Genomic DNA, 55,223 nt, shown 5'->3' on the forward strand with positions numbered 1-55,223 from the left:
AAGAGAAACATCAAATGGGTTAGGAGAAGAGAGGATGGAGATTTCATGGGAGTGCGGGGGCAAGCGTCGGTTATGTTCTTTTTTTTTTTTTTTTTTTTTTTTTTTTTGTCCTTTTTACCACCGGGCAGGGGGGGGGAACTACCTAATTAAAATAAGTATTCTTATCCCCCCCCGGCGCGCCGGCGGGAGGGGAAAAAAGGGAGGATATAGAGAGGGGGGGGGACTTTGTTTTTTTTTTTTTTTCCAATGTTTTTTCCCCCTTTTGGCACAAGGGCCCCCCGGGGGTTTTTCCCAGGTCCCGGGGTGTGCGGCAGAATGAATAGTCCTTAAGACCGAACACCCTGAGGCTAGGACTTAAGGACTAGGGGGCTTAAGATATGAGCATTATAGAAGAATTGAACTAGTTTGGTTCGACCACAATTGATGTGGTCCAACCAAGTCACTGATCGACCAACGAATGTAATCTTTGATGAACTTCGGAGGAGTGGTCACCTTTAAGTTAAGAACTAGAATCATAGTCAAGTAGGGAAGCTCATATTCAACTCATAGAGTTTGAGACACACTCAACAATGGAAGTCCAAGTAAACAACTATCTACTCGAAAATAGAGTTCAAGATGGATTCATAGACTACACACGACCCAAGCAAAGTTCAATATAAGAGGACAAGCCCAAAGGGAAAGAAGGTATGTTCAGAAGATTTAAAATGTTAAAAAAAAAGTATGTAAATAAACTATTTGACATTTAAATTGGATATTTGTTGCTGCAGAATTCCTATTCTCATTAAGGAAGTTTCGTCTAACTTGATCTTTGGAGATGCTACTCGACCAACCTGGTTGAGCACATTCTTGCAAGTACATCTAATCAAGAGGACGAGCAGAATTCTACAACAACAATATCCAATTTAAATGTCAAATAGTTTATTTACATACTTTTTTAACATTTTAAATCTTAGAAAATATTGTTATATTTAATTCCCTAATTTCCTATTCATATTTCATAAACCTATATTAAATTTTTTATTTTTGTAAAAGACATTAATGCAGTATGGATGGACAATTAATAGTGGCGTGTAAAACATTATTTTCCCTTTATTCAAATAATCAAAGCATAATTTTGTAAAGATAAAGACTCATGTATCAAGAAACCATCGGTTAGAAAGTTACTTCTTATTCTCAAGCTTTACTTTTTAATCCCACATTGGAAAGGTTTCAAAATTTGAGAGTCTTTATAAATTTGAGGTTTTTACTCACATATTGCCGAGCTTTGTAGCGTTAGCTTGTAACCAAGTGGGGCATCAAGGTGATTGGATGTTGTTTCACCTCTTGTGGGTCGGGTTAGTTGGTGTAATAACTAGCTTGTCCGGTCCAAGTTAAGAGTTGAGTCATGTGGCTTATGCGAAGGCTGAAGCTTCATGATTCTTAAAGTGGAGGGTATAGCGTCAGGCTGGCCTCACAGAGCAGCGAGAACCTCCCACTCTTAACGGTAGAAGGATAACAAGCTGGTGCACTTTCAATTCATAGTGCCCCAAGAGATGATCCCAATCAAACAATCAAACCTTTTTTTCACTCAAAGTTAATTTTTATTTGTTAGCAAGAGTGCATGGTATTGCATTAGGCTGGCCTCACAAAGCAACTGTTAGAACCAGAAAACCAGAGGCACAGTACAGACAGACCAATTACAGAATCAAGGTGAAATAAATATATAACGTATTCTTTATGTCAGAATCACTTACCCGAATGTAGCAGAATGAGCGAAAGGAAAACAACACGAACTTTCACAGGGTGAGTTGAGGTGTACGAACCGTACTTTTCCTTAAGGTATTTGAACGCCCCATTTATGCTGTTGGGTTTGACCTTGACGTTCTTACCTCCAAGATACAACAACTCCTAAATCCGAAGGTAGCACTCCAACAGAGTCTACTTGCAAAGGAGATCCGAAGGTAATACACAGCACCGAATGAAGAAAACAAAAGAAGGAATTTTCTAACACTAGATTTTCGAAATTCTGTTTTTCACCAAAAAACGGAATGGAATCTTGTTCAGAGCTTAACATCTATTTACTGACTCGTATGGACACCTTCAGAGGGCTGCACATGTACGTAAGGTCACCTGCAGAGGGTTGTGACTGTATGATCAGTCACCTCCCTACTGCAAAACCCAAAATCGGGTTTTCTAGATCCATGACCCACGACCCACATGGTGACCATTGGTCATCCAAATCCGAAAGAGTTATTGAGAAGGCTATCACCGAATTTGGATGGGGATTTGACGGAGTTGGTTCCATGTCCCCGTTGTGAGTCTGCCATTGTAGAGCCACATCTGCCACTGTAGCATGTTGGGGCCATCTGGTAAAATCCTGGGGAGAAGTTAAGTTACCTTGTTGGCTTCGTTCCCAAGGATTGAACCAAAAGGAAGTATTTCTGCCATTCCCCACCCTTCTTTTCATCATACTCCTTAGCTGTGGAATAATGCTTGTGACACTGTTCCATATCCATAATCTTTGTTTTTTGGAAACATCAGGGTCGAAAAAATTCCTAGCCTTGAAATACTTTGCTTTGAGAATTTGTACCCATACCGCTTCTAGATTTAGAAATATTCACCATCCTAGCTTGATTAGTAATGCCGTATTGTAATTTTCTTGAACCCTGATGAGCACATTTATGTGTGAAATCTTAGGGCATAAAGCATGCATTTTATACACTTAGAGTGGAGTTACCTTGGGTTTTATGTTGTTTTTGCATATTTTAGGACTTTTCAAGATTTAAACAAATATTTGGAGTTTTGGGCTTGAATCATGCAATTTTACACTTCAAGAAGTCCATTCAAATTCTCAAATGCGAAAATGGGCCTGATCTAGAGCATGATGGGCTAGAGATGTGTGATTATGGGCGAACTCCGAAATATTGAAGAGATAAAGAAGGCAAATTTGATTTACGGTTAGATTATAAATTATCAATCAAATCTATAGAGATATTATTGAGAGAATCCAAATGGAGAAAACAGTCCTTGCATACTTCAATATCTTATTTCCTATCTGGGATTTAATTAAAGAAAGAAAAAGAGGAAAAAGAATTATATTTAGAGAAGGAAGGGGCAAAAATCCCGTTTTTGAATGTCTCAGTCCAGTTTCGATCAAGCCCTTCATCGAATGGTCATTTGATATCCGATTGTGTTGATTTTTGGAGGAGAGCTTTACGACTACTTAAACCTCAAATCCAACAGTGGAATTATGCATCTGATCTCTCTAAGTTGGCGCGATTAGTACGTCAAAACCCTAATTGGTGAGTCCAGATAGGAACCTTGAGTTTTATTCAAATTCAGCCATACCTCATATCTTATGTAAACTCTATAAAAGGAGAGCATACTCCATCAAAGGAGAAGGTGTTCTAGAGCTTAGTAAAAGCATTCTTTCTTCTCTCTTCAGTTTATTTAGGCTTTCTTTAGTTTTCTTTGTTTGCATTTGTGAGATTTTAATTTCTAGATTGAATGTTAGGTTTAATTTTTTTTATGTAATGCAATTCAAGTTCAAGTTTCAAATTCAAATTTCAAGTTTTTAGATTCATTTTTCTCTGGGTCTAGCAATTGCAGATTTAGATCATTCTAGATCTAGATCTGCTTGTTAGGGTTGGTTGATATTCGAATCGTTTGTTCAATTCGCAAGTAAATAACCTTCTTTATTAATCTTCTCTCCTTCCTCCATTCCCGCTTCTATCTACCCCTCCATATTCTTAATTTAAGATTTACTTTCAGCATTTATTTATTGTTCTCCCTTCTCCTAGATCCTTGATTAGAGATGCCTACAGTCGTGCCTCTCTTTGGTTAAGGTTTCTATTTTCTTTTTTGTAATTTACTTTATGTTATTTACTTTCTGCAATTTACTTTCAGCATTTATTTATTATTCTCCCTTCCCCTGGATACTTGATCAGAGATGCTTATAGTCGTGCCTTTCTTTGGTTAAGGCTTCCTTTTCCTTTTATTGCTTTATTTATTGATTTATTATTTACTTTCTGCACTTTTTTTTTTCTTTAATATCCGTTCCCTTGATCAGTGGACTGTAAGCTACGGCAAATGGTCCATGGTCAAAGTCATTATTATTATACTCCCCTTCCCTCGATCCAGAGTTGACACTCGGATCACTTCCCTTTTCCTTTTATTTGTATTGTTTGCATTTTTTTCCTGTCTTTTATTGATTGATTGATTGTGTTTAATTTATTTTTCGTTTCAATTCGATTGCATTAGATGTATGGATTAGGATCGTTTAGTTTAGTTAATTAGTTTACAAAAATTGAATCATTCCACTCTCGCATTATCATTAAGAAGTTAATTCTAAAGTGACATGTCTCCTTGAGATCGACCCATTAGCTACACGATATCGTGCTCTTGCGGTTACTTTTAAATTTCACAAACAAACCCCATTCCACCCAAATGTTTGGCTTGACAAAATCTTCCCCATGATATAAGATTCATTTGTTTGTTCATGTGTGGTTGTCCATTTCAAAATCTCTGACAAATGGAATCAATTTTTTTGCAAATAGGCTTGGGAAATTTAAGAAACTGCATCTGATAGAGTGCCATTGATTGGATGGATGCTTGTATTAGGACCCCTCTCCCTGCGAAAGACAAGTTAGATGCCTTCCATATTGCCATCTTTTCTGACATTCTGTCTACCACTGACTGCAGAATTCTTGATTTCGTCCTCCTCGGTGTCAAATTTGACCCTAAATACATAGTTCCTTCTTTAAGTTCCGGAACCCTTAGAATTGATAAGATCACATTCTTTTCTTCAAAAGGTACGTTCCGACTGAAAAAAAAACCCGCTCTTCTCGAAGTTTATCTCCTGTCTAGTCAGATCCGTAAATAACTCGAGGACAGCTTTCGGGGCCAATAGAAATGCAAAATGGGAAACAAATATAAAACATCTTTAATATTTAAAAATATGACGTCATTTTATTCTTTCAGATTTTTGAATCCAGGGAGTAAATCATGGTCTTTTTTTTAAAACGAAGATGCAATTATATAACCAATATACTTTTTATTTATTTATTATTTTTTATTTTTTATATATTTTTTTCAGAATACCTTTTCAACTTTTTTTATGTCCTCCAAAATGTCATATCACTCAAATGATAAAGAAATCATGACATATCTATGTTGTTGCACCTCATACAAAATGATAAAACTACATTTTTTTCATGAAAGTTATAACAACTATAGGGTTCTTCAAACCTTTTTCTAAAACAGAAGTTAAACTCTTAAATATCATGAGATTGGGAAGCTGAACCTAAGTGCCTAATACTAAGATATTGAATATTTATGTGCAATAAAGTTAAGGAAGTTAAGATATTGGAGAAAATCGAAATTCTACAAATTACAGCTGATTCAAAAGACTTAATCATATTCCATCGACAGCAGCTTTGACCAAGACGATTTGTTCATCATCAAAATCTAGAACAGCTCGTGGTTGAATTTAAAGATTGCAAGTTGGATTAGAAAATAAGGGGATCAATTGTGGACTGATACTGTTTTACTGTACCGCGGTTTAAAACCATTTTTTAGAATTCGGTAAGGTAGCTTGCCGTCAGAATTTGACACTCTTAAATTCTAGGTTCAGTTGGGCCTAATTTAAGGCCCAGTCCATCTTAACATTATTTCTAGGTTGGACCTAATTTAAAGTTCAGTCCATTTTGACATATTCTTGGGTTGGGCCCAATTGTTAATAGAAAAAAAAATCAACTTTGAAATTAAGAAAGCATAGATTGAAAGTATACTGTATTAAAGTTTAATCCATTCTTGGAATTTCTCTTTGATTTTTTTTATTTTTTTTATTAACAAATGAGCTTTATATATATAGGGAAATTGGGGATGGGATATTACATATGCCAGATTGAACCCACAATCTCTCCACTGAGAGGTGAGGTTCTCTTGAAATTTGGTACTGTATCGAATGGACACCCTTAATTAGAGGATTGAACCCACAATCTCTCCACTTACCGAATGGACGCCCTTAATTAGAGGATTGAACCCACAATGTCTCCACTGAGAGGTGAGGTTCTCAACCATTGTACTATCCTTTCATTGGCAATTTGAAATTTGGTACTGTACCGAATGGACGCCCTTAATTAGAGGATTGAACCCACAATCTCTCCACTGAGAGGTGAGGTTCTCTTGAAATTTGGTACTGTACCAAATGGACGCCCTAATTAGAGGATTGAACCCACAATCTCTCCACTGAGAGGTGAGGTTCTCAACCACTGCACTATCCTTTCATTGGCAATTTGAAATTTGGTACTGTACCGAATGGACGCCCTTAATTAGAGGAACCCCCATTTCCAAAGTATCCAGATCCACAAAATTTGGCAATTTTTTCTAAGGTCAAAAGTCACCAGCGTCCCAAATCATCCACAACCTAAATGAAGAACCAATTCTCCATTTTGCTTAACAAAAAAATGAGAAAGAGAGATGAGATTGAATAACTGATTAACTGAATCACATAGACAAATATCGTACAAGAATTCCAAAAAAAACCGAAGAGAAATCCCATGAAGTAAGTGGGATAATGACAAATCCACCAAACCAATGGGCCCCAGAGGAGATTTCGAAGCCCAGGCCCAGGGCCCAGTCTGCGTCATCTTCCCACCAACCCCCCAAATTCCGAATTCCACGGTTTACGCAACCACATGTAGTTCCAAGGGGCTGGGTTGGTGAGTGTTGAAACTGTCGATCAATTTTGTTTTCTTCCCGAAAAATCCGAAATTTAATTTCAGAGCTATTTATTTGGATTCTGGAGAAGAAGAAAACTACTTGAAGTTGAAGTTGAAGTCGAAGTCGAACGGACTCAAGAGGGTTGGTGTGTAGATCTGAATAGTAATGGCGGCTTCTGCATCTTCAAATCTTCTCTCTTCTTCTTCCTTGAAGAAAAACCCAAAATCTCTCTCATGGCATGCTCCTCTCTCCAACATCTTCAATGTGACAGTCGCCACTCCTCACCGTCGAGGTCAGAGGAAGGCGGCTTCATTTGTTGTGTTGGCGATGGACGCCAAGCCTACGGTCCTTGTCGCAGAGAAGCTAGGTGAGGCCGGGCTCGAGCTTTTGAAGGGTTTTGCCAATATCGATTGTTCATATAACATGACCCAGGAGGAGCTCTGCACCAAGATCTCTCTTTGCGATGCCTTGATCGTCAGGAGCGGTACCAAAGTCACTCGTGAAGTGTTCGAGTCTTCTGGTGGCCGTCTTAAGGTGGTTGGCCGCGCTGGTGTGGGCATCGATAACGTTGATCTATCCGCCGCCACCGAACATGGGTGTCTTGTCGTCAATGCTCCTACCGCCAACACTGTTGCTGCTGCTGAGCACGGCGTATCCCTCCTCACAGCTATGGCTCGCAATATCGCCCAGGCCGACGCCTCTATGAAGGCTGGTCGGTATCCCCTTCTCTTTTTTGCAATTGAAGCATTTCATCGAATTTATTTTCTTCATTGTTAGAACATCCTTGGGTTGTTCTCCAAATCCAACCCGAGTAAATAATCTAAGCTAGGATAAACATAACAATCAAGCCATGTTTTCTTGGAGTATTTTATTTCCTAATTTATATACATCTAGAATAGAGAAGGGAGGCTATGATCTATTCCAGTCCTTGCTTTGATGAACAATTAATTTGTTTATATAATTGGTTTTGTGTTGTGGATAGTGGGTATTCTGTGCATGGTTCTCTAGAGTGAACTTATTGAGAATAACTGCAATAAAGTTTTGATTTTGAACTTGATAAATGAAAACCTTGATTCCCTGCCCTCTTACCCGTAACAGACCATGTATATTGGTGATGCAATTGATTCGTTGTGGTCTTTGGTATGTAGTAGTAAGCAAAATACTGATGCCTCTCATATGCTTCTGTTATTTTGGTGAACTCAGGCAAGTGGGAAAGAAATAAATATGTTGGTGTTTCCCTGGTTGGAAAAACACTTGTTGTGATGGGATTTGGGAAGGTGGGAACTGAGGTTGCTCGGCGTGCCAAAGGTCTGGGCATGCATGTTGTTGCATATGATCCATATGCCCCTGCAGACAGTGCTCGTGCAGTCGGTGTCGAGCTGGTGTCTTTTGATGAAGCTCTATCAACTGGAGATTTCTTCTCATTGCACATGCCTCTTACTGCAGCTACATCAAAGATCTTCAATGATGAAGCTTTTTCAAAGATGAAAAAAGGTGTTAGAATTGTGAATGTTGCTCGTGGTGGAGTGATTGATGAGGAAGCTCTTGTGAGGGCACTGGATGCTGGGATTGTTGCTCAGGTTCTTCCCATTTCTATGTTTCTAATTGGTATATGAAAAAAATTTGTGGAACACATAGTAATTTTCCTTCTATTGATGCAGGCTGCGCTTGATGTCTTCACTGTGGAACCACCACCAAAAGACAGCAAGCTGGTGAACCATGAAAATGTTACTGTGACTCCCCATCTTGGTGCCAGCACTAAGGAAGCCCAGGTATGAGTATGACGCTATTATCTATCTTGATATCTTCATACTGCTATACTTCACTCACTTCTTTTGTTATGCTGACTTTTAATGTATGGTTATGACATTCAGGAAGGAGTGGCAATTGAAATAGCTGAAGCTGTTGTTGGAGCCTTAAAAGGGGAGCTTGCTTCTACTGCTGTAAACGCACCCATGGTCCCTTCTGAGGTAATAAGACGATCGTTTTGTTTTCTCCTTATTGCATACAAAAATCCACCATATCCTTTTCTTCTTCTAGAAGTAGACAGTGCCTTCCAGCATAATAACCTAAAGGCGCACGACAAAGATTGGCTACTTTTTTCTTTTGAATCATAATTTACAATTATTGATCTGCTTAAATTAGCTTGTCCATATTCGACTGTTCAAATCGTCTGGTGTTTCAAATGCAACAGATCATCATAACCATCACTCCTATTGTGTCTTTAAGCACTGAGAGAATTTGGTTTAACACTTTCGCATATCCCCTGATCCAAGATCTCTATGTTCATATATAAATGTTGGCCCCTTTAATTTAGTTCGCTGTGAGCCTGCGTGTGTGTTTTCTAGGTTGTTTTCATATACCTCCGGGCACCATTCTGTATGAGTGGTAAACATCCTTTTCTTCTTTATGTTACTGCCTTGTGAGGAATTTGTGTCTGATTTTCTTCCCTGAATTACAGGTTTTATCAGAGCTTGCTCCATTTGTTTTACTGGCAGAGAAACTTGGCAGACTTGCCGTTCAGTTGGTCGCAGGTGGTAGTGGTGTGAAGCATGTGAAGGTTACTTATGCATCTGCTAGAGCTCCTAGTGATCTTGATACAAGGTTGCTCCGTGCCATGATCACCAAAGGTCTGATCGAGCCCATATCCAGTGTATTTGTCAATCTGGTTAATGCTGATTACACTGCAAAGCAGAGAGGATTGCGGATTACAGAAGAGCGGATCCATCTTGATGGTTCCCCTGAGTGCCCACTTGAGTTCATCCAGGTTCACATTGCCAATGTGGAATCGAAATTCCCCAGTGCTATCTCTGAGTCTGGTGAGGTTACAGTGGAGGGAAGGGTGAAGGATGGGATACCCCATTTGACGAAGGTCGGGTCTTTTGAAGTGGATGTGAGCTTAGAAGGCAGTCTCATACTGTGCAGGCAGGTTGATCAACCAGGAATGATTGGAAAGGTGGGAAGTGTGCTAGGTGAAGAAAATGTGAATGTAAGCTTCATGAGTGTAGGGAGGATTGCTCCACGAAAGCATGCAGTTATGGCAATAGGTGTAGATGATGAACCGGCCAAAGAGACACTAAAGAAGATTGGGGACATACCAGCGATTGAGGAGTTCATTTTCCTGAAGTTATAGTTTTCCTTTTAAATCAATTTTGAAATGCTGCCTTCCTGCAAATTTTTGAGGGAATTGCTGCCTTGGGGTCATTTGAGTGTTTATCAAGTTTAGTGTACTTTATCGTAAAACTTTTTAGTCAGTTTTGTTGCTTTTAGATCAATCTCCATGGTGACAAGTTGTAATCTTTCATTTTTTTTAATCCTTTTTTCCCCGAATGAATAAAGAGTTCATTACAAAGATAAATGAATAACACACTGAAAACAATTAGAAGGGGAAGGCCTCAAGCATGGATGATCAAGATATTCATATAGATCTCCCCAATGTGATCTTTTAAGCTTATCGTAAGTACATGTGGTATGGTCAGACTAAGAAGTGCTTTTCTTTTACTCCTGAAATGCATGTCAACATTGGCAGCAAGGAGAAACTGGGAGTTGGATTGGATCCCAAGAAGAAAATCCTGGGAACCATGACAATGGGAGATCAGAAGCTAGCCAGTTAACTAAATCATTGAGGAAGTAACCTATGTGCCTAAATTGCCACTGCCAGTGGCATTACAGGGATGGTCGGAGGATCATTCAGATGGCCATCAAAGAAAGGGGGTGCAGCAGGTGTCCATGTAGAAGAACAGGGCTCAAAGCTTGTAATATTTTCTCAGTTTGATATAGACAATCTAAAAAATCATTAGGCATCAAAAAATGATAGCTGGGGCTTAGATTTAAAATTGGGGTGGTTGGTTGAGGCACTTTCGTGCAAGTATGTAGTTGTTCTGTTCTACCAAAATGGTTGGAGATTACCATTCGAGAGTTGTTTATTCAGTGATAACGGGAATCTCTTAGTAGAGAAATCATAGGTTTGATGCTCCTTGTGGTATATAAAACTATCAATTTAAAAGAAAAAAATTTGATTGGCCGTTCAAATGTAAGCAATGATGGTTGGCATAGATTTAAAATTGGGGTGTGTCACCACACACTGAAACTAGATAATCTTTGAATACTAATATTTGAGTTCAACCTTTGACTAAGAGTTTTCTAATATAAAATGAAGATGTAGGGACTCAATGAGCTCCACTACCTATTTTTTTTCTTAGGAAAACATTGTTTGCTGTGCATAGTTCTCTGTTGTGCACAACAGTGCACTTTTATACCAAATCATAGGCTGAGAAAGCAAAGAAACTATAAGGCTTTTTTGAACTTTTCAATTTTGAAATCAAGTTTTAAATTTCAACCTGTGATTTGGTATAAAGTGTACTGCTGTGCACAACAGATAACTTTGCACAATGGAGGATTTTTTTTTTTTTTCTTTCCTCTCTAAGGGACTAGCTTTCTTGTGAAATCTCCATTAACTTTTAATTGATACTCAACAGTTGTGATGCATTATATCACCCATTGTATGTAGGTGTCGGTAAAATCAAACATCCTTCGTGAGGACTCAATAAATGACCATTTTAACTTAGGTAAGCTTTGCAAAGGTCTAGCTTAAGATCCATATACCCCTTTTTCGACCTTGATTTTTCCATAAAATGCATGTACTCATGAGACAAGTATATATCATAAAAATGACTCTCACTAAGACAAAAATAGTTTGTGTTTGACTAATGATGGTCCTTAAAATGGGTTTAAGATGATTAGTCAAACACTTAACTATTATCTTGTAAGGTACAATACACAAACTAATAGGCCTAAGATGAAAGACTTCCTAAGGGGGTGTTTAATGAGGAAAAGGTATATTGTTTTGGAAGAAAAGTATTTCGGTCCAGTAAAAAAAAAATGAAAAAACATACCTAACTGAATTGAAATTCTACTTTTATATAGTAGTATGGAAGTATGGTATGATTAGGGTCAAGTGTTGATCTTATGAACTGCTGCTTACTTTAAATAAAACATTTAAATCCTATTGAGATGTTTGGTTTAAATTCTTTTAAATATGAGATATCCCTTGATGTAGCGATATATTCTATAGGGCTTTTCTTCTTCTTTTTTATTTTTTTTATTTTATCTTTTGGTTAGGAATAAGATTTATTTATTAATATCTAATCCTTATGGTATTTTACATATGAGATTATCATACAATAAAGCCCAAGATAAGAAGGGGGGAGGAGGGGAGTGAACATAGAATAAATAGTCCTATGACTTAGCAACAATTTTGGCAATTACATCAATGGAGAAGTTAGCCTCTCAAAGGATGGGGTGAAATTGACATGCAGTGAAAGTAGAAGAGGGCTGTGAACTTCCAGGAAGGACGGGTTGGATGATGTGAGGAATGTCGCCAGAGCTTGGTTATCCATCTCGAGAAGAATGTGTGAAAGTTGAAGGTGTCGTGCATATTGGAGAGCCTTCCGGGTTGCAAGTGCCTTGACCACCAAAGAATCTTGTGCACTAGTCCCTTGCCCAAAAGAAAAAAGAACCTGATGATCCCGATTTCGTGCTACACTGCATATACTGAAGAGGCGAAGATCATCATAAGAAGTGCCATCAACATTGATTTTGATCCATCCCGCACGAGGAGGTTCCCAGCAAATCATCGTTGCATGGGTGGATGTCGTGGTGGTCGTGGCAATGGGGTAAACTCGAGCAAGGCTCTACGGATATGTTGAGTGGTATCTTGGTGAGAGAACGGGTGTGAACTTCCAATTCGAGAAGTGTAGGTATTCCATAGGGCCCAAAGGGAATTGGACTAGGTTTCCATTTAAAAAATTGGAAAAATTATCATCTCAAGCTTGTTGCTTTAATTTTACCTATATTTTGTCTAAAAAAAATATCATTATCAATAATTTACCATTTTTTTCAAAAACGTGTGGGCCCCACAAAAATGTGGATCTATTCTTTAATATTAATAAAATAATTTAGACTCATAAGGAGCCACACATCACCTGTGTGGGCAAATTCCTTAAAGCAATTAGTGGTTCCACCATCAACCGGGAAGATTATCGGCTTCCTTTAAGAAGATTCTTCGCCCCGGCCCACCGTGAAATATTGCATCGAGTGGGTGCATCCATAGTGTATGATGTTTATTCTCTCAAGTGTATGGGGCATTAGCTAATCTAAAAAGTGATGTTCCAAGGTGTTGCACCAAGCTAGAGAGGATTAAATATAACCTCTGCAATGCTAGGGTAGATGCTTATTAATTTGTTACCTAACACATTTTTTAGTATGTGATTTAACAAATTAGTTATGGATTTTGCCTTTTTAGGGTTTTTTGTGGATTTATTATTTTTTTTTAAATTTTTTTGTATTTATTTACTTTTTGTTCTTTACTGTTAATACCTTTGCTGATGGTAAAGGTGCAAGTTTGCCTTGATAGTTTAATTTACTTTGTACCTGATTAAGAATTGGACTTGGAATTTAATACTTAGACAAAGGGTTAGGGCCAAGTCACGGTTAAGCGTTGACATGATTCTATGACCTTAAATGATATTTTGGTAAAAATAGGGTGATAGTTGGAATTATGCATGGTTTCATCGTTTTGCATTTGATTAAGTTAGGATTAGAGTTAAGTATGTAATTTGACTAGATTCGGCCTAGTTCTGTAGGGTAGAGAGTCAAAATCGAACTAAAATATTCAAGATCAAGGTCAAGGTCAAGGTTTTAAGAAGCTCAACCAATTAACCCTACTGCTTCCTTAGCTGATAATGGCAAATGTAAAGTTAATAGACTATCTATTTTAAGAAGACACAATAAGCTACGGTTGCATGCCTGGCCCTTTTTGTCCAACCTTGCCTTGACTTGGCCTAAGCTTGTATAGAATTTGGGTTCCAAATTTTAACCCTAAGGTGTGGGTCAAAGTAAGGCTTGAGTTGCCCTAATCAAGGTCAAGGTTTAAGTATTTGACTAGGTTGCAGCCTAGCATAGCCCTATTATTTTTGGTAAAAGTAGGGGAATTATATGAAATCATGCATTGTTTTATGGCTGGGTAATGCCATCCGGGGCAAGTGTCTAACTTGGCTCAGCCCGACCTTATAGGTTTGGGTTTAGGTTCAAGGCCTGGCCAGGGATTCAGGGTTAGGGTTGGGATTTTAAAAGACTTAGCCCAACTTGGCCCTCTTGCATCAAGCCATGCTCTTATGTTTAGGGTCTTTTTGTCAAGGCTAGGCCCATTCCTACAATGAATCCCATTAGGGAAGACTGATTTTGACTACATAAATAGGGGCGGTGATATCTTGGATTCTCACTCATATATCTTTCATATTTGGCCCATGGCATTTGAGTCGGGATCAGCAACCCCGACAAACTGCTCCTGACGCTTCCGAACACAAAAAATAGTGGGGCCCACGGTGAAAAATATTTTTAGAAAAAAATAAAATTTCACTTGTGGGCCCACTGTTTTTTGTGGTTGGGAAGCCGTCGGGGAGCACTTCCCCGGGGGAGATGATACCGATTCGTGGCGTTTACCCTATTTTAATTCGGTTTTTTAAAAACGAATTTGGGCAGAGCCCCGTCTCCGACCAGAGCATCTTTGTAGTTCCTACTCCCTCTCTCTGAACGCTCCAGGCCCCAACAGGAATGGCTACACTCTGCAAGTCTGAAGTTATTCCCGCCATTTCGTCTCTCTACACGGTTCAGAAGGCTTTTCGTGCTCCGGCGTCAACCGTCTGCTTCTCGTCGTTTAGTTTCAGACCCTCTTTTGCAACAATCAACACTACCGGATTTGCCAGGTCTCCAATCCACTCCTCTCACTATCTCTCCAGGGTTTACGATTTTCATTTTGGTTCTGTATCTCACTTTTTTCTGTTCTTTCAAGCTTTTCTATTCGTTTCTCATTCTAAAGTTCACCCTTTGATTGGAATTATGTTGCAGCTTGCGAATATATCATAGAGCACCGGCAGCACCCAAGTTGCGAGCTTTAAAGGGCGATGACATATTCCAATTCGAAGTGTCTCAGAACGAAGAACCAGAACCGTCGGTTAAACCTTCTCCATCTCAAGACATCAATGCAGCTGTTAAATCTCACACCGTATTTCATCTTAACTACTCGTCTTTGTCTTTTCCATCTTCTTAAACATTAAGTCTGGTTCCTAGCAACTTAATATCAAAATCCTTGACTTGTAAATTAAGATACTGTTTTTTGAGTGTTGAAAGCAACTTTCTTTCTGCTTAGATCTTATGGTACTCGTTTAACTCTGAATCCAATCCCCTTTTTCTGGCCACTGTACAGGATGCAACTATTGACTTAAAGCTTCCAAGGAGAAGTTTAATGGTACACTTCACTTGTGACGCATGCGGTGAAAGAACACGGCGTCTCATAAATCGATTAGCCTATGAACGAGGGACTGTGTTTGTTCAGGTACTTTTTCTTCTTCTTCTTATACTAATTCTGGGTTTCTTGTTCCGAGGTCTCTCTTGATGTCTTTGCCGGTTTAAGGCTCTTTTTTATTCAATCCTCTAGATTATCTGTTGATATTCTTATTAGATTCCTATCTTTTTGAGGAGTATTGCAATTGTAATAACAAATTTACTTTGAACTGCGAGCAAGCGTTTTTCACATTAATTATCAGAATAATTATTCCTCTAAGATAATGACTTATTGGATAGAAATCCTGAACTTGTGTCTTCGGGTTTCTGGATTTGGATTCTGATGTTGGATTCATTGCAATTAGACAGCTAATTCTTTTGATAAGTCCAGAATGTAGCTTTACAACAAGAAATGCTTTTGTGATGGCCTTCTTTAGAAAAGTACTTTGATAAAACTTGTCCATTTGGATCTGGAAGAACAGAGTTTGACATTAAATTGTGAGCTTGAAAAGTAATATGATACCTGCAGTTGAACTTAAAATTTTTCTACATCTCTACTGTAGGTTTTTGAGTCCAATCCATGTTAGTGAATTGAGCAAACATTGGTAATGTATACTAATTGTTATTTATCATACTCATCAATGGATCACTATTGATAGAGAAGTAAATGAGAGTAGGAGGGATCCTTCTATTTAGCTGGTCATTTATGCTTGGAAAACCTGTGAAATTTTGGATAATACTAAGGAAATTAATTTGTCTTGATGAGTCTATGAAGAGGGATTCAATCGAGAGTTCCTTTGACAAACCAACAACAACAATTTGATGGACTTCATTCCTTGACGTTATTTCAATTCCACTGTTTAATAAACTGGTCTCTGAAGTTAGAATTCAAAAGGCATAATACAGCTATGCTGCTGCCTTGGTTACTTTGTTTTATCAGCTTGTGTCAACTTGTGTTACCTTCTCTCAAGGACCTCTCCAAACACTTCGGACATATTGTATGTAGTCGTACCTCAGAAAGGCTGTTTTCCAACTTGAAACCGTAATCACTAGGTTGCAATGGAGGCAGCCTTACCATTTTGCCAAGTTCCAACCTCCAAATTTTGACCATTAGTACTAATATCCTATTGGACCAAAACTAAATTTGGACCGAGCTCGTCTCCATTTGGACTCCCCTGCAGGTTTGGGCTGGTCCAACGGAATGATCCTACATGAATTCGTCTGTAGACTAAAACCAGGGGGGGGGAGCGGCGCTATGTACTCCTTGGCTGCAGCCCAAAGAAAATCCGCTTTGGTGTTGCATCTTTGTCTAAAAATATGGGTAAATAAAGAACTTGATGTTCAGAACATTTATCGTATGGTAGATAATGTTGTTGTCTGATGTACAATGTTCATCTTGTTCCCCTTGATTGCAGTTTGTTGTCCCATAGCTAAGGTGTCTTCCTCTTCTCTTGAGCCATTGGGTCATTCAATGACTGCAATACCTGTATCCCCTCCTTTAACTCTGAGCTTATTTTGTTGACCAGTTCTTGAAAAATTAATGTCCCAACACATGCGAGAAGGTTGTAGCGCACACAAAAATTTCTGCTGCAAGCAACAATGACTCTTCATTTTCCAACAGCTCTTGATCAAATATCATAATGTGCTGAGAGGAATCAAATGCTTCATTATAAGCACCTTCACAAATGCTAAGAATGGATAATTCTTCATACTCAATAATGATCTTTTTGGTCTTTGAGATGAAATTGTTTTTTTCCATTCATCACAAAGGGCATAACCGGTGCATGAGGCTCCCATCTCCATTGGGTCTAGGGAGAGTCATAACATACGCAGCCTTACTCCTTTTCATGGAGAGGCTGTTTTTGGACTCAAAGCCACACCCACTAAGTTGCAAAGGAGTAATCTTACCATTTTACTGCTGTATGTCAATGTATAAATACCAGATCTTCAGTCTTCGATACAGAGAAGTCGATGGACAGGTCTGCTTTGTCAAATTTGTGCAATCCTGTGGTTTGAGAATTCTATTTAGGTTCATTACTGGCCCACGTAGATACCCAATAGCAAATAGTTGGAGAGTCATAGAAGAACTATGGATATATAAAATTACAAAGGGGAGCGGTAATCTTGTAATAAAACAGAAATTTTGAAGGATGATTGAGTTGTTAAATAGAGGAATATACAAAAGAGGAATTAGTGTTTGTTGAACAATACTAGACTTAGAATGAAAGGATAAATAGAATAGAGGTATAAGGAGGGGATATTTTAGGAAATCAAGAAGTAAAGGCTTTTAAACAAAGCCTGGACTTGGGATAGAGGTTGTCTCGACGGTGAGACACCATGGAGAGAACTCCTAAAATGGATCTCTGTTGGGCCTGAAACTTCACGTGGAGATCGAGGGTTTTTAATTTCTTGAATGCAATTATTGGTCTCTTGAACTTCAAGGTTTGGCATGATTAGCATCCAAACGCTGAACCTACAACAGTGGCAATTACAGTTCCGGTTTGGTTATTGGTTCTGGGCTGCAGCAAGGAAGTGTGTTAGTGATAAAACTCCTAGGGTTTGGCATGGAAGATAGGGTTTCATTTTCCCTTCCTGAAGGAATAATACAGAGGAAAGAGATACCATAGACCAAGGAGACAGCCTGCTCTTACCTGCTTGGATCAGAGAAATGAACAGTTAGAGAAAACAATAGGTAGGATGAAGAGATTAAAGTGAGGAGGGAGAGGCTGACTGCCAAGCTGCCTCAACCAAGAAGGCTAGTACCAAGCAACTTGATTTTCCATTCACCAAAGCTGTTCAATGCAATGGGTACTAGCATATTGATAAGAAGGAAACTGAAAGTTACCTAATTGTACTCTAGTGCTGAAATATATTTGACTCTTTAACTCTGTTTCCTAATTATTTAACCTAACCTAAAACTATAATTGAATCAAACTCACACTTAAAATGCAATGGGTCTCTACAACAACAATAGTAAGCATTATCCCAACCAAATGGGGTCGGCTACTTGGATCCTTGACTTCCAATCAGCTCTATTTGAGGCCATACTAGATACAAGGCCTAAGCCAATGGGGCCCTGCTCTACTTAATACAAACAATGACAAGTTAATTAAAAACTACTGATCTGGGCCCAGAAATGCTCCTGCATGGCCGCCTTTTTTATGTCACCTTGCACTCGGGCCCCCTCAAACCCTTGGGTTACCTAGACATCATGACAACTGTGCTGCCCAGATGTATCTAAATCTAAATGAATTCATAACCATGCCTACCAGTTTACTGGTGCACAGCCACACCTATCTACATTTGTGTTTAGGATTCTCTTACACTGGTAAAGCTCCACAATAATGTATTCTACATGCCTAAGATAACCACATTAGTTGTTCTTGTGTTTTTGAAAAATTTATGATATTTCTTGTCAATGTGGTCAAAAGAACATAGGTTCATTGTATTGATGGTGTTTAAATCAGTGTGCAGGGTGTCTTCAGCATCACAAGTTAGTTGACAACCTTGGCCTTGTGGTTGAGTATGATTTGAGGGAGGTGGAGAAAGATGAAAATCCAGATCACTTGTGACACTGAAATTATGTCATCATCTTATATTTGATTCTTATAATTTTTTCTTCCTCTACATTTTCAACTCTTCAGCAATGGGTAGTATAGTTGAAAATGGTCTGTTGAAATGTCAGATACAACAAATCCACCAGTTTAGAATGGAAATTAAATTTGCAATCAACCAGCCATGCTTCTTGACTCAAGCTTCAGCTGGGAGAACTTTGAAGAGTAAACAGTTGGTTGGTTACGACGGGCTCCTCCCCTGGAGAATTGTTAAGAATCTTAAGATTGTTCAGATTTGAACTGTTGGGTGTATATTACTGCTGTGAGTTGTATGTTAGATTGCACTTCTTTCTAATATTACTAATTTATTAGAATGAAGAAAGGATTGTCTCTTGATCAACAGTATCATGCCATATTAGATTCTCATGTTTACCCGCATTCAATTCGACAATGTTGGCTAGCATTTCAGGTTGGAAGAATGCTGTCATATCTTTAAGGCTGATTTATTGAGGGAGTCCCTTAGGCTATTCCTCAACCAGTAAACTATGACATTGTAGAATTTTCTGCTTTTAATTAGTTGACTCTGCATAAGAAATTTATTTGCTTTCTTATTTTCCTTAACAATCAGCATTTGCATTATTCTTTCCACTTCCGAATCAGAATAAGCATATCAGAGTGATTACAAGATTTGTACAGAATAAAATAATGAAAGTTAACTCATAATTACAAGTACAAGAGGAATAGCTAGTCCAATCATAACAAATCTTCCAAATAGTCCATCCTGCTGATAGATAGCAAGCCCTCGGCTCTGCAACGGAAAAGACAGAAAGAGGTCATTCTACTGAGAGAATATGTGGAAACTTACAGAAAAAAATGTATCTTTATTTGGGAATATTTCCTGGAAGAGTTGCTTATATTTCTGGTGTTGATAGAGGGATCTAACTCTATGATCAGAATTATGCAAAGCCCTTTAAGAGAGCTCTTACACTATGCATAATGGTCTAGAATAGCACAAAATATGCTGTACTGTGAATAAGAAGGAAGATTGAGTAGTCAGTAATAATACCACATCCAGAATCTGTGGTGGTTCAGGTGCTAATTGAGGGCTTGGAGCAGTAGCTGGTGCCGGTGTTGGCGCTGGTGGCTGCTTCACTTGTGTGGGTACTGCTGGAGGTAATGTTGGTGCCATGGTTGGAGGTGAAGGCTGAGACACAGGCGGAGCTATTGGTGGTTTCAGCTTAGGTACTGGTGGTGGTGGTGGTGGTGAGACTGCTGGTGGTAATGCCTGTGCCACAGGTGGAGGAGGTGGAGGTGAAGCTGGTGGCTGCTTCAGTTTAGGTACTGCTGGTGGTGGTGGTGATGCTGGTACTACAGGTGGAGGTGGTGGTGGTGGCTGCTTCACTTTAGGTACTGCTGGTGGTGGTGGTGATGCTGGTACTACAGGTGGAGGTGGTGGTGGTGATGCTGGTACTACAGTTGGAGGTGGTGGTGGTGGCTGCTTCACTTTAGGTACTGGTGGTGGTGAAACTGCTGGTGGTAATGCCTGTGCTGCAGGTGGAGGTGGTGGTGTTTGAGGAGGTGATTTTAAAGGAACTGGGGGAGGTGGTGATGTTCGAGGAGATGGGGTTGAGTTTGCAGGCGGTTTCAGATTGGGAGTTGGAGTTTCAGGCGGCATCGGTGCATGTGTTGGTGGTCTCGAAGTTTCATTTGCTTGAATCTCTGAATGGGAAATGCTGATCTGAAGGCACAGGCAAGCTAAAATGCAAGCCAACCACCAGGAACTCATTTTTTTGCAGGTAGAAATGGATAAACATCCAACAGCATTGGTGGATATGTAAGAGAAGAGATGATTTTAGAATTAAAACCGTTTGGTCAACATGGATGCAAGTTGCAGGCTTCATATGATAAGCCTCCGTTTGAGAATATCTTAATGGGATACAGGTACTATTTCTAATCAACTGGTGCTTTCAGTAGGCATTTGGGGGATTTAAATTGTTCATGCTTTCAGCATTTTACCCCAATTCTGAGTATGAAACTAGCTGTTTTCTGGAATTGTATTAGATTAAGACGTGAATCCCACAATTCCAAGGTTGATTGTGACATTTATTTCCAATTAATCATTTGGTTAGGATTTCTTTCAATAAATTTATGAGATTTCTAAATAGTTTTGAGGCGATTGATATGATTCATCAAGGAATGGACATCTCACTCTACCCAAAAAAAAACAGAAAAAAGGAATGGACATCTCACCGTGTTGTAATCAAACTTGGGTATAAAAAAAATAGGATTTTTTTTTGTCTTGTTCTAAAAATATATTTTAGTCACGGTAATAGAATATTTCTAAAATAAATTTGAAATTGACTTGTTATTAAATCACTTCGAAAGTTGTTATCTATGCTTTTAAAATGATGAGCTCTAGTTATATAATAGTTACATTAGAAAGAATATTCCTTCTAGGTATAAGAAAGGCATGTTTGAAGAAATGTTGAAGAGCCTTGCTTATCCAAAGACAAACTTTTCATCCCACAAAGCTAGGTGTGGGCTAAGGCATGTTTGAAGAAATGTTGAAGAGCCTTGCTTATCCAAAGACAAATCTTTTTCATTCCCTATCAAAAGCTAGGTAGTTAGGGCTATTAATTTTGTTTTGGCCTTGCTTGCAAACTAGAAGATTGGAGAGCTAATCAATTTTCTTTTGCAAGTGAAGTCTTAATCAATCTTTACCCCAATAAAAGTCTTAATCAATCCATGTTGCATGCTATGCTAGCTTTAATGTAGTGTCTTTTATTTCCAAAAAATTTTAGTTGAGTTGGAAGTTGTAACAAGGTTTTAATACTAAAGGTGATTAGGAATATTTTTGGCTAAGCTTTAAATTTTTTGTTCTTCCCCCTATGAAAGAAAGCTTTCATTGATTAATCATATAACACACATAGATCTTCTGCCCTTGCATCAAAACAAGTTTTGTTCTTCCTTATCTAGTTGCTCCTATTGCCATGCTATTAATGCACAAAATCACAAGGTTTGGAATTAAAAAGGAGAGAAGCTTACATCCTTAGAAAAACTTGACCTTATTTGGATGCAAATGTTTAAGGCAAGGCAATTTTCTTATTAATCAATTATTTGGACACGGTGTTTCTCTAATTTTTTAGAGGACATAGGCAAACTAAATGAGTTAAGCCAAAAGAAGGATGGACCAACATTAATGTGGATGGATCCTTCTTAATCGAAACTGGTAAAGCTGGATATGGAGGAATAGCGAGAGACTAGAGAAGAAGAATAAGCTTATTGTTTTGCTTCTGAGAGTGGAATTAATCGTCCCTAATGGCAGAAGCCTTGGCCATTAGAATTGCTATGCTTCAAATGAAAAAAAGGTGTTTAGATCAAGTTATTATAGTAAGAGATAACTTGTTCATAAGTCACCTATTGAAAACGAAAGCTTGTTCGCAACAGGTACCATGGAAGATTAGTCATGTTATTCTAGATATCTTAGATCCCAACATAGGAATCTAAACTCTAGACTTTGGTTACACCCTTTGAGAAGAAAATAATGTTTTAAGACTCTTTAGTGGCTTTCTAAGCAAGAAATCAACAAAGCTATTTTAGTCCCCCCCCCCAACTTTCTTTTCTTTTTTTTTTTCTTGTTTGAGTCAACTTTAGTGGATAATCTAGGCTGTAATTTTTTTCATGGCTTTAACTTTAAATAAATTAGTATTATTATCCGAAAAAAGAATACCAATAAATCTCTTATACTTCTCCTTTAAAAGGGAGGGATTTGGACTTCGAAGAGTGCATCTGCTTTTGTGATCTCTCTTTCCAATATGGTTTTAAAGGTTATTGGAAATGGGGTTTCTACTCCCTTTTCGTTCAACCCGTTACCATGTAGCATTATTAAAAAAAATTATTTTCTATATCTTTTGGATAATCCTTTTGCTCTTATAGCAAATTTTTTAATACTCATCTTGTTCCTCCTTTGGAATTTTGTGGTTTCATTGAGTTTGTTAATAAAAAAAAGATGAATTTCTATTAATCCCTTAAGCTTTACTAAAAGGATTTTTTATATAGTGGACACCTCACCATGTTGTATGTACTAAAAAAAATCCAATGAATTTATTCTTATCTAGTAATGGTGCTTTTTAAATAGTAGCTAAGGAGCAATTTTCTTATATATATATATATATATAATTTAAATATAAGCCGAGGCCTTATCCCTGACCTCTAGGGAATTTGAAGAATTTAAGAATATAAGCTTGCAAGGATAAGAGCATGATTGGTTTTGTTCTTCTGATTGCTTGCATTAAATTATCTAATGTTATGTTTTAATACTTACATCAACAGCCCGTCTAGCTCAGTTGGTAGAGCGCAAGGCTCTTAACCTTGTGGTCGTGGGTTCGAGCCCCACGGTGGGCGACTATATTTTTAATTTTAAAATTTTGTTAAAGCTTAAAATAAACGCCACCAATGCAAATTATTTCTGATCCGGTAGAGAAAAATTAACATAATCACAAGATTTTCCTTTTTAAATTAAATGATGAGAATGAGAAAATATCATTTACAACATAAACATAATTTTACAGTTCTAAAGGCCAAAAAGATAGCCATCTTTCCTCTCCTATGGTAGTTTTCCTTTTTCTTTTTTGAACTCCATAAATAGAAGTTACAAGCCGAGCATGATGCTGAATATATGAGTTACCCTGGAGAAGAATTTTGATGGATGTGTGGAAACGGGAAGGCATGGAGGGTGTGGTTCAGGCTCTGATTTCTTCTCCTTTTTCATCCTCCTTAAATGGAAGAACTGTTGCATTACCTCTGCACATTCGGTCTCCAAGACCCTTCGCCGGATTGTAATCTTGGGGTGAAATGGGTGGATTGGACCAGCAGGTTGACTTGTTGGATCTGAACTACTTCCACCATCACCCTCACTATGGAAGAGCCTGCAATGCAAACTTACATAAGACCTTTTGTAAAACTCATCTGTTTATTAAGTCACCACTTATAGTTGAATTCAGTCCAATTTACAATGAATTAAGCTGACAGATATAAGCAATCTACCAAACTGGAACTCAAAAATGGAAACCAAGTTTGCTTCCAAAAGAAAGATATCTAGAAATTAGAATCAAATTTCCAGCTGAGGAACATTTGAGTACCTTGAAGAATATACTCTCAAGAAGATGACTAGGTCCGGATTACATACCTAATCCAGCTACCATCAGCACCCAGAAGCTTGTTGGGAGCTCCCCATACCACAGTATCAATCCTAGCTTGAAGAATTGCTCCAGCGCACATTGGACAGGGTTCAAGTGTTACATATAGGGTTGTTCCCTAAGAAAAAGATGAGGAGTTCTATGGGTAAGCACCGAAAACTTCATCATATTGAACTCAATTTATAAAGCAAAAACAAACTTAATGGTTGGTCTCTTTGTCTCATCATTACTCCACACAGACAAAATCCTATAACCCTACTTAACAGTAGTGTTAAGTGAAGAAGCTCTAGTTCTCACAGTAAAAAAAGACCAGGTGCAAGCCTCATTTCTCCCGGCATAAAAAGAAATGAAAACAAGCCACCTAATCACACTGTCATTAAGGATCAAGGGATTTGTTTCTTGAGTAAATCCTACCAGATAAGCAGGCTTGGACTTCAAAGCATATTGAAGTTGCACAATAGACTAGTGATAGAACAGTCAAGATTCCAAAATTTCTTTCGATGTGATCTTCAGGGTTAGTGAGGTGTCAACTAATGTGTCCACAACAAAGACCAGGGCCAAGACCAATGTCCTTGTCCTTGTTACCTAGATTTCTTTAGATTGTCATTCATTAGTTATTGCACTCTTCCTATGACTAGGGTGGGCCATTATCTGCAATGACTTATTATTTCCTTTTTCATTATAGGGAAGTTGTTCATCATTTTGTTACTTGTTGGAGATAGTTCAACCTAGTGGATGTGCTTTTCATTTCTTAGTTGTAGAGGTTCCTGTTGCTTTTAAGTTCTTCGGGTGCTGTGAACAGGTTTTCTAAGTGCTTATCTACATTCTGTGATTCATATGGCAGTCTCTCTATATCTGGTGCCTGCATCCATGGTTCCTCTTTAATGAACTACCTATTAAGACTCATACCATGATATATGATATGAAAAATCCAAATTTCCATTGACAGTTTCAGTGCCCTGCATGGTGTGCAGTTCGATGAAATATAATTGCCATCGGATGTCAGAGTGGTATACTAATTAAAAATCATCATATAGATCATAACAGTAAAAGATTCCACCAATCAACACATCCCTTGTATTCTATGCAAAGATCAGATCCGCTCCCACTTCTCATCAAAGGTAGACCCAGAATAAGAGCAAATATCAACATGAAATTCAAAGGTCTGATAGGGCTTTGCAGACATGGCTTCAAAAATACCAATTAGAGTTTCTTAAAATTAGTAACTACGGGATGTAACAATCAGAGGTCAGCTCATGTCAATTTACAGTTGGTAATCTACGACATCAAAGTGAAAATCTTCTGAAAAACACATGGAATCAAGTACGACATTAACAAGACTAGTTTGGTACATTATAATCAAACAAATCTGCATAATCGAGCAATAGTAAAAGGACCATATCCTACCAATTAATTGGCATATCTATGTGTTGTTTCAAGATGAACCTAATCTTGAATACCCCGAGCTCCCAATATGAAATGGAGAGAAGGAAAAGCAAATTACTGGAAGCTAATGCTTTAGCCAAAACATGAGAAAAGGGAAAACCAGAAAAGTGAATGAAAATACCGAAAGTCTCCAAGTCTTGAGTAGGTTAGAAGCTTCCTTTATACAGATCATTTCCGCATGGGCAGTCGAATCTCTTAATTCCTCGACTCTGAAACATAAAGACATAAGTAACTAACCAAGGTAAGTGATTAATGAAAGCAATGCACAACCAGTAATTACTTACAAATTGCAGCCACGAGCAATAATTTCTCCATTTTGCACCAGCACAGCACCAACCGGTACTTCCCAAATATCAGCAGCCCTCTGGGCTTCCAACAGTGCTTCTCTCATGAACATTATATCGACTTTTCTCTGTTCAGTTTCTAGTTTATATGCTTTTTCCCATTCAACAAATCTATCTTTTGGTACCTGCTTATTCCGCTGAAGCTTCTTCCTTTTGAGTTCACCATCCTTTCTATCAGTTCCGTGGACTTCAGTTAACTTCTCTCCAGTGGATTGCTCCATATGTTCCTCGACATCACTTCTAGATACATCAACTTTACTGCTTTCAGGCATCTGTTCCATGACTGGAGATCTTATAAAGCTTCTAGTAGGCAATGGAAATGATGAGTCTACTGGAGCAATGGATGAAGGGGCCCCTTGATCACTCCCTCTCCAACCAGATTTCTCCTTAAGAGATGCCAAAGAAGAACCTTGGTCTGTAATACCTCTTCCTAACTCACCAGAATATGATAAAGTATTAGCATCAGGGTTGGATAGTCTGTCCTCGGAGATTTTAGCTTCAGAAACTTCAGTTTGGCTTTGACTTGGAGCTTCATCCTGTTCAGGTTGATCAACAGATATCTGTTCCTTTTGGATGCCTCTGTGTCGCTTTTTGACATCCTCATCATCATTCTCTTTGGGCTCATGTCCAGATAACCATGCCTCACTGTTAAATGACACATTTGATGAAGTCCTCCTGCCTGATTTTAGTGCTGAATTACTAGTTTCAGAAGGGGTACCCCTTCGCATTCGAGCTACATCAGCAATAATACCCCAGAAGGACCTACCGGTTCTCCTGGCAATGGCACTCCGAGCCGTGGAAATTCCTTCCTCAGGTTCTCCTCTTGAAGAAGATCCCTGCAAGGATGGGTCCACGACACCCCACATTTCTCCCTGTGATCCAGATACATCAGATGACTGCCTCGGACTAGGCCTCTTCATCTGCAAACCCTCAGATACGAGTGGGCTGGGATTCTGCTGTGCAGAAGTTTGTTCCTCCTGGATTTCCTTTTGGATGCCTCTTTGTTGCTTTTTGACATCCTCATCATCATTCTCATCATTCTCATTGGGCTCATGCCCAGAGAACCATGCCTCACTGTTAAATGACACATTTGATGAACTCCTCCTACCTGATTTTAATGCTGAATTACTAGTTTCAGAAGGGGTAGCCCTTCGCATTCGAGCTACATCGGCAATAATACCCCAGAAGGACTTACCGGTTCTCTTGGCAATGGCACTCCCAGACATGGAAATCCCTTCCTCAGGTTCTCCTCTTGAAGAAGATCCCTGCAAGGATGGATCCACAACACCCCACATTTCCACCTTTGATCCAGATACATCAGATGACTGCCTCGAACCAGGCCTATTCATCTGCAAGCCCTCAGATACAAGTAGGCTGGGACTCTGTGAAGAGGTTTGTTCCTTCTGGATTTCAGATGTCAACATTTCATCTTGAACCTTCTGCACAAACTCACCAACAAACTGGCTGGAGGACCTCTCAAACCGAATACCTGAATCCAATGTATCCTCATGTAAAACAAAATTTGAATCCTCTTCAAAAGTTTCATCAGTTCTAGTGAATTGAGATGACAAAGATGTCAGCATAATCTCTGAATTCCTGTCATCTTCAGTTTGTACACCCACATGTTGCACTCTTGCTTGCGGAATTGAATGAAATGGCGTTTTGGAGCTGGAGGCCCTTTCCATAGTGCTTCTAGGGAAACTTGATGCTTTTGTTGGCCTTGGAGACTCTTTTCTCAGCCCAACTTGTTCAATGATTCCTTCACCAGATAACCTCCCCTCTTGCCTACCTTCATGAGCCAGATCCACCATAAGTGAAGCAGAATTTCTTTCTCTGCCATTCATTCTTGTTTCAGAAAGTGTTTGTGCAGCAGTGGCGGTTTCAGTAGCACCAATAGTCATTTCTGACATATTTGTTCGATGTTGAGATCCTCTTCTTAATTTAGTTTTCCAATTAACTCCTTGATAAATTGGGCTCCGAGGGCCATCGGACTTCTGAGTGGAACTCCTGTATGAAGTTGAGTTTTCTTGCTGAATATTCATTTCTGTTTCAAAACTCGTTTGTGGAGCATAAGCCACTTCAATGTTGCTATCCTTTGAAACTTCAGTCAGCTGTTGTGATTCTCTTCTTAAGTTGGTTTTTTCAATAGATTCATCAACTATTTGTCTATGATCCTCTCTGGCTTCCTGCACCAAATGGACAGCAGAAGTTAAGTCCCCTTTTTTGCCATTGAATCGCTTGCGGGAGCTGGAGGTTCTCTGTAAATCACTTGAATGAATCTCTGACACATTTTGAAATTGTTGGGATTTTCTTCTTGATTCTGTATGTTTATCAACCACAAGAACGCTTTGCCTATTACTCTCTGTTGTTCCTGCAACCAAATTTACTGCTACAGTTGAACCATCTTCCCTGCCACTGAGCTGCTCCTCATGACTAGCAACCATTTCAGTGCTACTGCCTTTAACCTCACGTTTTGTGAACTCCCATGAAGACTCTTCCCTTGATTCTAGGGTCCCAACAGATACCTCAGTAATCTTGTTCGCTGCTTTGCTTCTTAATTTCCTTTCATAACCTTTCCTCATTGCATCTGATCTGACTGCAGACCCTGCATCATTTCTCTGTGTAGAGATTTCCCTGTACCGGTCAACATCTTCATTGTAACTCTTAAACTGTTCTCTGACATCTACCCCAAGAACAGCCTCTCTGCTGCTTCTCGATTGCTTCTCTGAATAACCACTGGAAGATTCCCCAACAAATTGTGCATGTTTAACCTGAACATCAGTATCCCTCTCAATATCACCAGTAGCTGATGCAGAGTAGTATGATGAGTAGCCAGAATTTTCTCTTCTAAGCCCACCATTGTCAGTCCTTGAAGACGTTTCACTCCTCCCTGACCCTGACTGGTGATGAAAATTTTCCACTGTAACAGATCCATATGCATCCTTTGAATTCCTATCCGATGAATTGGCCTGAACCCACTCCTTTTCTTTCTTAGGACCTCCATGAGCTACTCTCCCTGACCCTGGCTGACGATGAAATTTTTTCTTCGACTCAACTGTAATAGATCCATATGCACCCTTTGAATTCCTATCCGGCAATTTGGCCTGAACAAACTTATTGTTATTCCTAGAACGTTCATCAATTACTTGCCCTGACCCAGATGAATGATGAATATTTTCCCTCTCCAAAGATTTAGCCCGAACACACTCTTTATCTTTCCAAGAACGCTCATCAACTACGCTCTGTCTCTTCTCCACCAGGTCACACCTTGCTGATGATCGACCAACAAACTTCTCACTGAGTTGTTCAGTCATCAAGCTGAGCATCGCTTCAGCAATTCCATCAACACCTGAATCAGAAATCTCAATCTCATCCTCCCCACCCATACAACCAATCCTCCCATCTCCCCTCCTCTTACTGCAAACTCTATTCTCCTCGAGAGAGCAAGAAACTCCATAGCAATCTCGATCAAGAACACAAGTAGGCAATCGACAGTAACGGTCAAAACCAACTAAGATTAGCCTCCTAGAAGCCGAGCAATGAATCAGCGAAGACTGCCTCAACCCATTTAAAATTCTAGGGTATATGGGCACTCCATGAATTGATGAAACACAGCAGGTACAAGAAGGATATGCAGACTGATCAATTCTTTCATTCGAGAAGCAACGGTAATCATTTAAGGAAAAAGAAAAAGGCCCTTTGCTTCTAAGCGACACGACTGAGCTACAGTAAGTGCTGTACATATTTTTCTGGTGGAATTTATCCAGAAATGAGAAGAAAGAGTTGGGATTCTTACCACAAAATCGAAAATTGATTTGAAGGATCTTCTGGGCTTCTGCAACTGAGACCGCAGAAGACGACTTCTACGAAATCTAGCATGTTCGTATTGACCAGATTTCCGCAGCCCAGGTTTGTTTTCCAGATAAGACTGCTGGTCCAGATTAAATCTCAATCGGCAAAAAAAACCAGCTTCCACATAGAAGGACAGGACAGCCAGGGGTGCCTATGCTAATTCGTTGAGAAATTCGACGTGCATACTCACATGGGTTTTAATTGCTTTTTGAAAATGAAACGCTTTGTGCTCTACTGACGGCTTTGTAGTTGTAGTACAAGCATATCAGTTTTGTTTTTTTTTTCTGTTAGAAGCATGTCAGTTCACTAAGTAAAAAGTTAGAAAACGCTTTGTAGTACAAGCATATCAGTTTTGTTTTTTTTGTTAGAAGCATGTCAGTTCACAAGTAAAAAAGTTAGAAAAGAAAAAAAGATCGAGTAGGATACGGAGATATATATGTTAGTCTTTTTTTGGGGTCTTGCTTGAGTTCTGCACATTTAATCCATATATCTTGGACCGTCGGATACATGCAAATTGCTTATACACCATCAGGCCAAAATTTCGGACTGTCAGATCTAAAATCTCATGATAGTTCCGAAATCTCAGTTGAGATTCAATCAACAAATACTTAGAGCAACCACCCAATGCGATGGAAATGAGTTTTTTTTGTATAATATGGACATCCTGAAGATTAACATGTGCATTTCAACATAAAGAACTTAGTTCTGCACCTAATTACTTTGTGGATCATGTGGACAAATTTCCATAATACAGTACAACACCAACAATCAAAGCCCAGCTCAAATTAAGTGGTGGCTCTCTGACTGACAGAGGAACAATTCAAACATTACAAGTACAATCTGCTAAGAAAGAAATGCAGCTGGGCATCTCCCGTTATTGGATTACGTCAGGCTTAATATGGATGTTGCATCCTTCAGTCTGAATGCAGATTCAACCCTCACTGGCTTTGGTGGTGTGGGAAGATATGATAAAAGTCAGCTACTGTTGTTTTGTTTGGCTGAAACCTGCAACAACTCCTCTACTGTTTCTGAAGCACTCGCAGTTAAATGGAAAATATGGAAAGCCAAAGAACTGGGCTAACACGAAGTCATGGATGGAGGGGACAATAAAGCAATCATTTCGACTTCCTTATGTGGTGTCTGTTTAGGTTGTAAGGTAAGTTAAAATTCCAATAAATTTCCTTTCTATCAAAAAAAAATAATAAATTATTATTGATGTGATATCAGAAGAGAAATTCTACTAGAGACAAGAGAGAAGAGAGGATGAAGAAGAGAGAATAATACTTTATTTATAATATAAGTTACAACACTATATTATTTAGGAAAGTAAATATTGATGAGAACTATAACAAAAATAAACATAACGAATAAATTAAGAGCTTCACACTCCAGCTCTGACTTGCACACTAAGTAATTTGTTAACCAAGTTACTTCAACACCACCCCTCAAGTTAGAGCAAATGCATTAGGAAGGCCAAGTTTAATACATCCAGGCTTGAAAGTGGGTCCATTTACGGCTTTAGTTAATAGGTTTGCCAATTGATCTTGTGATTGAACCAGAGGAGTAACAATGGTGCCTTTTAATACCTCATCTCAAACAAAATGAAGATTCATCTCAATGTGCTTTATACGCTCCCTAAAGATAGGATTTCTTGCTAAGTAGTTGCTTGGTTGTCGCAGAATAGTTTCGTAGGCTCTTCTATTCAAAATCCAAGTTCCTACATAAGTCCCTTAATCCATAGTAATTCTGACAATGTATGGGGCATTGCTCTGTATGTAGCTCTTGCACTTGATAGAGCCACAATGGTTTGTTTCTTGTTCCGCCAAGTAATAAGATTTCTCCCAAGGAAAGTAAAACAATAGCATGTAGTAAATTTCTAAATATCTGTCGAACCCTGCCAGTCAGCATCCGAATACGCCTGTACCTCAACATTAACATTAGGTTTATAAATCAATCCTTTTATTGGGGCACCCTTTAAATAACTCAAGATTTTACACACCGCTCCCCAATGCTTCCTCTAAGGTATTTGTAAATACATACTCACCACCCCAACCGCATATGAAATGTCCAGTCGTGTGACTGTAAAATAAATCAACTTCCCTACAAGTTGTCGATACCTATGGGGGTCTTCATAGTCTTCCACATTGTCCTCATCAATACTAAGTTTTTAATCCATTGGAGTTTCAGTTGGTTTACATTCAAGTTTGTCAGTTTCGGCTAGTAAATCAAGGACATATTTCCTTTGGGAGAAGCTTATTCCTTTTTGTCTTCTCACCACCTCACTTTCTAGGAACTAGGTTAGGTGGCCCAAATCAGTAATTTGAAATTGTTGTTGTAAATATTTTTTTGACTTTATCAATGCCTTCCTCATAATTTCTAGATACAATAATGTCATCTACATAAACAATCAAAACCACAATTTTATCACCATCCTTCTTTACCATCACTGAATGATTTTAGTAGCATGTCCGAAAACCAACTTTTGAAACTACAAAAACCAACTTATCATACCACGCTCTTGGTGACCGTTTTAAACCGTAAATGGAGCAATGAAGTTTACATACCTTGGTAGAATTTCCCCCTGAGCAACATACTTAAATGGTTGCTCCATGTACATTTCTTCTGTAAGATCACCATAGAGAAATGTAGTTTTAACATCTAATTGGTAGAAGGGCCAACTGATATTGGCAGCTAGGGAAAGAATAATCCATATGGAATTTAATCAGTCACTGGAGAGAAGGTCTCAAAATAATCTAGTCCATATGTTTGGGTATATCCTTTGGCCACAAAACACGCTCTTAAGTGCTCAATTGTTCCAGCATGGTATTTTACCATATACACCCATTGACACCCCACAATTTATTTTTCAAGAGGTAGGTCCACTAACGCCCAAGCATTACGATAATTCATAGCATTCATCTCAATGTCCATTGCAGCCTTCCAGGTTAGATCATGTAGGGCTTCAGTCATGGAAGTAAGTATGGGGTGATCATTGAGAGATTTATCAAGAACTTGCTAGGCCGAAGGTAAATAGGAAGTAGTCACAAAGTTGGTTATCGGATAGGCGGCATTGGCTGTATTTTCTTGAGTGCAAAATCTTTTAGGTTTCTGTAGAGTTGTTTTAGGTTTCCGTAGAGCAATTGGTAGGTCCTCATAATTTTCAGCAACAAGAATTGCTTTTGTTGTAGAATCATGCGGGGGATCTTCTTGCCTGGGATCATCTTCCATTTCCTTCCTTCTTTGATAAGTCCGTTGGGGAACAGGAGGTGCTTCTACAGGTGGATAATCAGGTTTAGGTATTACGGAAAGAGTAGGATCAAAATTTTCAGAATCAATTTGAAAAGCATAATATGGGGTATTTTCGAAAAAAAACTAACATTGTCAGAAACATATTGGTGACGAGTAATGGGGTTAAAACACTTATAACCTTTTTGGGTTTTAGAGTAGCTGAGAAATACATTTAACGACTCAAGGACTCAATTTATCAGATGGATGAAAAACATAAGTAAAACAAATGCACCCAAAAATCCTTGGAAAGAGATTAAACAACTGACGATCAGGATAAACGACATGAAAGGGAATTTTATTTTGAAGAACCGATGAGGGCATGCAATTAATCAAGGTACATGCAAGGTGCGAAATCTCGCTTGATTTCGCCAGTTCGGTACCTGGCGAACCAGGCGAGCCGGTGAAATCTCGCAGATTTCACTGATACTCGCCGATACATATATACAAAATGTCATTTGAAATGTTATATATTATATATAAATGCCACATGTCACTCATAATGTAAAGTTTTACAAATATAAAGTAATGTTAATCTGACATTTCTTCTCTGCAAAACCATATTATAAAATTTGAAAAAAAAGAAGTAACAAAGTCATCTCAAATAGTCAATTCATGTACCTGCAAGACTACAAAATGTTAGTAGAAAAATTTTAAAAAATAATAAAATAATTTAACTTGTCAAATCATGTACTGATTTCACTTCTTTTTTTTTACAATTCTGTGGCTTAACAAGAGCCACATATGTGGCTCAAATTCCAAACATAAGTTAATCAAAATATAAAGAACGCGATAAATAATGATAAATAGCAAGATATCGCCGACTTTTCGGCGATATCTCGCATATCTCGTTTCAGGGGGTTTCGGTTCGCCCCCTTCTGATATCACTGAAATTCGGCAATATGTAGTACCTTTGGGTACATGCAGTTACAATAACATCACACCAAAACCTTTTGGGAACGTTCATGTGCAGCAAAGTGACCGTGTGACCTCTTGGAGGTATCTGGTTTTTCTTTTTGTGACTCCATTTTGTTGTGGAGAATTATAACAACTTGTTTGTTGGACGGTCCCTTTTGAAGCATAAAACACCAAAATCTATTTTTTGTATTCTTTAGGGCATTGTCTAATCGAAACACTTTAGTTGTTTTGCCAAATTGTGTTTGAATTTCAATAAAAAAATTGTTGAAAATTTGTCACAATCTCATATCTGGATTTTAACAAGTATTACCATGTCGTTCAAGAATGATCATCGACAAGGACCTCGTATGTCTAAATGCACTAAATCAAAAGTTTCTAAACTAATAGAATCAGATAAAGGAAAAGATGCTCTATGGTGTTTCCCTAACTCGCAGGCTTCGCATTCAAGGGATGCAGCACTCTTGCAGGAGGGAACCACAATCCTAAGTTTTGATAAAGAAAGGTGACATAATGCCACTATAATGCACTCGGTTTTCTAATAGAATTAGCAGTGATGGAAGTTAAGGTAGATGATTCTAGGTAATAAAGGTTATCCCGTTCATGTCCTAAAGCAATCGTCCTCCCTGTCCTATTGTCCAAAAACTCACAAAAAGCTAGATTAAAAATAATGTTGCAATTGAAATTATGGGAAAGTTTACTAATAGATAAAAGATTGACATGAAAATTAGGTATAGAAAGTACAAATTTTAGGGTAAAATTGGGATAAAGAGATATGCCTCCAATTCCCGTGGTAGGTATAGTGTCCCATTGGCCAAGATAATGGGTGAAGAAATTTTTTGAAGCTTGAAAGTAGTGTAGAATTTCCTATCATATAAGAAGAGGCTCTAGAATCGATTAACAAAGAATTAAGACTAGAAGAAAGAAAAACAAGGTTACCTGAATGTGCCAATGTCGCAGTCGAAATGGGTTGAAGAGAGGTTTCTAGTTGTTGAAGGCGCTAAAGGATTTGAGATAACTCATCTTTAGTGGCCGAACTACCCGGATTAGAGTTTGAAGGTGTTTCAACAGTATTTGCAACTTTAGATCGATAACAGTGTTGGGGTTGTCTCCCGAAATGCTTTTTGTATCCATTAAATAGGAAAAAGCAATCTCTGAATCTTGAGCGATACCGATTATTAAGATTATCTACCCAATCTAGTTTGCCATGCTTTGCCCAACATATTTCTTCAGTATAATTATGTTTCCATAGTGAGTACATATTGAAGATTTTAAAAATAAGTTGAACTTCTTCCTCTACCTCATCCCCGGATCAAGGCTCCTCTACCTCTAGATGGAAGCCCTCCCCTACAGCTAGCCACCATGGTGAGTTTTCTTTAGGTGGGGCAACAATATTACCTGCAAGAGTCATGTGTTGTAATCGAAAGAAGGGTTCTGATAGATATGGTACATTTTCATTTATCAATTTTTGGTTGCGAACAAACTGATAATCAAAGTTAAGACAAGCTAGAAATTTTGCCAATTGTATTTCGGCACTTTGTTCTTGGAGTTTTTCAGCATCTGCAGTAAAGGGCTGATAAACAGCCAATTCTTCCAAAATCCCTTTGTATGCACGATAGTAGTCAACCAAGAATTGATCACCTTATGTAATATTAAACCACTTTTCATAAAGATGGTAGATACGAGAGATATTTTTGCCATCATAATTGTGAAATCCAGCCGTAACCCTAACCCGCAACCCTGTTGTTTGTAGGACCTAAGGCCCGAAGTGAAAGTAGAAGACAATTATGGGCCATCTCAGTAGAAGAAATGGTGTTTGATCCAGAACCCATGGATATTGATGATGGTGCTCTATACTTGGAAACCCTGTCTGAGTTGGAGAAGAAGCTGCACATTGATGAAGGAGAGCCTGGTTGTTGGACCTAGAGCCTCTCTTGACATGGTTTGAAGGCTTTCCTCACTGCTAGGTAAGTTAATTGAGGTGTTGTATGAAGCCCATGCAAAAATATTGAAGTCTGGACCTTCTTTTCCCTATTCTGGAGTTGCTATCATGGTTGGTCGACTGGCCAATCGACCAATAGCGTTATTTTGGTCAATAACTGAAATCCTTGCAATTTTAGGACTTTTAACTCGATTTAAAAGGGGGAACTCCGTGTTTTTCACTCATAATCAGTCTTAAGCCTCTGGAGAACGTGGGAAGAACCCTAGAACCACTCCTCCAAAGCCAAGGAAGATCCGCAAGCATCCATTCTAGTTTCTTCGTCGATTCTTCTTCTAAAAGGTTAGTAATCGATTTGTTTCTTCTTTGATTTGTTATTCTGATCTTCTGATTATGAGAAGGGTATTACACTACTGTAATGACCTCTTCTTTGATTCTCTTAACCATAGAGTGAATCCCCCATTCAATCTATACTCTTGAACCATATGGTGATGTTCTTGCTTCTTGATTTTACCAGAATTCTTGATTACTCCCTTGTATTGTTTTTCTTACAAAGTTTATGATTGTGGGGAAGGTCTCATATCATTACCATGACCTTCCCTTGTGTTCTCATGATTGTTGGGTGGATCCCTATCTTTCCCTTTGCTCTTTTGTGAGCTACCCTATGCATGTTGTTAAAGAAATTTTGGGTTACCTTCAAGAAAGGTTACCCAATTGGGAACCCTTTTATTTCTACTAACTCAGTGGATCCTCCACAAATGCCTTCTTGTTTTTGAAATACTAATTATATGAATCCATTTCCTCTCTTTCCATGAGAAACCGTAGTAGTTGAAATTGGGAGGGAACCTTTGGTATCCCTCATGAGAGATAACCAAATTAGGAAACCCTAACCCTTTATTAATTTTTGGATCATCCCCAAAGCTTTCCTTGAAGTGGTTTCGTACTCTTTATTCCCCAGGGTGAATCTTTATTCACCCTAGCCTTTCCATGAGAGCCATGGTTAGTATATGTTAAGACCCTAAATCATTTTGGCTTAATCAAGATCCTATATTTTGACCATGGTTTGATGCTTTGACCTTCTTAGATAGTCCTATGTTCTAGGAAGCTCCCCTTCGAATTTTGGACCAATCGGACTTCAAACGAAGAAGTTATGACCAGATTAGGGTTTGCAGCCCCATACAATCTCATTGGTCGACTGGACCAGTAGACCAACCAATTGACCAACACAGACAGTAGCCTCAAATCTACTCTATTTGCTTCTGTTTGGCTTCTAAACTTCTAGGTCTGATTCCTAATCATTATGATATGCTTGTTTAGGGTTAAATTGCTAGTCTTGGACATCTTCCTCATTATTCTACGGAATCCTTTAAAGATTACTTAAGGTAAGGATGGTTGATCTCTAATAACCTAATATGCATGCCTACTTGTATTTCATTTTGATTACATGATCATATTACTGCTGTAATTAGTTTCTTATAATTATATTGTTGTTGTAGTTCTTCAACTACAGTAGTACTTGTTTCTTATAATTCAATTGTTATTTCAATTATGAATGATTATTCATTTTTATTTTGTATTATCAATTGTGCTTGTGAATGACTGATTGAGAATGTGATTGCCTAGGTTGATTGGGGATTGGGGATTGGGGAATGGGAAATGCCCTTTTGGCGTTTCTGCCTTTGGACACCAGTGGAGGTGGTATGGGACATTTTCCTATGGTGCCCCTTGGCGCTTTCTCTGATTTCTGGTTGACATACCTAGGGCATGTCTAGAAGTGTTTGGCTAGGATGTCCCTGTTATATCAAACCCGATCGGAAGGGAATTGAGATCGAGCAACCTGTGGTAGCAATGGGGATTTGTGGGCACTTCGGATACCGAAAAGTTACATCCATATAGGACATGAATCACATTGTGAATACTCGTGAGAGGCCATTCATTGGTAAAGTTGCAGAAGTGGAACGTGGGCCCTGGAACTCAAGACCAGTAACCAACCCGTGAGACGAACACAGAACTACCTGTTACTTGATGTAACTAACCAATAGGGTTGATGAGTCCATAGTCCGAGTTGGTTGTAGCCATAAAGATACGTTGACTCTAGGGAGAAGGATACCGGAAAGTATCCCAGGATGAGAGGAATGGAAGTATCTGGATCTAAAGTTGATATAACTAAGTAGAAGACTTGCATTTGGCTAGGCTTAACCCTGACACGCATCAGTACTCATACCAATGGTGGTGAGCGATAGTGTTGACCTAAACCCCAGCCATGGAATGTCCGGGAAGGATGCCTTAACCCAATTACCGCAGAGAACCCAAAATGCCTTTACCCAATTACAGCGAAGAACCCAAAAGACGTGCATCAGAGCCATGAGGGAAGAGTGACTGAGACCTACCCAGAGGAGTATGGTGCTATGACTTAAAGCATGTCTACCAATAGAGATCAGCATACATAGAGTTAGAAGCATATATGCATTGTCCGTTTCATATCATTTTGCATTCTCTATGATTTACTTTCATGTATTATTATGTTATTATGGATTGAACTGCCTTGCTGAGTTCTTTTGAACTCACTCCTTTTTGCAACATCAATCTTCTATTAGATTTTACTGCAGGTAATACCACTATTGTTGACTATGATGGTCAGTATTATGAAGACCAAGTTGATGATTCATATGGTACTCAAGGTACTAATTATAGTGACTACGTCGGTGAAGACTATCAATATGAGACTGATACTTATCAGGAGTAGTTCTACTCTTGCACTTGTCTGCCAGCGATGGGACATCGTCTCATCCTCTTTTGATCTTTATTAGATTCGTTGAGACTTAGTTGTTTGTTCCCCTTTTTATTTTGGGAACCAATTGTAATCTTTTGCTTTTGATTTACTTTTTCGCTGCTGCTGTGGAGTGAGTTTCCGCCTCATTCTAGATTTTGATTTATTCTATTGGTATCATTTTCCGCACTCTGATTGTATTCTTGAACCTTATTTTGATCTTATGATTAATAAAGTTCACATTTGATTTAATCTTGTTATTGATTATATTATTGTGAATGTGGGAAGATGATTTCCTCGAATAATGGATCTTCGGGGCTGTGGATCACACACTCGGGTATTCCGGATAGGGTACCAGTTGGATAGATGTGACAATAATAGGTTTCCTTTAGATCATCCCAGATACTTTTGGCGGTAGCACAGAACATGATGTCGTTGGAAATATGTGGCTCAGTGCTATTCTAGATCCAGACTTTAATAGTAAAGTCATCTCGACTCCATGCTTCAAACTCAACAATAGATTTATCATTTGACGACTCCAATTTTGAAGGATCCTTTGTCAGATTTTTTTTCTTTCCCTTTAGCATGTATGAATGCAAGAACTGATTGTGACCATAGTAATTACAACACCACTGAGTTTGTTGGTGGTGATTTGAATCTAAAATGGTTTTTTGCAGCTTCAACCATGAGTAGAGAAATAATTAGGCTAAACAACAAAATTTAATGGTGCATTAAAATTGCTAATGGTATTTTGGTATGCTTAATAGCACCGAACAAACATGGGTAGAGTAGGCAACGTTGTGGTGCTACAACCAAGAGAACAAGTGTGAATTGGGGTCGTTCAAAAGAGAGAGATGATGAGAATCCCAAGATTGAACTACTGCACTAATGCCATGATGCAATATCAGAGAAGATCGTTCGAAGAGAGAGAGATGATGAGAATCCCTAGATTGAACTACTGCTTTAATGCCATGATGCGATATCAGAGAAGATTTTTACCAGACACGAGAGAGAAAAGAGAGAATAAAGAAGAGAGAAATCATGCGGTATCTCCTTCCCCTATGATACTTTATTTATATACAGTCCTATATTATTTGGGAAAGTAAATATTGATAAGGACTACAACCAAAATTAAACATAACAAATAAATTAAAATCTTCACATTCCAGCTTTGACTTGCACATTAAGTAACTTGCTGCCCAAGTTACTTCAACAAATACTATATCAACGATCCATATGATAATGGAGAAAGAAGGAAAGCCAAAATAGAGCTCATCAAATTTGATTTGTTTGTTTATTTATTTATTTATTTATTTTTTGGGTACTAGGGCTTTTTTTTCACATGGGGTATGGGGATATGACATATGCCATCAAAAAGAATCAAACCCACAACCTCTTCACTAAGACATATTCATCTTACTCAAATTTGATAATTGACTATTATGTGGCCAGAATATTAAATCATTGCCTTTTAAATTGGTAAATAAATATCCATATGCATGAGATGAAGGCATAGCCAAGGAAGGAAAAATCAACAAAATGATGTTGAAACTCATCGATATTTCACCATTTCAGAGCTTAGTGATACAAAATTGGTGTGGATACAAAATTTTTCAAAAAATCGACGATAAATTGCCAAAAGTATTGCAATATATTGCGAAACATTGATATATCACCGATAACATTAAAAATATAAGTCTCTTTTGATTTTCTTGTTTCTCATCTTCTTTCTTTCGACTTTTTAATATGAGGTTGCAGAGTAACAGAGGTAGCAAGTAGTGGAAATACCTAAAAACGATTCCGAAGCAATTTTGCAAGCTGCTAGCTTGCCCATTTGGCAGTCGATGACTAATCAATCAATGTATCAGTCCTGAGAATCCCTCTTTTACTAAGGTGGACAATCCTGCCACCCTTGCTCAGCGCCATTCCTGGACCTAGCAGTAGACGCGGGCTGGGCTTAAATTCAAATTGGACCAGACTCTTCTTTGTATGAGCTGCTCCTATGCACACTGACTAGAATATCTCAGTTGTCCTGGACTAGACAAGTACATAAACATCTTCATGGGACTAGGAAGGGAGTCTCAATCGATCCTCTACACTCCGCCGTACACAGACATTACCACTCATACAACTTCCAGCCCTCAAATTGTGATCTAACCCTTCTTGCCCCATATGGGTAATGGTCCTAATGCTCGCCTTGTCTTTCCCTTGGTGTTGACTATGCAGCTAGACTTGTCTCTTTATCTTGGCACCTTACTACTTTCCTTACCGCTATCCCAAGTCCGATTTGTTGATCCAAGGTTTAAGTGATCAACCTACAGAATGCCAGAGAAGAGAACAAGTAGAGTGCATCGCCTTGACAAGCACTCACTTGATCTTTTACCTTCTCGCAAGTCACATCCGCCGATTATCATTTTGCTGATTCTTAGGTTTCCAAATCTAATATGCTCGTCAATATTCGAAACCATGACTAGAGAGGGATTGAAAGAGGGGATTTTTTTGTTAAAACTTGGGAATTGTTTGAAAAGTTATAAAGATGAAAAGGCTAAAACCCTTCCATACCTGTAAGGCCCTTGTTTGGTGTATCTTTGCTACTAAGGTCTTACTTCATCCCTTTCACTGGCAAAACCCATTCTATGGTCGGCGAAATATTGCCAACATATTGGGGTTTCGCCAGTTTCATCAGGGGTGAACCCTGGCGAAACCCCAACACCAAGCAATATTTCATACCTTGGGCATAGCCAAAAATTGAAAGAAATAATGGGTTTTCCAAATAAATCTTGGCATAAAAAATCTCTATTTCATTAGAGTATGCACTCTAGCCATGCAATCTACCATGATGTGTATGTAGGGTCTGAGGTATGTTCTGTGTCCCATACCACAATCATACAACTGATCTCGTATGTAATAGAGAATTAGAGCAAAGATGTTGTCCATTAGTTATAATCCATTCATTACAAATCCATTTCATACCCATCATCATTAGATTAGTGATGAGTGTAGGAATGCGTACAGTCCATGCGTGTAACATCCATCATACACTCCCAACAATGTACTATCCATGAGTGCAACATTCATCATACACTCCCACCAGAGTGAACAATCACACATCCACAGTATCCCTCGCACCATCACCATTGGGTATGTACACATGTTCATAAATCCACATTATGTCCATATTATCATTCCATTCATACATATGCAAATGCACTAATGAGAAATGCCATGCCATGCAATGTATGCCCTAGTTGCAATAATTTTATATACAATATATCCATGCACATATGACCAAGGGAAATAATGCATAAGATCCATGATGCATGAGGTTCCCAAATTCCCACTCACCGATTATTTGCTGACTCATGATTCCTACAAATTCTCTAGGGATAAATTCTCGATCAGTTTAGTACCTAAATGAGTGTACAATGTTAGTGTAAGTTGTATACTTAGACAAAAATCTTACACTCAAGCTCATCATTTACTCATCGTGATTTGCCATAAATTTTTGGGTCTGGCCAAGGTCTAATTTGACTATTAAGCCCTTCTAGTCAAGTTTTGTATCAAGGACTGCCTTGGATTGACATCAGGATGGAAATCTAGTCAAGGGCCTCATGAGTGCAAGATCTCCATGTGTATAGGATAAACTTAGTCAAATCGTACACCCACTACCTACACTTCTCACTATTTAGAATTTTCGATATGAATCCGATTGGGGTCTTTTCTACAAATTACTACCATGATTCCTAACTCGCTTAAGTTCCCTTTAATCGTAATCTTAGGGCTCTTCTCATGAAGAAGATAACCAAGAAGCATATTTTTCCCTTCTCTATTTTAACATGCATAAATATACACGTGCATGATTAATTTACCAACGTCTTCTCGCAGTCCTCTGGACTGAGAGTTAATTTTGGCAAGGAGAAGAGGTGTATATGGTCATATCTAAATTTAAAGATCGCTTGGAGCCGAATCACACCCGCTTTCCTCTTTATTCCTCTTCTTTCTCTCTCCTCTTCAGAAACAAAAAATCTTGTAAGCCTCTCTCTCTCCTCCCCTCATGTTTATTTATAGTCGTAGTTCAAGCCTTGGTTTAAAGAATTCTCACCAACATAAAACTGTATGCAATGATTGCCTTGACAGTTTTAATATTAATTTATATTATAGTATATTACAAACTTATCATAACCCCCCCCCCCCCCCCCCCCCCCCCCCCCCCCCCCCCCCGCCGTGGGGGGGCGGGGGGGGGGGGGGGGGGGCCCGCCCCCCCCCCCACACCCCCACCCCCCCTCCTCCCCCGCCCCCCCCCCCCCCCCGCCCCCCCCCCCCCGCGGCATCGGGCGACTTTTGGTAGGGGTTCGATGAAAAATCGAACCCCTGTTTCGATGGGTTTTTTTGGTCATTTTGACCTGAAATTTGATGTGTAGCCTAATTTGAGGCTAATAAACACATTGGTAGTGTTATTTTGATCTAAAACATTACCTAAACTAATGTTCTTAATCGACCCATGTCTTACTATACGCGGACGAAAGCCCCGAAACTAAAAACCTAAAAACTCATAAAACCAAATCATATAAAGTCTACAATTCATTGTACAAATACTTGTAATACATAAAGTCATCCAACCATATAAAATCTGAAACTCTCGGTCTCGGTACCAAATCTTGTGCCTAGGTGGATCGAATTCCTCGACTCGGCTTGTCTCCATTGATGCCCCCCAACAAATTCACATACTCATCCCATCTCATACGATATTGAAAATTGTCTAAGTAATCATTCACTGCAGTTCTATAGCGGTCATCTTCCGTGCCGTGAGAACTCCAATTTGAGGGAAGTGAGAATAGGGCCAAGGAACGTCTTGCATGCCATCGGATGCCCTTGTTGGTACGAATGACTCGATTGTGAAAGAGAGAGAGGGACATCATAGCTCCCATGATACGAAGAACTGGAGGGGACACCATAGCTCCCATGATACGAAGAATTAGAGGGGTTACTAATTCCCATATCATCTTGTCCATCCGAAGGAGGGAGAGGGACACCATAATTACCCGTAGGCCAATAACCTGGTGTGGAGCCTACGGACTCATCCAAGCTCATGGACCCCATTGACGCAATCGCCGCATCCCAAGGATTAACATAGTCATGGCCAGCTCCCCTCGATGGTGGCTCGGCCTCGTATCGGGATATTGACGACCACGCCGATACTCACCACCATGATCATAATCCTGAGTGGCATGATCAAAATGACTCTCCCCGGTGTATCCGGGTGGGGGCTCTGTGTCTCCGGTAGTGGAACATGTATACGCTCTCCAATTCCTCCACCACCACCACCACCACCACTACCACCACCACCACCACCACCACCACCACCACCACCACCACCATCATCATCATCTCCACCGTCGACTAGGCGAGAGTGTGTCATCGGGAGTGTTGTCCTGCGGCTCCTCCGTGCCCGGTGCCATCATCCAATCCTCATCGGCGGTGGCAGCTGCCTCCTGCATGTGCCTCGACCCTCTTCGGTGGCCATATACTCACCCACATTAACCCCTGCAGCTTGAGCTAGTTCAGGTCGGGCCTCCCTCCAGAGTTGGTCCAATACCGGCTCACCCCTCGTCCAACATCCATTGAGTGAGGGGATCTTGGTCATCTTCGGCAACATCAAATATATCATCGAGATTGATGTATTGCCTTTCATTCCGAGCTCTGCTCCCTGGCATATTGCGGCTTCAACCTCATATTATAGTGAATAAATACGAGGTCATTTAGACGCTGGCTTCCCAACCGGTTCCTCCTCTAGGAGTGGATCATGCTGAATGTACTCCAATTCCTCTCACATCCGAGAGGCGAGCAAGTCCGAGACGGGATCTGACTGCCAATCTTCGTAAGTTTGATGAACTATTGCCATAGAGATACCACCATTCAGTTGCATTATCACAAAAACATTAAGTTAGAAACTCAAAAGTCAAAAGACTCAAAACATTTATGCATCTAAGCCCTAAGGATCTAACTATATAAGTATCTAACCTGGATCCATGGTTTCTACTGCCCGTCTGACACCAGCTCCACTAAAAGACCCAAATGCATCTCTAAACAATTTGATCTGCAATAATACAATCATTAGTATTGATTGGTTATCTAAATTATTTAAACAATTAATACAACTCACTAATCGTTTGAAATTCCCAATGTCTCACCTCATTGTGGCAAAATGATTGGACCATCTCATCTGGCTCCAACCGTTATCACACGTATCGGGGCATCCAATAGGTTTGTGTCCAACCCTAAATGTTGACTATATTGATACTTAGGGTTTAGAAAATATGCTTGCATAATTAAAAAAGCTTAAAATTAGTACCAACTACCAAAGTACCAATACCTACAATTCTACAAGCCCACAAGTCTACAAGACTACAAGTCTACAACTACAAATCAACAACCCGAATATTTACTTACCGGCCCTATGAAGAGGATGCATCGGATGAGTTTGTCCATCGTGCATCGACAATATCTAAGAAAGCCCGATGTCCTCTAGGGTTTGCTGCCTTTATAGCATCCTTCATACGCTCAAGGGATGCATACAAGTGTGGCATAGTGGGTCCCCTCAAGGAAGAGTCCACCATACGCAAGACCTTTACTATAGGATCTATGGTCCGCAACACTACGGATAACACATCTCCGAGAAATCATCGAGATGATATTGTGTCTTGTGCGGCGCGCCCATTGGTCGTCTGCTGAATTATCACAAACTCATTAAGTCAATAGACAATAAATATCATACAAGATAATCATAAACTCATAATATAAATATAATAATTTATAAGATGAAATAGTAGATAGTTATCTTACTTGGATCCAGCCCAATCAAACCACTCTGCGATGCAAACATGGATCCGAGGCCCGACTTCTTATCTTGCATGCTTTGCTCAAGGCGACGAAATTTGTCGCAAATCTTGTCGGACCAGGTCGCACCAACTCACCTCCACATGATCTCCGCATCATTGCCAAAGCAACGTTATGATTGTAGATGAAGTTGGTTACCTGTCTTGCACTCTCAACGGTGTTGTGGACAATGCTGATTTTTCCAATGTCCTTCGACATTAGGTCAATTGAATGTGCGGCACAAGGTGTCCACATAAGGTTATAATCGGGTGAAGCCATCAACACTTCACCGGCCTTCTTATAGTTGGAGCCATTGTCGGTGACAATTTGCACCACATTCTTCCTACCAACCCGGTCGATCACATCTGCTGGGAGACCCATGATATATCTGTGGTCTTTCGTATGACCGATAGCATCCACTGATTTCAAGAAGACAGTTCTCCAATCACGAGTATACCATGAAGTTGATGATGGACTTTCTCGTCGGGCGGTCCATCCATCGGACATGATGGTGCATCCATAAGTATCCCAAAAGGGTTTCATACTATCAATATACTCCTGCGAGCTCTTGCTTCTCCTCTTGAAGGAGGGTGGTCATCAACTACTGTAGGGTTGGGACCACTATATCCGAGGCTGCCGCTGCAATAGTATCAATCATATTCGTATAGTATGGACCCCTGTCTTTGTGTTCTTTGGGATGTGATTGTAATAAATCCACTTTGACATTGCCTTCTTTACCTTCTTTGCCATACCTTTCCATGCACCGAGATATCTTGGGCTGCTTGGCCCCTTTTCTCCTCGAATGTATCGGGATCTTGCTCCATGGTCGGGTGCGGACGGCGTGGATAATCGGATGGTTGCCGTGGTAGTGGCACTGAACGGTCTGAACCTGATGTATGAGGGGCCCGCTGACTCTGTGATCTGCCAAACATTCCAAATACACCACCCCTCCCCCCAGAATCAGAAGGTCTAGCCCCTGTAGGCCTAGATGGACCAGCTCCTGTAGCTCTAGCTCGGCCATATCCTGCTCCCCGATGGTGCAATCGTCTGCTCTCTGCCATGGCCCGCCGCATATCCCTCTCCTCCCGATCTCTGTCCACATCAACGGGATCAACATCCCTATCATCATCCGAATCATCCACATATGATGACGGCCCCCTGCATCGCATCATCTAGTGCTCTATTGACTTTCCTTCGATCATCTTTCTTCTTCCCCTTTTGTTTTTGTAAATCCACTGAGTAACTTGATTACATCTGGATGGGCCTCTGTGCATTTAGTCACATCCTTTGAACTCCCGGTGATGTGACCCTTGAACCTACTGATGCCACTCCGAGTATATTCTTTTGTGACAAAAATTACACTCGGTTTTATTTTTGTCTCCATCAATAGCCGTACAATATTGCCATCTTTGGGTCGAGTCCTCCCTCCCTCTGCTGATCTCTCGGGTTGTCCCCGACCACATCCTTGACCACTGTCCCTGTCCCCTGTCCTCGTCCACCACGGGAAGACCCGGTTCCCCTCGACTCCCACCAGCGGACATGATGATTTGTTGCATTCAAATAACATTAACAAATAACAACATCATTATAATTGTTTATACTTTATACACATATAAACAATCATATATGAAATTATGAATATTGCATGTATGATATAATTATAAAAATAGCTGCCCATATCAAAACCGGCGATGAAGCCACATGGGCAATACAACCAACAGTTGAAAAATACTTATATAATTATTCCATAATTTTCAAAACATTTCCCCCCATTTTTCCCTATTTTTTGCATTTTTCATAATTATTGATATTTTTATTAATATCAGGATATTTTTTGAAAAATAAAATAACTTATTTTTCGGTCAAAAAATATTTCGACTCCGTGAGTCCATAGATCGGCTCACGGAGTTCCACATATGTTTTTTCTATCATCATACAACCACTTGTATCACTTAAAAAGTAATCATACAAGATAATCAAAATATCATTTTTTACCCACAAAAATAAAAAAATTAAATACTTTGCGGAAAAAAATTCCGACTCCGTGAAATCGTAGATCGTCACATGGTATTCAACATATATTAATTTCAAAATCATCCAACATCATATAGCATGCATTTTGTGAAAAATTACTTGGATAAGAATGGTTACTGTTTGTGAAAAAAACTCTCGGATCTGTGCGAAACGACTCTTGATCGTCGACGAAACAACGTGATATCCGGCAACAAGGAAGCAAGATGTACCCGTAGATGTCGAAGATCGGACGAAAATATAGTGAAAAGTGCGAAAAATGAGAGAGAGAAGCTCTGGAGAAGAGAGAGAAGAGAGAGAAATTAAAAAAAATTCGAACGAAATTCGGGCGAAATTCGCCCGAATTTCGCCCTTTTATCGCCAGAAGTCGGCGATTTATCGACCGACTTCTCGCGATGTCGGTGTCGCTGGGGGTGTGTCGTATCGCCCCCGACATGGCGACTATATCGCCGTGTGTCGGCGATATATGTCGCTTTTTTTTTTTTTGGGTTTTTTTTTGGGGGGGGGTTGAGGGGGGTGTTTGTTTTTTTTTTTGTGTTTTGCGGGGGCCTTTTTTTTTTGCTTATCCTTAGCTAATTCAAGATGTCAATACCCTATTGTGTTTCTACCCAATTTATCATCATCCGTATCCGCTACGAAATGTAAGCCAAATTAACACGAGAAAATTAAAAGCTAAATTTTCAAATAATTGAATCGTACCTCTTCGGAATGACTTTCCCGCTAATAGTATCTGGTGGTTCATTCGCCAGTTCAGTGATGTCGACTCGGGGTTCTCCTATCCGAGCTGATTCTTTGGCTAAAACCAAAAATTTAAATTACATTGGGAATTTGGGGTTCAGGTATTACATATGGGTTTCAAACAAGGTTCGTTTAGGAGGATTAGTTCTTGGGGGTTTGAAAGTATATGGCTAATGTGGAACAAGTATTTAACTATTAGTGAGGGGTATTTTGGTCTAATGAAAAAACATTCCATAACTGAATTGAAGTTCTACTTTTATACAGTAATATGATATGATATACAAGCTCCCTTGAGGATGGAGTTGAGGTGTGGGCAAGCTGGTTAGGATGAATCTCAAATCCAAAAGGGGGGGGGGGAAGTTTTCAGTGCCACCCCCTGAATTACCCCCTAAAATTAGTGTTACACATCATTCAAATTTATCAATTATATGGGAAATATAACAGTGACACACGGACACCCCATGGTGTTAGGAAATCAAAGTTAAGTATTGATGTAAGCAAGTTAAACTTTTCAAAAAGACAAGAATACCCTTGAACTAAAAACCCTATGCTCAACTCATCTTCGTCTTTCTCTATTGTCTACAACCATTCATCTTCTTCCATTCTTGCATCTTCATGATTTCTATTCTTATATGAATGTCTTTTTTCCCTCTCTTTTGACAGCTTCTTTCCTTAGAATGTAAGGATAATATTGGAAATGGATAAATAACTATTCTTATATGAACGTCTCTTTTGACAGCTTCTTACGTTGTTAGTAATAGAGGGTTTGATTGATAAATTGGATGACTCGAGAGATGGCGTCATATTAGGGCATAACTCAGGGGGTGGCATTGAAAACTTCCCCAAAAAAAGGCACTAACCATTAAAGAGTTGCTCAGTTAATAATGACTGGCACATCTTAGTGAAGATGCGATCAATTTGACTCTCCCTGCAATACTCCTTGTGGTATATGCAAGGTAAAACATTTCCATGAAATATCGCCAAAACATGGTGATATTTTGCTGGTTCTCTACTGGAGCCATCGAAATATCCATCCAAAACAAGTTTAACCGAAAACACTAAACTGCCAAATGTCTGCAAAATCATTGCCAAAAGAATTGTTAATCCCACGTATTGCGTACGTTGTCACCAAGCTTGGACTTATCAGCTTGCCTAGCTAACTGCAACAAAGGCCACCATCGTCTTCTATGTAACAATATAGCTTGCATATAGGTTGAATTCAGAGCCAGAGAAGCAAAGGTTGCCATGGATCAAGAAGACAAAACTCTAGCTGGAAGAGAAAAGATCGAAACAGCAGACAATCGCTGATCCAAGACAAGAACAACCACAAGAACTTCATATCAAGACAATTGCAGGCCTGAAGGAAGGAAAACTTTAGATCAAGCAAGAATGGGATCTCATATCCAAATCGCAAAATAGTAAGTGAAGAGCGAACTTCGTAAATCTGAAACACATAGATCTAACACAAAAACCTCACATCCTTCAACAGCAAGTCACCAATCTTAGAAGAATCAACTTCAAGATCGAAAGAAACTAAACTCAAATTTCCGAGATTCAAATCAAACAATTTCAAGAACCAACAAACTACCCCAAAAATGTTGGAGAAATATCGCCAACATTTAGGGGTTTCGCCGGCGAGCGAACCCCTTTTGCCAATGATTTCTCACTCCTTGGGTATATGTATGGTTCCCACCCCTAATATAAAGCTACCAATTCTCTTCTCCCCCACCCAAAAAAAATAAATAATAATAATAAATAAACAAATTGAAGAATGATGCACTTGTCATTGGGACAGTTAAATTTGTGGGTCCAACTCAACTTCTTCACCCTCTTAAAAAGGAAGAAATTTTCACTCCCACCCCCAAAGTTATCACTAATATTGATGTCATTCCCTGAGTTATCTTATATATCAATCATTACCCCCTTTACTGATACTATTAGTCTCAATTAATTTTTTATTTATTCATTTATAATACTACCCCTACATACCTACATCTTAACTCTTAAGTTTCAAAATACCATTCTTGAATCATATCTCCAAGACTTTGTTGACCATAAAAAATCTCCAAGACTTTGTGAGGATTTATGATTGGAAAAGTAAGAAGCCCGAGACAATGGAGAAAACAAAGAAAAGAGTAGAGGGCAGGGAAAGGACAACAACTTGAGATGTTGAGGGTAGGATTTTTGTCATTTTCTAGTAACTTGAGATGTTTTTGACATTTTTATCTTATAGGGGTGTGATTGATAAATTGAATAACTCAGTGTGGCATTAATTTGAAGGAATAACTCGGGCGGCACTGGAAATTTCCCAATGGTATATTGCTCGCCTGGTCTGTTTTTTTTCGGTAAAACGCCTGGTCTGTTTGAGACTTTGGGGAAGTGAAGAAAAATGGCGATGGTGCAGTTGTGCGGCGCAGTAGTGAAAAGGGTAATGGCAACAGGGCAAGCTGCAGCGCCAAGAGCAGCAGCAGCTTCAGTGCCAGCGCTGTGTGGTCGAGGGGACAAGAAGACGAAGAGAGGGAAGCGGTTTAAGGGTTCGTATGGCAACGCAAGACCCAAGAAAGAAAAAAAGATCGAGAGGATCAAGGATAAGGTCGAGGTGCCCAGGTCTACTCCTTGGCCTCTTCCTTTCAAGCTCATCTAATATTGTTTCAATTTCTTCACTGTATCTCTCTAGCTTGGTTGGTCACTTTCTCTGATCTCTGTTTCTAGGATTGGAGTTTTTGTTTCTATGCACATGAGAAAAATCTCTCATAACTGTAATTTCCTATTGTTTATGAGTAGACATCTTTCCATCCAAATTTTTAGTTTCTCCAGAAATTCGAACTGGGATTGAGAATTTTCTGGGTTAATTAATGCAAGTTTCTACTTATGTCAAAGAATCGTCTGAGGAAATATTTTGAGGGTTCTTAATAAAATCGCTTCTTTACAAGTAAAGTGGGCATAAAGGAACTCTGCAGAACTGGTGTTCTGTAGAAAACGTAGAATGTAGCAGTTTGAGTCGCTACTGTTTGAAGGTAAGACTAAATTGCTTGTTTGTGTTGAATCATGTGAATGTGACTTCACTGCAAGTAAAAAGGTATTTTGCTACTGCAAAAGTGTTACAAAGACGACAGCATTAATCAAGCATACCATGAAATTTGCACAATCAAGTGTCTTGACTGGTTGACTCTTAGGACTTAGGATTCAAGAGCTTCAGTTCTGTATTTGGCAGTTATTTCACCCTACTGACTTCAGATAAGAACGGCTTGTTTGGCTTGGCAATCGAATTGATATTCAAGGTTTTGATTGAAGGCCTTGCAGCTCTTTGTTTGGCTGTTTTTTCACCTAATTTAGATAAGATTCTAGCTTTTCGATTTTCTTGGCAACCCAAATGATGTTCTAGGTTTTGACTTAACACCTTTGACCTCTGAATTTTGCAGTTATTCACCTTAGCAAAATACCCATCTTCTTTGATTTTTCATGGCAACCTAAACGATGTTCCTTCTTTGGATTTATGACTTTTTACGCCATTAGTTGGCAGTATTTTATCCTATAGTATTTGTTGGGTAGGACTCAGCTTCTTTGATGTTCGTGGCAATCCAAGTGATGTTCTAGGTCTTTATTTAAGTCAATATAAGGGGTAGGGCAAACTAGGAAGGATAAAGTAAGAATCATTCATGTTAGAGCTGGTTTCGGAGTAGTAGCTCCAGTGACGAGAAGTCATTAGAGGCGGCATAGCCATGTTCAACTGAGACATTTAAATGCCCCATACGAAGGAGTAATTTAAACTAGATAGAAGGAACTAAAAGAGTTAGGAGCGGGCCTAAATAACCTTAGGGGAAGTGGTGAGAAAAGATATGCATCGCTTAGGCCTTGTACCCAATATGGCCTCAAATTGAGCTGATTAGGAGGCAAGGATCCATATTGCCGGCCCCCTGTAGTTGAGATAGGTGGTCTTCTGTTGTTGCTTGTTTCTTTATGAGGGGCAGGGCAGAGCTGCATTTTGAAGAGGACATTCAGAAACTGAGTGTTTGATCAGACAATCAAAATTGCTCATATTGATCGTAAGACGGCGTATCTTTTGAAGGTAGATTTTCCTGGGCCTCCCCAAGTTATCAAAAGGTTAGTGTCATCAGATGTATGTTTGCATAGGACAAAATGTCATTTGGACTCTGAAAATGAAATTAAACTAGAAGGGCCCCAAGTTCTTGATCCATTGTCATAAGAATGTTAATTCCTTAGAAGCACTCTTCCCAGTTGTAGACTTGTAAATGTACTTCCTAAGTGTCAGTTGTGGAAGAGGAACAAGAGAGCAACATTAATTCATGGAAGCTTTTCTCTTTGGGTGGAGGATGGGAGAAGAGGAGTATATGGAGATGAATTTCTAACGAGATAAATAATTTTTTGGAGGAAAGTCTCCAAGTATTCAACACTAGGAGGCACAGCCTGGGTAGCCTGTTGGCTATTTGAGTCTCTCTTACAGTAATAATCAATCAGATTTGAGTTATTAACCTCTAACTTATGATTCATATGCAATCTCTATGAATCCTTTACAATATTTTCAGCAAAGAAGATAAAAAGACATAACAGGCATTGGTGCAACAGTTAGGTTGCTCTTGGTTCAAGTTAAGTCTGGAAACAGCCTCTTCATGAAAGCAAGGGTAAGGCTGCATAAACAGTATTGATCATTCTTGATTGCTCTGTACGTTGAGCTATGAGAAAATCTGCATTGTCTTTTCTCAGGCTGCTCAAAGGGTTAGTCCAATGCTACTTTTATGATACTCCTGTGCTGCCTTCGTTTTATTTCGATGGTGATGAAATTGGCTTCTTGCTTTACTGCATTTGTACTGAACAATATGGAATAACTCGTAATGAACCCTAGTATCAAGTAGAGCCAGCAGGAATGCAACTCTGCACGTCTCTACAATCATGACAACTGAACTGAGCAGGGAACAATGAGCTTCGTTCTTGCGAACCCAAAAAATTACTCCAAATGAATGAAGAAGCTCTTGGAAAACTTTGATCCACCATTATGTCATCCATTTATTGTCAAAGGTGGGTGAACTGTCTGAAATTTATTCCATTCCTGCTGGAGCATTGGAAATTCGGATTCATGAATGGGAAATGATGACTGATATCATTACCATGTGTTTATTGTCAAAGGTGGGTGAACTGTCTGAAATTTATTCCATTCCTGCTGGAGCATTGGAAATTCGGATTCATGAATGGGAAATGATGACTGATATCATTACCATGTGTTCTCTCTCTCTCTCTCTCTCTCTCTCTCTCTCTTCTGTGACATGACCCTCTCCATGTATATCAATCAGACAATAATTCTATTGGCTTGGCATGAAAGATGCCATTCCAGTATCCCACACCTTTGTCGTCAGCAATGTGAGATGAATTGAGTAGAAGTGTGGAAAGAGTGTGATTTGAACCCACCCTCTCCCCCCTCCAAAAAAAGAAAAAAGAAAAAAAAATGTAATTAATGTTCATTTAGCCCAAAACATTGTCTAGAGGAGTAATGCATACATTAGTTATTTATCGATTGTATATGCGTGAATATATTCTTTTTGTTTTTCCGGATGGTCAGCTTGTATTAAAAGGAAAATAAACAATTTGGACGAGACTAGGGTATACACAACCAGTTACAAGAATAAAATTTATGATTCCACCTTCAACAATGCCATCAACAAGATCTTTAAACCAAAATAGAAGAAATTAACAAAATTGAAAACTGGGTGCACACGTAGCATAAAATAAACAGGAATTCTTTTTACTAAAGCAAAAAACAACCTACTGATTTAGGACTTCTTAGGCCTTTATTTGGCGGTATTTTACCCTACACTGTACTCAGCCTTAATGCTTATGACAATCCAAATGATGTTCTAGTTTAGGATTTAAGTCAATATGAGGGGAGGGCAAATTAGGAAGGATAAAGTAAAGATCCTTCATGTTAGAGCTGATATCAGAGTAGTAGCTTTAGGGCCTGTTTGGTTGTGTTAATCCAGCCATTTGAAATGAAATGAGATTTCAAATCTATGAACTCATGAATGAAAAAAGCAACCGTTTGGTTACTTGAATCTGATGAAATGAAATATGTGGATTCATCCTGAAAACTGTTTGGTTACTTGAATCTGTGGAATGAAATCTATGGATTCATCCTGAAAAACTGTTTGGTTATCCTAAATCTGTGGATTTGAAATCTATAGATTCACCTTGAAAAACTGTTTGGTTATCTGAATCCATGAATTTCAAAATGGATAATTTTCATCTGGATGAGGTTTGGTCCAAGTCACTTTTAGTCCACTTTAAGTTTTCTTTTGCACTCCCCTGTGGTTTCAAGAAATTATTAAATAAGGACAAGCTTAACAGAAACCATTAGTTTAATAATTTTTGTGACAAAAATACCTTCTTTTTTTTTCGATTTTAAGGGGGTTATCTTGCTTTTTGTTGAACTTGACGTCAAAATTGGTTGACTTAGACGGATGCAAGTGCACAAATATAGATCCTAGTCAACTAATTGTAATCTAATATTATTCCTTCTTTGGAACTGCAATGCCAAGTCCTAATAACTAAGCATCAGTATCCAGTCATTGTCAATGCCTTAGCTATACATATGTTGCCCTCAAGTCTTCTCCACCAAGAATAATATCCAACGAATTCTGAAATCCTTTCCTTATAAGAAAATGTACTTCTATATGCCATTGTTTGATTAGGAGATTTTTTTTTTCAACTGTTAACACTAGCCCCATTGCTTCATCATGTAGCGAAGGTGGCATATCAGATAAGATACTTTCCTTTCATAAAAAAAAAAATCTTCGCCTTTATTCAATTTAAATATCTTGCAGTCAGTGTTCCTTAGCTTTAGTCATCCTTGGCTTGACGATGGAGAATCATGATTCATTTCCTTCATCTGTACTGCTTCCTTTTTGTTTCTTCTAATGGTGTGAATTTAACCCATCTAGCTGTGGTTCAACTCTAACCAGTTCATAGATTTGTGTGCGTCAATGGGGCTCTCTCTCTCTCTCTCTCTCTCTCTCTCTCTGCTCAGAGCTTTTGTAGTTCATTCATTTGTCAAATTAGCTGAAGACATTGAAGTGGGCTGAAAGACCAACCTGTTAACAGAAGAATTTCAGTGAATTGAGAATGCAATTTCAAAGATAAAGATGGAATTTTTTTAAGCCTTTGCCCCAGGATAAAAGGATTGAGAGTTGACAATTTAGATTCAAAGCGGTGTTTGATGAC

The 55,223-nt window shown here is 39.0% G+C and overlaps 5 protein-coding genes and 2 non-coding genes across 8 annotated transcripts; 5 read left to right on the top strand and 2 right to left on the bottom strand.

The window, feature by feature from the left end:
- Positions 1 to 1,256: 1,256 nt before the first annotated feature.
- On the top strand, positions 1,257 to 1,560 carry LOC149014254 (signal recognition particle RNA). Its single transcript, XR_016173846.1, has one exon.
- A 5,139-nt stretch (positions 1,561 to 6,699) lies between these two features.
- On the top strand, positions 6,700 to 10,080 carry LOC149014255 (D-3-phosphoglycerate dehydrogenase 3, chloroplastic-like). The gene is made up of 5 exons (XM_089156917.1): positions 6,700 to 7,414; positions 7,906 to 8,282; positions 8,364 to 8,474; positions 8,577 to 8,672; positions 9,164 to 10,080. Exons 1-5 carry the CDS (start codon positions 6,868 to 6,870, stop codon positions 9,833 to 9,835), a joined length of 1,803 nt encoding a protein of 600 aa, XP_089013043.1. The 5' UTR covers positions 6,700 to 6,867; the 3' UTR covers positions 9,836 to 10,080.
- A 4,135-nt stretch (positions 10,081 to 14,215) lies between these two features.
- LOC149014256 (Zim17-type zinc finger protein) lies at positions 14,216 to 19,436 on the top strand. 2 transcript variants are annotated; one of them, XM_089157089.1, is made up of 4 exons: positions 14,216 to 14,468; positions 14,611 to 14,767; positions 14,969 to 15,097; positions 18,520 to 18,606. In XM_089157089.1, the coding sequence occupies exons 1-4, from the start codon at positions 14,317 to 14,319 to the stop codon at positions 18,541 to 18,543; spliced, it is 462 nt and encodes a 153-aa protein (XP_089013215.1). In that variant the 5' UTR covers positions 14,216 to 14,316; the 3' UTR covers positions 18,544 to 18,606. The 2 variants fall into 2 exon arrangements, with proteins under 2 accessions (XP_089013215.1, XP_089013214.1); XM_089157088.1 differs by having other exon boundaries at positions 14,217 to 14,468; positions 18,513 to 19,436.
- On the bottom strand, positions 19,312 to 20,410 carry LOC149014257 (uncharacterized). Its single transcript, XM_089155226.1, has 2 exons — positions 19,666 to 20,410; positions 19,312 to 19,407 (listed from the first exon to the last, which is right to left on the bottom strand). Exons 1-2 carry the CDS (start codon positions 20,383 to 20,385, stop codon positions 19,312 to 19,314), a joined length of 816 nt encoding a protein of 271 aa, XP_089011352.1. The 5' UTR covers positions 20,386 to 20,410.
- Positions 20,411 to 22,930: 2,520 nt separating this feature from the next.
- TRNAK-CUU (transfer RNA lysine (anticodon CUU)) lies at positions 22,931 to 23,003 on the top strand. Its single transcript has one exon. It is a non-coding gene; the product is annotated as a tRNA-Lys (tRNA).
- Positions 23,004 to 23,082: 79 nt separating this feature from the next.
- LOC149014259 (uncharacterized) lies at positions 23,083 to 29,634 on the bottom strand. The gene is made up of 4 exons (XM_089156297.1): positions 25,528 to 29,634; positions 25,365 to 25,452; positions 23,788 to 23,915; positions 23,083 to 23,527 (listed from the first exon to the last, which is right to left on the bottom strand). The coding sequence occupies exons 1-4, from the start codon at positions 29,328 to 29,330 to the stop codon at positions 23,251 to 23,253; spliced, it is 4,296 nt and encodes a 1,431-aa protein (XP_089012423.1). The 5' UTR covers positions 29,331 to 29,634; the 3' UTR covers positions 23,083 to 23,250.
- A 20,642-nt stretch (positions 29,635 to 50,276) lies between these two features.
- Positions 50,277 to 53,930, top strand: LOC149014260 (small ribosomal subunit protein bTHXm-like). The gene has a single exon (XM_089156006.1). It carries the CDS (start codon positions 50,383 to 50,385, stop codon positions 50,635 to 50,637), a length of 255 nt encoding a protein of 84 aa, XP_089012132.1. The 5' UTR covers positions 50,277 to 50,382; the 3' UTR covers positions 50,638 to 53,930.
- The last annotated feature ends 1,293 nt before the right edge of the window (positions 53,931 to 55,223 follow it).

This window comes from Hakea prostrata, chromosome 5 (assembly GCF_041222555.1).
Source record: "Hakea prostrata isolate BN-2017 chromosome 5, UWA_Hpros_2, whole genome shotgun sequence".
NCBI lineage: Eukaryota > Viridiplantae > Streptophyta > Magnoliopsida > Proteales > Proteaceae > Hakea > Hakea prostrata.

Bases quoted from the DNA above. Each gene is read 5' to 3' on its own strand.
- LOC149014256 (XM_089157088.1), top strand. From the start codon at position 14,317: ATGGCTACACTCTGCAAGTCTGAAGTTATTCCCGCCATTTCGTCTCTC. The intron at 14,469-14,610 runs GTCTCCAATCCA...ATTATGTTGCAG, and splicing joins AACACTACCGGATTTGCCAG to CTTGCGAATATATCATAGAG. The intron at 14,768-14,968 runs GTATTTCATCTT...GCCACTGTACAG, and splicing joins CAGCTGTTAAATCTCACACC to GATGCAACTATTGACTTAAA.
- LOC149014255 (XM_089156917.1), top strand. From the start codon at position 6,868: ATGGCGGCTTCTGCATCTTCAAATCTTCTCTCTTCTTCTTCCTTGAAG. The intron at 8,283-8,363 runs GTTCTTCCCATT...CTATTGATGCAG, and splicing joins ATGCTGGGATTGTTGCTCAG to GCTGCGCTTGATGTCTTCAC. The intron at 8,673-9,163 runs GTAATAAGACGA...CCTGAATTACAG, and splicing joins CACCCATGGTCCCTTCTGAG to GTTTTATCAGAGCTTGCTCC.
- LOC149014260 (XM_089156006.1), top strand. From the start codon at position 50,383: ATGGCGATGGTGCAGTTGTGCGGCGCAGTAGTGAAAAGGGTAATGGCA.
- LOC149014259 (XM_089156297.1), bottom strand. From the start codon at position 29,330: ATGTACAGCACTTACTGTAGCTCAGTCGTGTCGCTTAGAAGCAAAGGG. The intron at 23,916-25,364 runs GTATTTTCATTC...TCTTTTTCTTAG, and splicing joins TCAAGACTTGGAGACTTTCG to GGAACAACCCTATATGTAAC. The intron at 23,528-23,787 runs GTATGTAATCCG...TTTGCATTGCAG, and splicing joins GCTGATGGTAGCTGGATTAG to GCTCTTCCATAGTGAGGGTG.
- LOC149014257 (XM_089155226.1), bottom strand. From the start codon at position 20,385: ATGAGTTCCTGGTGGTTGGCTTGCATTTTAGCTTGCCTGTGCCTTCAG. The intron at 19,408-19,665 runs GTATTATTACTG...TTTCCGTTGCAG, and splicing joins CACCACAGATTCTGGATGTG to AGCCGAGGGCTTGCTATCTA.